This window comes from Nicotiana tabacum, chromosome 23 (assembly GCF_000715075.1).
Source record: "Nicotiana tabacum cultivar K326 chromosome 23, ASM71507v2, whole genome shotgun sequence".
Taxonomy (NCBI): Eukaryota; Viridiplantae; Streptophyta; class Magnoliopsida; order Solanales; family Solanaceae; genus Nicotiana; species Nicotiana tabacum.
This window is the reverse complement of record NC_134102.1, coordinates 55735762-55807850: the sequence shown is the minus strand read 5'-3', so window position 1 is coordinate 55807850 and position 72089 is coordinate 55735762.

Genomic DNA, 72089 nt, shown 5'->3' with positions numbered 1-72089 from the left:
AAAACAAAGTTTTTTCAAAAAGTGTTTTCTAAAAATATCATAATTTGTTCCACCTACTGAACTTTATGGTGTAACCTCATCAAGACCGGGAAAAATCTAGGACTACGTTCAACACAAACCAACGTCCCCTCCCCGCTAAGAATTTTCCTTTGAATGCAAGGCCAATAGGACATGAGGAAGTGCTGGAAATACAGTAGGGCAAATGATGGATCCGCTGCTCTCTCATGACTATCATCTCTCTTTCTCTACTCAAATTTTCCTTGAATAGCTAAAACTAACTCTTAAATCCTTTGAAGGTATTTTGGAACCAGGTCGCCGACGCAAATGAGGCATACTGTATATAGCGAGCCGTCTATTCAATTTAACAGAGCATGATTGTACAAAGCAAACCATCTGCTCAACCAATCAGAGCCCCTTGTACAAAATCAAGCCACTGGCTTCACCAATTGGAGCAATGTATATAGCAAATCGTTAGCTCAATCAATCAGAGTGCCCCGTACAAATCGAACATCAGCTTCGTCAATCGAAGCCTTATACTGCAAATTATTTGCTTTGCCAACAGGAGGAATTCGCATCGCCACTCCGCCACATCGGAGATCATAATTTATAGTTGCAAACCTCGTTGCCAACGTTCTGACAATCGATGGTCACAATTTAGCCTAGCAGTCAAGAGTATCTCTTGGGCATGCTCTTTTTCTTTTTTGTTATCTCAAATGTTTTGACATTTTGCTCTGATTATGTTTTTCTTCAAAGTCAGAAGCTCCTATCATGCAGAGATGCTTTATATTTCAGCATAATCACTCCCGTCATGCGGAGATAGTTTACATTTTAGTTCAACCTCTCCTACCAAGCGCAGATGCACCCTACAAGTCAATCACTCCTATCAAGTGGATATACTTTACATTTCATTGCAAACTTTCCCAGCAAGCAGAGATGCATTCCACATTAATCCCAACACGAGGAGACTCAAATGCTTCGACAGCTACAGAATGATACACAGCTCGACTAACAATCGAGTCAAATTCAAGTATCCCATCATCATGATCCCAAATAACAGCTAGCCGGCAGCCAGGCATTCTCATTCCTGCATCATTTGCATCACATCTTAACATATTTTGTATTGCAATATATAGGTATGTGTATGTTTCATTTTTGCAGGAACAAATAGCGCAACATGGAACTCCTTCTAAGTAGCAGACCAAATTATAACGCTATGAGGGACAACAAACTCATAAGCGGGCCAATGACCCAAATTCAAATATGATCAGTGGAACTCTAATTCTTCAAATCTTTCAAGTCAACAACAACAACAACATACCCAGTGTGGTCCCACAAGTAGGGTTTGGGGATGGTACAGTACTCAGACCTTACCCCTACCTTTAGTAAGGTAGAGAGGCTATATCCGGTAGACCCTCGGCTCAGGACGGGGAGAGGGGGAGGGAAAGAACAAGCAAACCGATCTAACAACAGAAGCAGAAATACAAAACTAGAAGTAGATAATGCAATCAAGAAGCCGAGAAACAAGACAACAACAAGTAGTAACAGAAGTCTATGGATACCAAAAAAACACAAAAGACACCGAGTGGTGTATCAAAGCTGCTTCTACAAACAAGGACAACACTCGACCACCTAACCCTTTACCTTTATTCTCAACCACCACATCTTCCTATCTATGGTCATGTCCTTAGTGAGCAGGAGCAACGCCATATCTTGCCTAATCACCTCTCCCCAATACTTCTTCTGCCTGCCTCTACCTCTCTGTTGGCCCTCCCATGCCAGCCTCTCACACCTCCTCACCGGAGCATCAGTGTCTCTACTCTTCACATGCCCGAATTATCTAACTCGCCTCCCGCATCTTTTCCTCCACATGGGCCACACCAATCTTGTCCCGGATAATTTCATTACTAATTTTATCTAACCTGGTATGCCCTCACATCCACCTCAACATCCTCATCTCAGCCACCTTCATCTTCTGAACATGGAATTTCTTGACTGGCCAACACTCCGCCCCATACAACATAGTCGGTCTGACCACCGCCCTATAGAACTTACTTTTAAGTATTTGTGGCATATTCTTGTCACACAAAACACTAGAGTGCCGCAAATTCAAAGCTATCATGAGTGCCAAATCTTCCGTCTCGCAGTATCGTCATAATACGATACTGGAGAAACTTATGTGAGCATCACTTCCTCAAAAGTCTTCACTCCAGAACTACATGAGGCCTGATCCTCGTTAAGCCCGAGGTCTGTAAGCAATTCAAAGCGTGATTTCGGCCCTAGCTCCCGAAAATTCCCCTGGAATCTTTCTTAACTCCTAGTCCTACAACTCATAATTTTCCATAAACCCAAATTCCATTCCCGCAATGTACGCCTAAAGTCGGGACAAAATTGGTTTTGGTTCAATTTCTTTGCCCGAAAACTCTTTCATCGTCTCCGGTCGAAGAGGGGCAACTGTTGACGGTCAATTTTGACCCTCCCTTTAATAAATTAATTTATTTTTATTTAATAGTTTACAATGAATATTTTTAAAATGTTTTCAATCAATTATGCCTATTTTTACAAGATTAATTTAGTATTAGTAATTTTGAAAATAATAATTTAATGCTATAATTATGCCACGCTTACTATTTTTAGATTATTAAATAATTTTATAAACAACACATAGGCTTTATAATTGATTTAATGAATTATTCTTTACTTTAAAATTAATTAGATTACTGTGTTAATAATTTTAAATTAATGTTATATTTTAGAAAATAAAGTATTTTATAAATAATTAATTACAATAGTTAGTAGTGTATATGATAATTATAATTTTACTACATTTTATTGAAAGTAATTAAGTTTTTTTAATTTAATTATAAAAGTGATTAAAAAACCAAAGGCTACAATTGAAATCTTTTAATTAAAGACGAAATGGCTATCTTTTAAATCATTTTAGCCCAAATACCTAGACCAATTACCCCATCTGACCCAGTCCAAACGACCCTCTAATCCGCAGTGGCGATCCCGGTCCCTCTCCCTAAGCCAATCAAAGCTTGCCACATCACTTGTCTCCCTCACTCACAAAGAAAGAACAATGGATCTTGACCGTTGATCTATCTCATCAATGGTCCGCGTTTAATCCTTATTTTCTTATTATTCTTTAATCTTATTAAGACTTAATCTCCGTCGTCAAATCAGAGAGATCCAACGGTTGCCCTTTTTAGGGATTAAAAAATTTCTAAAATCCTTATCTCCCGAAAATATCTGGGTCGTTGATCAAATGATCCAACGACTCGGTTTCAGTCTTGCGTTTTTAACCCAGAGAAACCCCAAAACCCTAATTCATTCTTCCCTTGATCAAGCCGCCCATCCCCTTTTGCTCTCTACTCCCGTGCCTGCTCTCGCCCCATCAGTCACAAACCCTTGCATAAATCCGTGCAAGGTCAACAAATCAACAACCAAATCATCCCTAGCCGCTAATCCCCGCTGATTTCTTCCCCGTTTCGTCACTTAATTTAAATACACCTAAAATTTGGAACCCTAGATTAAGAATGCAACTTCAAATCGCTTAAATCCTCTTATGCTCTGTCAAATCGGCGCATACATGGAGTATCCTTAGAGATTCATTATGAGGAATCTTTACCCATAGGTCAACCGTAGTGACCTCTGGGTTTTATGTTATGTCCGACGATTCTCTGCCTTCAATGGTCGATTCCCCATCTCAGGTATAACTACTTCATCATTTTCCCTCTGTTTTCCTCTGATTTCACCATCTTTTCTATCATCATCCATCCTTCGTCATCTTCCACTACCGAGTTTGAATTTGAGAAAACCTAAGCTTTAATGGCCACTATAAATAGAGCCTTCAATGCTCTCATCTAGAACACCTAACATGAACACAACAGACAATACTAAGATTTCATTTACAAAAGTTTTAGGTTCCATACTGATTTCTGGTTCTTCTTTCTGGTTCTGAGTTTTTTCACTGTTCAAAGTTTTAATCTTTATTTCATGTACGGCTAAGAAAAATCCTTGTTTGGTTTGCTGGTTGAAAGGAGGGCAGTGTACTTTGACCTTTTCTCTTTTGATTATTTTATTTTAAATCGTAACCACACTGTTTCTTTCTATTGATTGCCTCTGTTTATGATGCTTGTTATCAATTTATGATTGATTGTTCCTTCTCATAGTGAGTTGTTATTGGTTTATGATTAAAGTTTATGCTTTGATATTGTGTGTGTCAAATTAGTATTAAATGTTTATTATGTGACAGTGATGAACATTGTTCTGAATTGAAAAACCTATATGATTAAGCTCCTATATTTAGCTAGAGATGCCTTATGACTTCCCATACTTATTCTGACTTCATACTTCTTTGATGTTCTGCTATGGCCTTCATGTCTACCACATCAATTTTGTTTTGGTGTAGTTTGTTGCTCTGTACTTGAGGTTGTATACTTGGCAAGCTAAATTGAAACATATATGAGTACTTAAGGTTTAATTCCAAGGTTGTCATTTAGTTGAAGTATGTCAGTTTAATTCCTTAGGTTGCCTTCTTTCTTCATATGGGTGTTTGCTGATTCTAAAGTGTTTTTGAGACATTATTGTAAAGGTATTTATATTTCTATAACTATTGATCACTTCTGTAAGTCTTATTGCATAAGACAGCACCACAAGGCAACTGGGCTAAACTCTAATGAAATTCTGCACCTATTCTTGTATGTGTTCTACCAATTGCTACTCATTCAGCTCATGTTATCACATAGGAGTAGGGCTATAATTGCATCTGTTGTGATTGAGCATTAACTGTTATGTTGGTAGGCTGAATAGAACTTTACCATGTCTAGATCGTCACCAATAACCTGTACAGCTAAACCAGATCTACTAATTTTAAATTCTCCATTGTTCTGAGTCCTTTAATGATATTATTGACTTGACTTCATGATATTTGAAACCCAAACCTGTTTGTAATGTTATAACCTTGATTAGAACATCTCATGTATGTACTTGAATGCTATCTCTTGAGAGTCCTACACTCATTTTGTGCTTCAGTGCCTCTGTCTGTCCTTCATGTCTACATACATGCCTGCATTGTCTTTGAAACCTCACTAAGCTCCCCTAAATGGATTAGACTTAGCTTGTGAACTCTAAAGAGAATTACTTATTGCTACTGCTTAGATATAACAACATATTTTGTTCTTATTGAGATAGATTAGTGTGAGTTAATTAGGAAGAAGTGACTATGTCATTGATTTTAAAGTTAAGCAAGACTAATTGTAGCTTGCTAAATTGTAATCCTGTTAATATTCCTAGAAGTTCTATTTTAGGTTGAGAATCTGTAACCCTGTTAGTGCTTTTAGAAACTCTGGTTGTAGTCTGGCCTCTCTGGTAATACCCGTAAGAGCCCTAACTGTGAATTGTTGTTCTGAATCTTTTTCAATAATCTTTGAATGTTCTATCTGAAGTTATCAGCATGTGCCTTTTAATTGAGGCTACAGATATGTATTTATAATTGAAGTTGCTGATCTATGCCGGTATTAGCACTCTTTAGGAAATACCAGCGGTAGTGTTGAACCTGTAATGCTGTTAATACTTTTGTAAGCTCTAATTGTAGCTTTTAATTTGCACTCACCTAATGCTCATCAGATGTTTACTTGAAACTGTTAGTCCACATATTTGTTAACACTTTTTAGAACTGTTGACTTGTATATGCTAGAGGGCAAAACTTAAGTTAAAATCAATCATTGGTTAGTATAAATGAAGGCTGTTAAGACAAAATGTACATGTATTCATAGACTGTTGCAGACTTGGACTATATAGTCCTTAAGATATATGATTTCAGGTGTTTGATTCTTTAACAGTAATATGATGTCCCCGCCTCTATGTATGTTTGAAGTTTATTTATTTTGAACCTTCTTAACATGTTACTCATAGTGCATTATCCATTTAGCTTTGAAATATGGTTATGATAATGTAGACAGATTATCTTGCAGTCTTATAATGTTCTGCTTTGACCATCATTGGAAAGGTGTATACTTTTGTGGTATGGTATTATTGTGGTGATTGGTCTTTACATTGAAAGTGACTCATTGGCACTTAAACACGTGGGGAAGAGTGAGTGTGAGTTATTAGGGGTATTTGGGAATAGAGTTTAGCTCTTTGTTGGGCTACTCTCCTTGACACAAGCACTGCCCTGGGCCTTGAGACCCTTGGGTACTTTGAAGTGTCAGGGAGCCTTGACCTTGAGTGGAACTCTACCCTTAGTCTCTAATCCATTGACATTCATTACTCCTTTTAGGTTTAGTGGTTAATGACATTGAAAGGTTTTCAATGTGAATCAGTTTACCATATGTGACCCCACATTAGTATAACTTTCATAATTCAAATGACTATTGGTTGATATTTATTCAAGTCATTTACTTATATATTTCATATATGATTGTATGCATATAGTATTATATCTAATGACCTTCTCTCTCTTTTTTAACATGTACAACCATTGGCCCTGTTGAGTACTCAAAAAAACTCAGGCCAAAATCTTGTACCCGCGCATCTAAAAGTCTGAAGCCCACTGCTCCTGCTATTTGAGATGTTCCCAGATAGTATCCGGAGGTCGAAAAATATGATTCATTATGAGTTTAATCTTAATGTCTCTTGCATTGCACTTATATACATATGTATCTATTTTACTTTACTGAGTCATGCTATATCGGCCGGGGTACGGTGCCTATTGTACAACCCCTGATCAGTTGGGTATGATGAAACGTGACATGTGATATGAGGCTATCGAGTCCTCTTGAGGCCGACTACGCTGAGTCTTGTTGAGGCCGGGTACGACCGAGTCCTCTATGAGGTCAGGTACGGAGTGATGTGATATGAGATATTACTGATCCCTTGTGTGGTCAGGTACGACCGAGTCCTTTTGAGACAGGGTACACCATGTTCTATTGAGACTGGGTACAACCGAGATCTCTTGAGGCCAGGTATTATATATGATATGATATGCCCCAAAGAGCGATGAAATAATACTATAATATTTAATGCACAACCACAAGGAGTGGCCTCACTTTTTACAAAACTTGCATACATTTGAGATTCATGGTTTCCGTAGTGTGCGTCCCTGGAGGCCTTTCTTCGATATTCAGGTTGAAGTTGTGTACTCATACTTCTTATGTTATGTCTTCAATTTACATGTATATTATCACCTTTATATACTCGGTACTTCTTTTGTACTCATGCTCCTTTCTTTTGGGAGCTGTGTTCATGCCCACAGGTACAGATAGGCCCGATGATGTCCCTTCCTGGTAGGGTGCTCATTTCAGTAGTTGGTTGTCGCACTCTACTTCTTCGGAGTAGTTGTTCAGAAGTTAATAGGTACTGAAGTGTATGTTCCAGTCATTATGGGTATGGTGGGGCCCTGTGCTAACCAAGTTGTGTTTATAAATATATTTGGAACTCATAGAGGCTTGCAAACTAGTGTTCGGATTTATGTAAGGGTTGGTTATGACCTTGTTGGCAACGATTGTGAATATGTATAAATTGTTAATGTCTCTTACAAAGTTAGTTGTGTATATTTTAATTTTGGTATTACACTTGGAGGCCTTATTGGCCCAGATTCCATGTTGAAGGGGTCTAAGAATAGACGTTGGTTCGCATTGGCCTTTGGGCATCGTGTTCCGTTCACACCTCCCAAGGTTGGGGTGTGACTGTTACACCCTATGTTTTCGGACGTAAAAGTACGTCGTAAGTCAGTTGATGTAAGCTTGGAAATGAGATCATCTTTGAAAGTACATAAAGTGAGTCATGTTACCTTGGAGGTTACAAATATTTAAGATCATGAACTGCAAGTACCAAGAGGGTTGGAAGGTCTAGAAGCTAAACGAATCGGAAAACAATAAGTTTCGTCAAATGTCAGCAAGTTGGGAATGTTATAAGCTGTAATTTTGAGGTGAGACTAAGGTGCTTAACATGATAAGAAGGTATTAAGAGGAATTTTAGCTGTATGATAGTCGTGTGTTAAGTTTTGAAGTCAAGCGAGTTGTGAAACAAAGGTCGACGAAAGTCGTCATAAGTTATGTTCATAAATTGTACTGAAGTTTGGGTCTAATTTCACTGAGTTTTTCTACCAATATTCTTAGAGTTAGGGGGTATCCACCTAAAATATTGAATATTTACAAGTCTAGTTTTCAACACATTAAACTGTTTGCCGATACGATATCAGAGTAGAGAGATATTCACATTTTTGCAAGATTGTGCAAGCAGCTCCCTTTGGGACCCACAAGGTCGGTTGAGAATTATCTTGCTATAAAAAGTTGTGTCCTTCATCCCTAAGCCTTATTTTAGACCCAAATCAGACCTAAAACTCTATCTAGACCTCCTAAACATATCTTTAGGGTTTGGAAGCCAAATCAAAGGGGGATAAGGTAAAACAAGTGGATTCAAGCATTAAGAATCGGAACTACCCGATAGTTCGCCTCTTTCTCTCTTCGTGGCTCATTGAGGAAGGCATAGCAACGAAGTAAGCTCTGAAAATAAGGTATTTGTCTGATATAAGGTATGTTCTTCACCCATCTCCTTGGGTCGAGTCGTGTTTAGGCCATAGCAAGCCTAGATGTTGAAGGAAAACATGATAAACCTGAAGATGGAATTATGTTTGAGGTGTTGTGCATATGGGACTATTTTGGAAGGTTTTTAAACTAGGTTTCAGCTGGTTCTTGATGTAGTATCTTGGATGTGTTGTTGTTGGTGTTTGTTTTAATTTAAAGGAAGTGATATAGGTGCTGCCCAATTTTCTGAAAATCGTAGGTGTGTTGTTGTTGATTGTTGGGCTATTTGGGAGGCTTAATATGATTATTGTTGATGTTGTTTGGGCTTTTTGGTGATTGTTGTAACTTGTGGGAAGTCATATAAATATAGGGGAAGTGCTGCCCAATTTTCCGTAAGAGAGTTACTAGCTTAGAGATGTGTTTTGAGTTCTTCCATGGTATTAACGATAGTTCTAATACCTTGATATAGGTTGAAGTACTACGGGTAAGTGTTTATTGAGTCGTTATCAACAAAGGTATGTTAAGGCTAATCCTTCCTTCTTTTGGCATGATCCAAGTAACGAAACTTAAACGTAATGTTATTCCATAAATGGTTATACTCTTAGTAGTTAAGGATGTCTACGTTATTTATACATGTAAAATTTAATTCAAAGTATATCTAAGTATGTTCCTAAGTATCTATTGAGGCATACGATAAAGATGTTAATGTTCATAATGTAATGTTATATGCATCTTTATTTATCACCGAGCTAAGGCCCGTTGGGCAGTTATGCATCTTCATTAACCACCGAGCTACGGCAGGTTGGGCAGTTATGCATTTACCATCGCACTATGACTGGCCGGGCAATTACCACTGAGTAGTTGGGCTGTCATCTTACGATATTGATAATGGTCCCAAATATATGCATTAAATATATAGGGATAATTAGTATGCATACCATGGACCTTAGTGGCACTTCAGAGGTTCAAGTTGATTATTATATCTCTCTCATTAATGTTGAATTATTTTTATGTTTAATTTCTGCCTTACATACTCGGTACATTATTCGTACAGATGTCACGCCCCAAAACCGGGGAGCGCGACAGCTTTCAACCGAGTGAACCCGGCCGAGCAAGCCTATTAGATTTCCTTCTATCCAAACTCATCCATGAACAAATAAGATACACAATTTTGTTAATTAGACAATAAGAAAATCATGTCTGCAATACCAACTTCTTAACATAAGTTTCATCATTCTTAAAGACTCAAATGGACAAGTAATACAAGCACAACATAACTAGTTTGACTTTTCCAGCACCAATATACAACCCACACTATGTCTACGGAGCCTCTAATAGATACAAAAGAGTACTATGATAATACCGGCAACAAGGCCCCGGCTATACCTCAAACACAATGCACGAGGAACAAAAGATACATGACCCCGAAATGAAGTGGGGCTCACCAAGTCAGCTGGGAAGAGGATGTACCGCTATCACTAATCAATGTCTCCTGCTGTGGAACCACCTGCATCCATTGAAGATGCAGCGCCCCTGACAAAAGGGACGTTAGTACATATGGAATAGTACTTTGTATGAACGACAAAACACCCTCTCAATAGAATGATAAATAATACAAACAAGAATACCATAACATCAATGGAAGCCTTAAACAACATCAAACCTCAATTTAGGATCAAGACAGTGTTTAAATTAATTTCCATATTTTTAAGTGGGAGATTCTTAGTACCGATATACCATCGTTCACAATACCGTTATTCACAATAACAATACCACGGTACTCTTAGCATGGAGTCCGATCACGACCCTATCGGCTAGGCTATCTCATTAGAGACACGGAGTCCAACCATGACCCGATCGGCTAGGCTATCCATTAGGGACATCGATCAAAATCACCATTTCAATTACAATTTCCAGCATAATCACCACCATGTGTGCGGCATGGTCTCCGATCACGACTCGATCGACTAGGCTGTCCTATTCGAGACATCAACCTTTTTATATCAATCATCGCATTTCATACTTCTTTCACATCTTTTAATTTCATTGGCACTAATGGCCATAATTATAAAATTATTCTTGGCACGTTGGCCGTATTTAGTATTTCATGATTACCTTTTCACTTTCAAACATCAACATCATCATCACCAACAACAACAATTCAAATCAAGGTGTGTAGTACACCTGTGAGCAATTAAGAGTCTAAGGCACATAGAGATTCTTCACAAAATTTGGCATAATAGCCTTCATTTGAATTTGACTTGAAGTCGAACATTTTTAATGCACAACCCATATTTTTATCACATCCTCATCAATTGATAAGAAAACATGAATAAAGTATTTGGGATACTTATTGATCATATATCTTTCAACCAAATCTTACTCGGAATAGCCAATTTTATAATGAACTACTCGGGACTTACTTAAATTACATGAATGTTGTGGGATTCAATTCTAAGAGAAGAGTTTAGCCAACATACCTCAATGGAGCTTCCTTAAATTCTAAAATATTTCGGAATTCTTAGTAACTTCAATCTATTTTAAAAATATAACAAATTAAACCAAAATTAGGAAGATGATCATGGTTCTAGCTCATTTGAGCATTTTATCAAACACTAGGTGTGCATTAAGGTTTTAAAGTCCTTTTATGGAGGATTCCTTCATCCCACAACCCATTCTTCACCATTTTTAGCACAACAATCTTCCTACACCCTTTGATAACACATGCATGTAAGATGGACAACTCCCATGCCCAAAATTATCTTGCTAATTATCCAATTCTAAACAAAATTCGAAATTGAGGGTTAGGTGTAGAATCTTACCTTTAGGATGAAGACCTAGTGAGTTTTCCTTGTTAATCTTCCAAGATTCGAGCAAGAATTGAAGAACAAATTGTTGAAGAATACCTTCTCACTCTAGGGCACTCGCTCACTCTAAAAGTGTCAAATTTTAGCTCAAAAATGGCCCAAAACGTTTATTTAACGAAGTAGGGTGGGGTTATAAAAACCCAAAAATGAAGTTCCAGAACAGGGTATGCGGTCGCATATGCGACCGCAGAATGGATATGCTGTCCGCATATCAGCCGCACAGTGTGGTGCCAAAAACTGGAAAACTCTGCCTGGGTCTGCGGTAGTTATGCGGCCCGCAGACCTGTTCTGCGGCCCGCAGACCTGTTCTGCGGTCGCATAATACACCACAGAACTGGTCTGCGGTCGCATAATGCACTGCAGACTTTCGCCCAAACTGCCTCGCCCCTGCTTCATATTGCAACCATTATGCGGTCCGCAGAGTGATTCTGCGACCGCATAGTTGGCCGCAGAAATACATTTTTCTGCCCAAAAGTTTTCTCCACTTTCTAGTGCATTGTTCAACCCAAAAAGTCTGAGCCACGGCGAGCAAGCTCGCCATGATGAATTTCTACAATCCTCAAACACGTAAGCCTAGTCCGGCACCATGAAACAATATTTTTTCTTTGCGAAATTTTACGGGGCCTTACATTCTCCCCCACTTAGGATCATTCATCCTCTAATGAGGGTCAAAATCTGTTATTAGCATCAAATGTGGCCCAACTGTTAATTCACACTCACCAGTATTTTCAAAATTTTGCTAACTCCCTAAATTTCCAAAACTTTCGCTAGAGTCTCTCCTGTAACGGGGCCTATCCACCTGTCAAAGAATCCCAGAAACCAATCCTAACAAAGGTATTGTGAATACCCTAGGTTAATTCACAATCCTAACATGGCGATATATTACCAGGAAAGGAACAACCTTATCATAAAAGGTACAAATGATACATAATTCATAGAAAGTAACTCTTAGCATTTTCATAAAGCAAAACTCATAAATACATGGTTATTCAAACACATAAGGATACTTTTTCTTCATTTCTTCCTCGACCTCTTAAGTTGCCTCTTCAACCTGTTGGTTTCGCCATAGCACTTTCACGGATGCAATTTCTTTGTTTCTCAACTTTTGGACTTGCCAATCAATAATAGAAACTGGAATCTCTTTGTAAGTCAATTTCTCATTAACCTCAATAGTCTCAACCGGAACAATGAGTGTCGGGTCTCCAACTACTTTATTCAACATAGACACATGAAACATCGGGTGTACTAATGAAATCTCAGGTGGTAGCTCAAGCTTGTACGCCACCTCACCGATCCTCTGAATGATTTTGTACGGTCTGATCTACCTCGGACTCAATTTCCCTTTCTTACCAAATCGCATTACACCCTTCATGGGGGAAACCTTCAAGAATACCCAATCATCTTCTTTGAACTCCAAATCCTTACAACGAACATCCTAATAGGAATTCTCACAACTCTGAGTAGTCTTCAACCGCTCCTTAGTGATTTTAACTTTATCCATAGCCTGATGCACGAGGTCTGGACCTATCAACTCTGCTTCCCCAATTTCAAACCACCCAATGGGAGATCTACATCTCCTTCCATATAAAGCCTCAAACAGTGCCATCCGAATGCTAGCATGATAACTATTGTTGTAGGCAAACTCTATGAGTGACAAATGATCATCCCAACTACCTTTGAAGTCTAGAATACAAGCGCGCAACATATCCTCAAGCGTCTGAATAGTCCGCTCTACCTGCCCGTCAGTCTGCGGGTGAAAGGTTGTACTAAGATTTACTTGAGTACCCAAACCTTGCTTAAATTTCTTCCAAATATTAGCAGTGAATTGTGCTCCCCGATCAGAAATGATGGAAACTGGAGTCCCATGCGACTTGACTATTTGTTTGATATACAACTAAGCATACTATTCCGCTGTGTCGGTAGCCTTAACCGGTAAAAAATGTGCTGATTTCTTGAGTCGATCCACAATCACCCAAATCGAGTCAAACATACGAGGAGTGTGAGGTAGTCCTACCACAAAATCCATATTAATCATTTCCCATTTCGACATTGGAATTTCTATGTTCTGTGACAACCCACCGGCCCTTTGGTATTCGGACTTTACTTACTGGCAATTTGGACATCTCGCCACAAAGTCCGCTACATTTATCTTCATATCATTCGACCAATAGACTTCCTTAAGATCATGAAACATTTTTGTAGAACCCGGGTGTACGGAATACCTAGAAGTGTGAGCCTCTGTCATGATTCTTTCCCGGAGACCATCTACAATTGGAACACATAGATGCTCTTGGTAACTTAGTGTACCATCACCCATGCCAAGAGAAAAGGGCATGGTCTTATGTTTATGAATCCCGTCCTTCAATTGCACCAACAATGGATCGTTGTATTGTTTCTCTTTGACTTTCACAACAAGTGATGATGCAGCCCTATTTTGTACAATTACCCCTCCTTCATTAGAGTCCGCAAGACGAACTCCCAAACTAGCCAATCGGTGAACTTCCTTGGCCAATGGCCTTTGATATGCCTCCAAGTGTGCTAAAGTATCGATAGATTTTAGGCTAAGAGCATCTGCCACAACATTAACCTTCCTCGGATGATATAGAATATCAATGTCATAGTCCTTGAGTAACTCAAGCCATCTTCTCTGCCTCAGATTCAATTCCTTCCACTTGAAAATATATTGAAGGCTCTTATGGTCCGTGAATATATCCACATGGACCCCATATAAATAATGACGCCAAATTTTCAATGCAAATACAACCTCCGCAAGTTCTAAGTCATGTGTTGGATAGTTCTTGTCATGATTCCTGAGTTGCCTAGAGGCATAAGCTATCACCTTGCCATGTTGCATTAATACACACCCAAGACCAATTCTTGAAGCATCACAATATACCACAAATCCATCTGTACCCTCTGGTAAGGTCAACACCGGTGCCTTAGTCAATCTTGCTTTCAATTCGTGGAAACTCCTTTCACATGCATCTGACCATTGGAACTTAATTGCCTTCAAAAGAGGCAAGGGTTGAGAACCCTTCAACAAACTTTCTGTAATACCCCGCTAAGACTAAGAAACTATGAATCTCTATTGGAGTTGTAGGCCTCGGCCAATTCTTCACAGCTGCAATTTTCTGAGGATCAACCTTAATTCCTTCACTAGAGATGACATGAACTAAGAATGTGACATATTCAAGCCAAAATTCAAACTTTGAAAACTTTGCATATAACTTGTGTTGATATAGGGTTTGTAGAACAACCCTGAGATGATCAGCATGGTCCTCCCGATTGCGTGAATAAACAAGAATATTGTCAATGATCACTATCTCAAAGGAGTCAAGAAAAGGCTTGAAGACTCGATTCATAAGATCCATGAAAGCTGCTGGGGCATTTGTTAGCCCAAAAGACATTACCAAAAATTCAAAGTGCCCATATCGGGTTCTAAAAGCTGTTTCAGAACATCCTTCTCCCTGCTCTTCAATTGGTGATATCCGGATCTTAAATCGATCTTGGAGAAGTACCTAGCACCCTGCAATTGGTCAAACAAGTCATCTATCCTTGGCAGTGGGTACTTATTCTTGATTGTGACATTGTTAAGTTTCCGATATTCAATACACATTCTCAGTGATCCATCTTTCTTTCTTACAAAAAGGACTGGTGCGCCCCAAGACGACACACTTGGCCAGATGAAATCCTTTTCTAACAAATCTCTCAATTGCTCCTTTAGCTCCTTCAATTCTGCCGGTGCCATTTGTTAGGGTGGAGTAGATATAGGATGCGTGTCTGGCATCACATCAATCCCAAAATCAATCTCCCTGCCAGGTGGGATCCCAGGGAGTTCATCCGGAGAGACTCCCGGAAATTCATTCACAACAGGCACAGACTCAAGTGTAAGTGCCTCAGCATCGGTGTCCGTAACCCGGACCAAATGGTAAATACACCCCTTGTTGATCATTTTCGTGGCCTTAAGGTAAGAAATAAACCTACCCTTTGACACTACATCATCACCCTTCCACTCAATAACTGGGTCGTTTGGAAATTCGAATCTAACAGTCCTGGTTCGGCAATCAAGCTTGGCAAAACAAGAATAAAGCCAGTCCATTCCCATTATTAAATCAAAATAAACCATTCCCAATTCAATAAGATTGGCCATGGTGCCCCGACCATGCAACGTGACAACACAATCCCTATTAACCCGCGCGGCCAAATTAGACTCACCAACCGGCATAGATACATAGAACGACTCATGAAGTTGTTCCGGTTCTATCCCAAATTCAATAGCAACATAAGGTGTGACATATGACAAAGTGGAACCGGGATCAATAAGAGCATACACATCATGATATTGGACAGTCAATTTACTTGTGACAATATCTGGAGAAGCCTCTGAATTCTGGCAACCCCTTATAGCATAGAAACGACCGGATCCTCCCGAACTCTGTGCTCTACCCATAGCTGCACCATGCCCTGCGGGTGTTGGAGTGCCTCGAGTTGGAGGAGGTGTTGTGAATGTAGTAGCTGCAGAACTTGCTGGCTGTGCCATGCCCCTGCCCACACCCTGGCGGGACGAACGATAATCCCTCTGAATGTGACTCCTCAATCCGCATCTGTAGCATATGGGTAAGTCCATGTAGCATATTCCTAGGTACATCTTTCCACACCTAGGACATGGGGCCCTCCTCTGCTGCTGGAATCTACCGCCATGATGACCGTGCTGATAGGATTCCCTATTTCCCCGACTGAGCCTGAAACGGCTCCACTGTTGCTGCTGTCTGGGCCCTGATGGTGGTGCACTAGCCAAAGACGGAGCAAAGGACTAGGATGGCCCTAACGACCCTCCCCTAAATTCCGCAGACTGGCCTTATTGCTACCCTCTCGCTCCATTTTGTTCCTCAATTCGCGAGTCTTTGTTGCTTGAGCGAAAGCCACTATTTTTCCATAATTCATATCAGAATTCAAGGATACTGTAGTGTCCTCATTAATTACCTAGGGACTAAGGCCCTATACAAATCGGTGCACTCTAGCCTCCATAGTAGGCAACATGTAAATAGCATACTTAGACAGGTACGCAAATCTCATATGGTAATCCTACACACTCAGGCTACATTGCCTCGGGTTCTCAAACTCAGTAGCAGGGGATGCCTTAGTCTCGGCAGGTAAGAAATGATCAATGAAGGCATCGGCAAACTCACCCTACCTCGCCGGAGGGCTCCCTTCTTCACGGGACTCCTCCCATAGTTCAAACAAAAAATATGCCACCTCTTTCAGGCGGTAGGAGGCTAATTCCACTGCCTCCATCTCAGTAGAATGCATAACTCAAATATTCTTGTGCATCTCATCAATGAAGTCCCGGGGGTCCTCTTTTGGGTTAGTACCCATGAACACTGGAGGATCCAACTGGAGAAACCTGTTCAACCTGGAACTAGTAGAATCCCTTGGCTGACTGGAAGAAGTGGGTGTAACATTTGATCTTTGGGCCTGGGAAGCCACTATATGAGCCAACATCTGTACGGCTCCCCTAAGATCAACATCAGAAACACCAGAATCAGAAGCTGGAACTAGAGGTGGACTTGGTATATCAGTTGGAGGGACCGTTGCACCCTCAGTAGGTGTAGGAACAGGTGCGGTCTGATCAGTGTAGTAACCGGTAAAATATACTGACTCTTTAGGTTCTCACCCGCATCATCAAATATAGGATCAACTATCACTCCTGGGGTGACATTGGCTCTTTGGCTAGTTCTTGCCTTCTTCTTAGGTGCCATATACTAAAAGTTAAAGTAAAGCATGAGTTAAAGGAGGAACAGTCTTACATCCAGCTTTATCGCACGATCAAGAACATGAAAGAATGGTATTATTCCTAAATGTCCAAGTAGCATCCTAATTATATATGTGGTCGACAACACACCGATAAGAAGGACTCTACTAGACACGGCTCCGAGACATCCTAGGACACTTTAAAACCTTAGGCTTCGATACCAAGTTTGTCACGCCCCAAAACCGGGGAGCGTGACCGGCGCTCAACCGAGTGAACCCGGCCGAGCAAGCCTATTAGATTTCCTTCTACCCAAACTCATCCACGAATAAATAGGATACATATTTTCGTTAATTAGACAATAAGATGATCATGTCTGCAATACCAACTTCTTACCATAACTTTCATCATTTTTAAAGTCTCAAATGGACAAGTAATACAACCACAACATAACATAGTTTGACTTTCCCAGCACTAATACACAACCCACACTATGTTTACGGAGCCTCTAATAGATACAAAAGAGTACTATGATAACGCCGGCAACAAGGGCCCGATTATACCTCAAACATAATACACGAGGAACAAACGATACATGACCCCGAAATGAAGTGGGGCTCACCAATTCAGTTAGGAAGAGGATGTACCGCTATCACTGATCAATGTCTCCTGCTGTGGAACCACCTGCATCCATCGAAGATGCAGCGCCCCGGCAAAAGGGACGCTAGTACATATGGAATAGTACTAGTATGAATGACAAAACACCCTCTCAATAGAATGATAAATAATACAAACAAGAATACCATAATATCAATGGAAGCCTTAAACAACATCAAACCTCAATTTAGGATCAAGACAGTGTTCAAATTAATTTTCATATTTTTAAGTGAGAGATTCTTAGTACGGATATACTATCGTTTACAATACCAATTATTCACAATGCCAATACCACCGTACTCTTAGCACGGAGTCCGATCACGACCCGATCGGCTAGGCTATCTTATTAGAGACGTCAACCACAATCACTCTTAATATCAATACCGCTGTCTTTAACACATAGTCCGATCACGACCCAATCGGATAGGCTATCTATTAGGGACATCGACCACAATCACTATTTCAATTATAATTTCCAGCACAATATGCACCATGTGTACGACATGGTGTCCGATCACGGCCCGATCGGCTAGGATGTCCTATTCGAGACATCAACCTTTTTATATCAATCATCGCATTTCATACTTCTTTCACATCTTTTCATTTCATTGTCATTAATGGCTATAATTATAAAATCATTCTTGGCACGTTGGCAGTATTTATTATTTCATGCTCACCTTTTCAATTTCAAACATCAACATCATCATCACCAACACTAACAATTCAAATCAAGGTGTGCAGTACACCTGTGAGCAATTAAGAGTCTAAGGCACATAGAGATTCTTCACAAAATTTAGCATAATAGCCTTCGTCTGAATTTGACTTGAAGTCGAACATTTTTAATGCACAGCCCATATTTTTATCACATCCTCAATTGATAACATAACATGAATAAAGTATTTGGGATACTTATTGAACATATATCTTTCAACCTAATATTACTCGGAATAGCTAATTTTATAATAAACCACTCAGGACGTACATAAATTACATGAATCTCATGGGATTCAATTGTAAGAGAAGAGTTTAGCCAACATACCTCAATGGAGCTTCCTTAAACTCTAAAATTGTCACACCCCGAACCTGGGGGGGCGAGACCGGTACCCGGTGCCTCACCTATCCTTGCTTACCAACTTGCGACTAAGGGACTCTGAACATATGATGTCATACTTTGGCTATGGCCACATTGAAGGACAATTTGCGAAGCAAAATATAAAACTGAACGGAAGCTAACGCTGACTAAACATCAATATAAAGCTAGGCCGAAAAGTTCGTCATAACTACTATAGCTGACAAACCAACAGAATATACATGCAAGGCCTACAAGCCCAACATACTGCACTAACTGACAGGATATATTTATAAGCCTCTACTGATGGATGTACTGTGATCAGAACAGGGCCTCGACCTACTCATAATCTATATACATATATACACAAGATGTACACAAAACTCTAGACCCGGCAATTCCGAAGGACGTAGAGCTTACCGATAAAGCTGAACTCGGGAAACACCTACTGAGGAGGTCTACCCGTCTGTTTGTCTGAACCTGCACGCATGAAATGAAGCGTCCCCAGAAAGAGGGACGTCAGTACGAAATAACGTACCGAGTATGCAAGGCAATAAAATAACTGAAAGCTAAAACTAAACTGATAATATAATAACTGAAAGTAACTGGAGTCAAAGATGATCTGGAGATATACTTACCTGCTGATACTGATTCAACTCTCTCAGTATAGTAAATAAAATAGATGTCCGGCCCAATAAGGCTCAGAACGTGTAACTGCTCCGCCGTAGTAGGCTCGCTCATAGGCGCTTGGCCACAGTAGGCTCGGTATATAACTTACCATCTGATCAGATGTTGCCCAATAGGGGCCTGCCCACCGATTATAGCTCGATGGTGGGGAAAATACTGTAATACTGTATATATATAGACCCTCCGCTCTCTTGACTGGAAGAAGACAATACTCAATTGAATATGAAGTCCTGTTAAGGGAAAATACTGTAACTTATGAGACTAAGATAATGTATATAAATTCGGGAGTATGAACTTCTATTTATGCCTCATTATCAAACATATATAGTTACGATATCATGCCAAAATGAAGGAAGGGCTTAACCTTAACATACCTGGAGTAGGGAAAACTTCGTATGATATTCTTGGGAAAGATTGCACCGTACTCCCTTAGAATCGCAAAATTCCGTTGCTATTACACAGTAAAATTTCGTATGAAATCTTTTTTTAAAATCATTACTTTGCTTTGTTGCTCAAGAAATTCTCAAGCATCATCCCCTTTTCAATTAAATGAGTTCTACTAATATTCTAATAGTAGTAAAGAATAGGAAATAGTTTCACTTTGTCTCCGAAAGTGACATGATTACGTGGGACTTTTTGATCACACATGTGTTATACGTTTGATCAAAATGTTTTGTTAAGCCTCCAGCTAGCTAATCATAAGAGAACCCCTTCTTTAGGTGTATCCACGTCCACCTACTAAGTAGTGATTAGTCATTCTAGCTACTTACATGTGGATTAATGCCCACACAATTAAGAATTATCTCAAATTACTTAAAATACTACTCACTTTTAACACACTTTATACACCTTGCTATCATGGTCATATGGTACCTTGTATGGCACTAGTTCATATATACGGGGTATTTTAGCTTGGACCGTATTTTATCTAAAAATATCAAACTTCGACACAATTCATTTTCTTCGATTTGCTTACCCTCTCACCTTCCTGAATTTACTCATCCCTTGTTTGAAATAACATAATGTTTATAATCTCAAAATAATCTCATTCCCGAACTTACGTCGATTAACTTATGACGAAACTTTAACGTACGAAAATGCAGGATGTAACATCCTTCCCCCCTTAGAAACATTCGTCCTCGAATGTTTACTGTTAGATACTTTGGGAAAATTTTGTCAGAGTCTCCTCCGTACACTAGACTAAAACCAACCCGTACGCAGCCAAAAAACATACTATACATGCCATACATGGCCAATGTCTATAAATAGAAACACTTGGCCTCACATAGTTGTCCATCATAAATTCTGAATGTAAAAAATAAGAGCTTACCTGATGACCTACTGGCCTGACTAAAGCTGTTCTGAGGTATTCCACCTCGAGCCATATCTTCAGTTTGAAATAGGTGGGGGTATTTAGACTTCATTTCCTCCTCCTCTTCCCACGTCATCTCTTCCACATTCTTGCTTCTCCATTAAACCTTCACGGAGGCTACCTCCTTATTTCATAGCTTACAGATTTGTTGGTCTAGGATGGTAACTGGAATTTCCTCGTATGACAAGTCCTCCTTAATCTGTACACCATCTATGGGCACCACTCGGGTAGGATCGCCAATGCACTTCCGTAACATAGATATGTGTAAATCCGGATAGACAGACTCCAATTCCGAGGGCAATTCTAACTCATAAGCTACTTGGCCCACTCTCTGAATAATCCTATAAGGCCCAATATACCGTGGGCTAAGCTTGCCTTTCTTGACAAACCTCATCACACCCTTCATAGGAGACACCTTTAAGAATACCCAGTCATTAACCCCGAACTCTAAGTCTCGTCGCTGCAATGTCAAAATATGACTTCTAACGACTCTGGGATGTCAACAGTCACTCCCAGATAAGCTTTACTTTCTCTACGACTTACTGAACTAGGTCTGGCTCATGTAACCCAGATTCTCCAACATCAAACCACCCTATAGGAGATCTGCACTTACACCCATACAAAGCCTCGTACGGAGACATCTAGATACTGGAGTGGTAACTGTTATTATATGCAAACTCGATAAGAGGTAAATGTTCATCCCAAATTCTTTTAAAATCCAACACACATGCTTGTAACATATCCTTGAGCGTCTGAATTGTGTGCTCGGCTTGTCCATCAGTCTGTGGATGAAAAGTTGTGCTGAGATTCACCTAATTCCCTAGACCTCTCTGAAATGACCTCAAAAAATGTGCTGTAAACTGGGGCCCACGGTCAGATATAATAGATACTGGTACTCTGTGTACCGCATTATCTTCTTAATATATAACTTTGCATAATCTTCTGCTATATATGTAGATCTGACAACTAGGAAATGAGCTAATTTCATGAGCCTATCGACTATCACCCATATAGAATTGAACTTACGATGAGAACGATGTAAACCCGTGACAAAGTCCATGTTTATCGCCTCCCATTTCCATGTCGGGAGCTCTATAGTCTGCATTAGCCCTCCAGTCTTCTGGTGCTCTACCTTTACCTACTGGCAACTAGGACACATAGCGACAAACTCAGCAATGTTCTTCTTCGTATCGTTGCACCAGTACACATCCTTAATGTCATGGTTCATCTTCATCGACCAAGGATAAATGGAGTACCACGAATAATGTGCCTCTGACATAGTTTTGTCTCATAGCCCTGCTACACCTGGAACACACAGACGACCCCTATAACTGAGAACCCCATCTCCCTTGAGCTCTAACAATGGCTTCTTCTGCTGCGGAACTCGCTCTCTCAACTCGACCAACTCTGGGTCCTCATACTGCATCTCCTTTACTTTAGATATGAGAGATGATTTTGCAGTATTTTGGAATACAACTCCACCATCGCCAAAATCTACTAACCGACCCCCCAAACAAGCCAATTGATGAATGTCTCTATTTAATTATCTTTTCTCGACCTCTACATGTGCTAAGCTACCCATAGATCGACGACTTAAGGCATCTTCTACAACATTAGCTTTCCCTGGATGGTAGAGAATGTTAACATCGTAATCTTTCAATAACTCAAGCCATCGCCTCTGTCTCAAATTCAACTCTTTTTGCTTGAAGATATATTGCATGCTTTTATGATCTGTTAATACATCAACATGAACACCATATAAATAATGCTGCCATATCTTAAGTGCATGGACAACCGCAGCTAACTCGAGGTCGTGGGTCGGATAATTCCACTCGTGCATCCTTAACTGCCTTGAAGCATACGCAATTACCTTCCCATGTTGTATCAGGACACATCCTAACCCGACACTTGTAGCATCACAATACATGGCATAACAATCTGGACCCTCTAGAAGTCTTAGAACTGGTGTTGAGGTTAACCTCTTATTTAGCTCTTGGAAACTCTGCTCGCAAACCTCTGTCCACTGAAACTTAGTTGCTTTTTGCGTCAACTTCATCAATGGTGCCGAAAGGGAAGAAAAACCCTCTACGAACCTCCGGTAGTATCCTGCTAAGCGTAAAAAGCTATGAACCTCTGTCGGATTTGTAGGTCTAGGCTAGGATTTCACAACCTCAATCTTCTGAGTTTCTACCTTTATACCTCCATTGGTTACAATGTGCCCCAAGAATGCTACAGACTTCACCCAGAATTCACATTTAGAAAACATAGCATATAATTTACTGTCACGGAGAGTTTGGAGTACCGCTCGCAGGTGGCACGTGTAACTGCTCCGCAATAGTAGGCTCGCTCATAGGCCCGCCACAGTAGGCTCGGTATATAACTTACCATCTGATCAGAGGTTACCCAATAGGTGCCTCCCACCGATTATAGATAGATGGTGGGGAAAATACTGTAATACTCTATATATATAGACCCGATGGGCTGCGACAGGTACCCGGTACCTTACTCAACCGAGTACTGACGTAACATATCTTTCCTATTACATCATCATATACACGTGACATACGGGCCTAATAGGCCAATATTATCATTTATAAACTCGAAACATATGCCGACAAGGCCGCACAATCTTTCACGTACACGACATATGTCTACAAGACTCTAAGAGTACATGAATGTCATAAAGGTCGGGACAGGGCCCCGCCATACTAATCAGTACATGTCCTAATCATACTGACCACATAAGCAACTCCGAAACAAATGGAGTACACCAAGATCTTTCGCTGAGTTGATCGCCTACTTGGAGGACTCTCGACCTGTCTATCGAGACCTGCGGGCATGAAACACAGCATCCCCAGGCAAAAAGAATGTCAGTACAGATATTGTACTGTCACGCCCCGAGCTTGGGGGCGAGACCGGCACCCAGTGTCTCATTTATCCTTGCGTACCAACTTGCGACTCAGGAATTCTGGACATATAATGTCATACTTTGGCCAGGGACCACATTGCAAGACAATTTGCGAATCAAAATATAAAACTGAATAGAGACTAACGCTGAATAAATGTCAACATAAAGCTGGGCCGGCAAGGCCGTCATAAACTACAACTGACAAGCCAACAAAATATACATACAAGGCCTACAAGCCTAACATACTGCACTAACTGACGGGATATGTCTACAAGCCTCTACTGATAGATGTACTGTGATCGGAATAGGTTCCCGACCTACACATAACCTATCTACATATATACACAAGATTTACATAAAACATCATGACCCGGCAACTTCGAAGGACGGGGAGCTTACCGATAAAGCTGATCTCGGGAAACACCTACTGAGGAGGTCTACCCGTCTGTCTGTCTGAACCTGCACGCATAAAATGCAGCGCCCCCAGAAAGGGACGTCAATACGAAATAATGTATCGAGTATGTAATGCAATATACAGAAATCTGAAACTGAACTAATAATCTGAACATATGCTTACCTGCTGATACTGACTCAACTCTCTCAATATAGTAAGTAAAATAGTTGTCCGACCCTATAAGGCTCGGTATACATATATATATATATATAACTGCTCTGCCATAGTAGGCTCGCTCATAGGCGCTCGGCCATACTAGGCTCTGTATCTCGACCAACTGGGCTCGCTCACAGGCGCTCGGCCACAGTAGACTCGGTATATAACTTACCATCTGATCAGAAGTTGCCCAATAGGGACCTGCCCATCTATTATAGCTCGATGGTAATGAAAATACTGTAATACTGTATATATAGACTCTCTGCTCTCTTGAATGGAAGAAGAAAATACTCAATTGAATATTGTACTTATAAGACTAGGTGTAACTCTTTCTGGAAATGAGTCTACAAATCATGCCACGTTACCCTTTGAACTTGTTCAACATGATGTGAGGCCTTGGAAAAAATATTCATGTTACCCATATTGACTATTTATTCTTGAACTTAGTTTTTTTACGAAAATTTCCCGAATGATTTTCACTACTCAAATATGCACATACTAAGACCGCGAAGAACTTGTTACTTCCTAAACGACATGCAACTTCGCATGATGCCACAAATAATATAAAATGAGTAGAATATCATTGGATATGTATTTAATTAATTCAAACTCAAGATTAATCCCCAACTCCATATCAAACAAAAGTTGTGGTTTGAACTATTTACCTTATTAAATATACGTAAATTCCGGGACATGAATTTTATCTTTATACTTTATACCTCATTATCAAACTTGTGTAATTACGAGATCATGCCAAAATGAAGGAAAAGCTTAGCCTTAACATACATGTATTAGGGAAAAGTCCGTACTCCTTTAGAACCGCAAAACTTACGTTGTTAAGCTGCTAATAATTCTAGTTGGATTTTTGGTTGAAGAAATTCTCGTTGTTAATGTAGTGTTGTAGGAATTTTCGTAGGAATTATGTTTCTAACGTGCAAAAGCTCCATCTGATTGTAGTGTTGTTAGAATGAAGATACTAGACATGAAAAGTCTTGAAAATGAATCATGTTTTCCCCATATACATATAATATACATATATACGCGTATATAACGCCATCTGGTCATGGGTCAATGTATATGTATAAATGCATGAAGTGCATAAGAAATACGTTAATAATATTTTCTCGGAATGTCATAAAAATAATATGCCTGTCGGATAAATTTTATCAAATACGTATTTTTCTGCGACCCATGAACAGAAGATATAATAATAATTCACATGGGGAATCAAGAATATAGACACCCCTAATATTTCTATGAATAGAGTCGTTTATAGAAACTGTGCGTTTGCTCGTTTCTTTCAGTATCATTTGGGTCATGCCAAAAAGAAAGAAGGGATAGCCTTAACATACCTGGAGTAGGAAAAAATCTGTATGATATTCTTGGAAAAGGTTGCACCGTACTCCCTTTAAAATTGCAAAATCTTTGTTTCCCTACCGCTATTGAATTAATGGTACTTTAAGCTTTACTGACATAGATTCTTATTAGCTTGCTTTCCCGTTGAGTTCTTGAAATTTTTCCTCCAAGTAGCTTAGTGTATGTTTGTCCAGTTAATGGAAATGGCGTAGAAGCACAGATGGAAATGGCATGACTAGATTAAGGGCTACTGTTGTATGTAATAAAGGATCTTTTGGAAATTATAGAAAGCCGACTGTTGTATGTAATACAGGATCTTATGGAAATTATAAAAAGCCTACTGTTGTCATCCATGTTGACATCTTACTCATAATGCTTCATTAACTCTCTTATTATTTCCCCGCTAACATCTCTATCTATCACCTTATTCTGAAAACTTCAACAAGACATTCTCTTGCTTTTAGTTCCCCTTGCTCCTTCTACTGGCTTTCGGGTTGCATAACATTCTCTCTCTACTAGGGATAAGAGCCATACTAAGATAATATTTATCCTTTTCAGGCTTCCAGTGCTTATCTTTGTAGTACTCATATCTAGCTGTACTATTTTAGGGTGCACCATCGAGGTGTCTCACAAGGAGATCCATTACCACGTTTGCACTATCCTTCAGAAATGTTAACTAACTCTACCAATCCATCCACTATTTTGGGTTACTCTATCCCCAGCCGGATCCTGATAACCTGTCCTTCTCTTAAACTATGTCTGTTAGCTCCCATAGGGCATAACTGAGATCGGTGTGGCCAATTGTAAATACATCTGTCACTGTTGAAGGTAACTTAAAATTCTTATATCTCCCTTCCTGAATAATGATAATCTTTATTAACTGGGTACCTTGTACCCTTCTTCATCTTGCTTCTTGTACTCCTTGAAACTTGTATTTATCTTCTAAATCTCTCATTGTCTTTCACAATAAAGGTGGATAAATATTCTTGCCTTAAGGCTCCTTATCAAGAGGCTTACACGTCTTAGTACATACATGATCTGCTGAATACCTCATGTTTATCCATCATAAGCATGATGCAAAAATCAAGTCCCTCTGACTCAACTCTTCCACAGCTATATCTCTTACCAACCGTCTTTCTGAATGTAGGCATCGTTGTATTATGAATAGGATAGAGTTTAGGAAATTGAGTTCTTACTACTGAGCTCTACCACACGATCTAGAGTAAGAAGAAAGAGTGACAGTCCTAAATGCCCTATAGCTTCCTGCTTATAAGTGTGGTGCACAACACACTCATAAACAAGACTCTACTAGGCACGGCTTGTAGACTCCCTAGGTGCTCTGATACCACTTAGGGGCGATATTGTACTTCAATAATCATATTTTATAGCATCCCAATGTGATTCACCTTATATTTTTTAATTCCGTACAATCCATGAAATCCTCTTCAAGTCATTACTCAGTCGAAGGCCCAAACGTCATCCTTTATCTATCACAATCACACCCTATCCCACTACCAGTGCAGCATTCCATTTTTTTCTAGATATTATTAGTCTTAGACTCCTTTGAGTTCATTCAGGATATACTGAACTTCATATAACTTAGAGAAACCATTAGCTTTCTTGTTTTCATGGGCTTAATCCCGAGGACTTATCCATTCTCGTCACCTTCTCACTCGCCATTTCTCGTTCTTACTCTTGTCATAAAACTTTGTCGCTTTACTATACTTTATCTTTGGACCTATACACTATTCGCGGCCTTCCTTCAACTTGCTTGCACCATAGATTTCCTTATGTTATTCTGGAACAACAAGCGAGACATCACATCGTCTCTAACTCTTCTTTACTCTCCTGACTAGATCTCTCGTTACTTAGAAACCATAGGCTGGAAGGTACGCCACTGGCGACGCTGCAATTGAATCATAGTGCTTCTAGCGTTCTATCCCAAGCATGGACTATTCACGATCTTCTGCGTTTGAGTATCTTGTACGTTGTTCACCTTTACCTTACTTACCTTAAAATCTCGCATCATATCTTCAATCTCTTTCATGACCTCCCTTCCACATAGGTATAATTCACGTCAATAAGTTGAAGCTCTATTATAATACTTGCAGCTCTGGTGCATACACAATCCGGTGGGCGTTTCGTACTGACTTCTTATAAGGCTGGTACTTTTCTAACCAGCTTTATTGTAGGGCCGTTATAGAATATGATTGTTGTACTATCCTTCTAGTATCTCTGATATTAAGAGTGATCCTGTAATATTCTAAATCACAATTTCTATAATTTTCTGGGTCCAATAATCAGATTCTTGATTTACTTCGCTGATATAACTCTTTAGTTTCCTCCTTCTTCTAATCAGCCTTTATGTAGGCTTAAGCTACCTCCCGATCTGTGGTTCATGGTATTAGTTATTACGTTTAGACTTTCATGGGCGCTGAGGAATGTCCATGATATAATCCTTTAATAATATAATCATTCATCTATGACCTGGGCTCAATTCTTTCTTTTAACTTATATCGGAATCTTCTACGGCTATATATGCTGCATGTAGAAAAATTCCAAACCCTTAAGTGCGTTCATAACGTAACTAACTCTGGATCATGAATCGAATAATTCTTTTTGTTCCATCTCAGCTTTCTTCAAACGTAAGCAATTACTTTTCCTGGTCTTTCTGCCCACCTTTTGCGTGCATACTTAGCTTATCTTCGTGCCCATGCATATTGGAATTCCATACAACTTATATGATCTTGAATATCACTTCTGATTTTACTTCCCGTTCATTAGCCACATTAGATCAAAACAAAAATGGCAGTATTATAAAGTCAATAGTCAGGGGAAGGAAAATATGAGAGGTGACAGGCCTTGAGGCAACAAAAGAGTATAGGCCATAAAGTCATATCCTCACTTCGAAAAATAAGTTCGTGACTCCAACGCAACTACCGGAACTAAAAGTTAGACCCCAGAATAATAGAAATCAGTATGGGCTGGTGAACAAGATAAACTAAACATGAATTAGGGACTGAGTGACTTGATAATAGTTAGTATCACGAGAATCTCAGATTTGCATTCCGGCGATAATAGAATGGACAACAGAAGATGATTCATGAGAAATTCAGAAAATGGCCATTCAGTAAGACGCTTCCCTAAAGCAAGCAATATGAGAAAAGTTAAGCTTAAGGGATTGTATGAGCCAGTTGCACTAAGTTTCACCATTGTGTGTTATTTAGTCAGTATTCACAATTGTCTTGCAATGTGGCCCATGGCCAAAGTATGACATTATATGTTCAGAGTTCCTTAGTCTCTTAGAAAAATGGAGAAGTATGCAAATATTATGTACGAATGTGTGTAGTATTATCTTCTTCCAGTCAAGAAAGAAGATAATCTATATATATAGTATTATAGTATTTTCATTACCATTGAGCTATAATCGATGGGCATGCCCCTATTGGACAACCTCAGATCAGATGGTAAGTTATATACCGAGCCTACTGTGGCCGAGCGCCTATGAGCGAGCCCAGTTGGTCGATATACAGGGCCTAGTATGGCCGAGCGCCTATGAGCGAGCCTACTACGGCAGAGCAAATATATATATATACCGAGCCTTATAAGGCCGGACAATTATTTTACTTACTATATTGAGAGAGTTAAGTCAGTATCAGCAGGTGAGCATATCTTCAGATTTTATTTAACTCGCAGTTGCATTCAATTATTATATTATCAGTTTAGTTTCATCTTTCAGTATATTGCCTTATATACTAGGTATATTATTTCGTACTGACGTCCTTTTTTGGGGGTAGCTGCATTTCATGCGTGCAGGTTCAGATAGACAGACGAGTAGACCTCCTCAGTAGGTGTTGCGCGAGTTCACTTTTATCGGTAAGCTACCCTTTCTTTGGAGTTGTCGGGTCTAGAAGTTTTGTGTACATCTTATGTATATATGTAGATAGGTTATGGGTAGGTTGGGGCCCTGTTCCGATCATAGTACATCTATCAGTAGAGGCTTGTAGACCTGTCAACTGTCAGCTAGTGCAGTATGTGGGCTTATAGGCCCTGTACGTATATTTTGTTGGCTTTCCAGTTGTAGTAGTTTTGACGGCTTTGCTGGCCCAGCTTTATGTTGACATTTAGTCAGCGTTAGTCTCTATTCAGTTTTATATTTTGATTCGCAAATTGTCTTGTAATGTGGTCCCTGGCCAAAGTATGACATTATATGTCCAGAATTCCTGAGTCGCAAGTTGGTACGTAAGGATAGATGAGGCACCAGGTGCCGGTCTTGCCCCCAGGCTCGGGGCGTGACATGTACCGAGTATGCAAGGAATGAAAATCAGTAAATATTAGACATGAGAGAAACATGGAGTTAAAGACTCGACATGTACGTCTGCATAGCTCTATGAATCATTTTATTTTTAGAATGTCATGCATATGCGTATAAATGTCATGCCATGCATTGGTATATGCGTTCATAACATCATCAAGCCTCTGAGGGCATCTCATATCATTTCGGCCATTGTGGGTAAATCATCAACGTATACCAGCTGATCAAGTGGTGGTGCATATATAATGCCGTAGCCTTTTTTCATATCCCATATACATATAATATACATATATACGCGTATATAACGCCATCTGGTCATGGGTCAATGTAATTGAATGCAATGCATGATAAGTACGTCAATAAAATCATTCAAAGTGTTATAAGACCATAATGCCTCTGATTAATATCATGAAATAGACATTATCAACTTACGTATTTTCTGAGACCCATGAAAAGACTATAGAATAATAAGACTTATGGGAGAATAAGAATATACACATCACTAGCATTTCTACAAATAGAGTAATTTATGGAAGTTGTGCATTTGCTCGTTTCGTTTGTGTCGTATAGATCATGCCAAAAAGAAAGAAGGGATAGCCTTAACATACCTGAGTCGAATCTCTTGACAATCCTCTAACATACGTTAATTGCGACAAAACACAGAGCAAATCGTATGAAAAGCTCGAAGCAATCACGTTTTTATGCAAAGAAAATTTTGGCCGAAACGTTTCCTTAAGAACTTAGCAACAATGTTGCTATTTGGAAAATGAATTAACATTGCTATGTTCTTAGAAAGTGATTTGTATAGTAACGTTCTTGGCTGAGACTCTCTAAGAGGTTAGAAAGATATGTATCTCTTTCTTAAGAATGAATGTATTAAGAATGGAATTGTAACTCTTTTCTTGAAAATGGATGTGTGACTCATGTTTTAGACTTTGCCACATAATAGTATGAGTTTAAGAGTCACCTAAATATTAAGGGAGGGGCTGGCACGTTTTGCCCTCTTAAAGTTATCCAAATTATTGATAATTTATTAATCTCCCACTAATCAATAATTGCCCAATTATCCATATAATTAGGAATTATCTCAAATTACTTAAAATACTACTCACTTTTAACATATCTTATACATCTTACTATCATGGTCACGTAATACCTTGTATGGCACTAATCCATAAATACCATGTATTATAGTTCAGACCATTTTTATTTTCTTTCCAAATCGACAATCTTCAACGAACCTCATTATCTTTGATTCGTTCACCCTTTAACCATCACGGCACTTTACTTTTCGCATGTTATAAGTAGCATAAATGCTTATAACCTCAAAAATAATCTCATCCCCGAGTCTACGTCGATTAACCTACGGCGAAGCTTTTCCGTATGAAAATGCCGGATGTAATATCTCATTTCCGTGCTTTCATCAATTTAATTATGGTATATTTTTACGTATTAAAACATGGGGTGTAACAACATTCCCCCTTTCATTCGTCCTCGAATATTAACTGATGCACTTATCATTCTCATAACCCATAGCTTTTGCTAATACTTTAATATTCTTCTAGCCATGTAGGCAACTGTTCTTTGAATAAATCCAAAGTCTTGGGTATTCCCCCCTTTAGTCCTCTTTCTCATACCATGACTTGTGGTCGAGATCTTTCCAATCTCGTAATTGTTGCTACCTCCTGTCATGCAGCATGTATGACTCTGACTTTGTAAGTGTGCCTATACGACTCTTCTCTTCTTTTCCTTCCAGCTTTTAGCCAATCTCTAGGCCTCACTTTGTAAACATATACAGAGCTTGACAAGTTGTCCCTCGGGGCATCTATAGGTATACTTGAAGTTCTTTTCTCGGTACCCTTTTTTTTGAACTTACGAATATTGCTATATCTTATTTCGTAGGTCCGCTTATCCGTTCGTATGACTCTACCGCATCTAGGTAGGTCATACTATACTATAACTCTTACTTTGATTTATTGTTACTGAGCTATGTTACCGAACTCCAGGTTACTTACGTTACTTATCCCATATGTATAAATCTTTCGGAGTGTCATAAGACCATTATGACTCTGATTAATATCATGAAATAGACGTTATCAACTTACGTATTTTCTAAGACCCATGAATAGACGATAGAATAATAAGACTTATGGGAGAATAAGAATATACACATCTCTAGCATTTCTACGAATATAGTAATTTATGGAAGTTGTGCATTTGCTAGTTTCGTTTGTGTCGTATAGATCATACCAAAATGAAAGAAGGGATAGCCTTAACATACCTGAGTCGATTCTCTTTACAATCCTCTAACACATGTTAATTGCGATAAAACACGGAGCAAATCGTATGAAAAGCTCGAAGCAATCACGTTGCTATGCATAGAAAATTTTGGCCAAAACGTTTCCTTAAGAACTTAGCAACAATGTTGCTATTTGGAAAATGAATTAACATTGCTATGTTCTTAGAAAGTGATTTGTATAGTAACGTTCTTGGCTGACACTCTCTAAGAGGTTAGAAAGATATGTATCTCTTTCTTAAGAATGAATGTATTAAGAATGGACTTGTAACTCTTTTCTTGAAAGTGGATGTGTGACTCACGTTTTAGACTTTGCCACATAATAGTATGACTTTAAGAGTCATCTAAATATTAAGGAAGGGGCTGCCACGTTTTGCCCTCTTAAAGTTATGCAAATTATTGATAATTTACTAATCTCCCACTAACCAATAATTGCCCAATTATCCACGTAATTAGGAATTATCTCAAATTACTTAAAATACTACTCACTTTTAACATACCTTATACATCTTACTACCAGGGTCACGTAGTACCTTGTATGGCACTAATCCATAAATACCAGGTATTATAGCTCGGATCATTTTTTTTTCCTTTCCAAATCGACAATCTTCAACGAAACTCATTGCCTTCAATTCGTTCACCCTTTAACCTTCACGGCACTTTACTTATCGCGTGTTATAAGTAGTATAAATTCTTATAACCTGAAAAATGATCTCATCCCTAAGTCTACGTCGATTAACTTACGACGAAGCTTTTCCGTACGAAAATGCAGGATGTAATATCTCATTACCGAGCTTTCATCAATTTACTTATGGCATATATTTACGTATTAAAATATAGGGTGTAACATCATTCCCCCCTTTGGAACATTCGTCCTCGAATGTTAACTGATGTTTATCATTCTCATAACCCATAGCTTTTGCGAATACTTTAATATTCTTCTAGCCATGTAGGCGACTGTTCTTTCAATAAATCCAAAGTCTATGGTATTCCCCCCTTTAGTCCTCTTTCTCATACCACGACTTGTGGTCGAGATCTTCCCAATCTCATAATTGTTGCTACCTCCTGTCATATAGCTTGTATGACTCTGACTTTGTAAGTGCGCCTATGCGACTCTTCTCTTCTTTTTCTTCCAGCTCTTAGCCAATCTCTAGGCCTCACTTTGTAAACATATAAAGAGCTTGACAAGATGTCCCTCTGGGCATATATAGGTATACTGAAATTCTTTGCTTGGTACTTTGTTGAACTTACGAATATTGTTATATCCATTTATCCATCCGTATAAATGAATATTGCTCATAGATCCGTTTATCCATCCGTATGACTTTACTCTTACTTTGATTTATCATTATTGAGGTATGTTACCGAACTCCAGGTTACTTACGTTACTTATCCCATATGTATAAATCTAAGTCCTTTAATGCTTCCTCATTACTTGTTCATCTTAAGAATGACGGCCTAATCTCACCTCATACTTTGTGTCTTGTGTCCATCCATTGTTGATTCACCTCAATATTGATCTATCATCTGCCACTGCTAACTTGATCTCTTATGTAACATTGCCGCTAGGGCTCACGTCTCATTGGGGACATCTCTAGTAATTAGATTGGTCCACCTAGGGGCGATATTGTACTTCAATAACCATACTTTATAGCATCCCATTGTGACTCACCTACGTGGGTATTTTAATCCTGTACAATTCATGTAATCCTTTCAAATCATCACTCAATCGAAGGTCCAAACGTCATTCTTCATTTATCACAAGTATACCCTCATTTTACTAACAGGGCAACATTCCATCTCTTTTAAATGCTATTAGTCTTAGATTCCTTTGAGTTTATTCAGGCTAAACTTTCTATAACTTAGAGAAACCATCAGCTCTTTTGTCTTTATGGGCTTAATCCCGATAACTTATCCATTCACGTAACCTTCTCACTTGCCATTCCTTATTCTTACTCATGTCTTTCCAAAACCTTGTCGCTCTACCATACTTTAGCTTGTGACCTACACATATTCATTTATACTACTCGCAACCTTCCTTCAACTTGTTTGTACCATAGATTCCCTTGCGTTATTCTGGAACATCAAGCGAGATATCACATCGTTTCTAACTTTTGTCTACTCTCGTAACTGGACCTCTCGATACCTAGAAATAGAACTTTTGTCACTAACGACGACGCTATCATTCCTGAATACTGAATCCCCACTCTTGTAGCTTTCTATCCACAGTACGGACTATTCCAAATCTTCAGCATTTAAGTATCTCGTACATTGTTCACTTTTACCTTACTTACCTTAAAATCTCGCATCACGTCTTCTATCTCTTTCATAACCTCCCTTTCTAACTCATATCCACAACTTGAAGCTCTATTATAATACTTGCACCTCCTCACACAATCCGATGAGAGCTTCATATTGACTTCTTATGAGGTTGGTACCCTTCAAACTGGTTTTATCGTAGATCCGTTATAGAATATGGTTAATGTACTATCTCTCTTGTATTTAAGAGTGATCCTGCAATGTTCTCAATCACGAGGTCTAAAATTTTCTTGGTCCAATTATCAGACTCCTGATTTACTGAGTTGATGTAACTCTTTAGTTTCCTCTTCCTTCTGATCAACCTTCATGTAGGCTTAAACTATCTTCCGATATGCGGCTCCTGGGATTAGTTATTACTTTATCCTTTCATGGGCGCTATGGACTATCCATGACACAATCTTCTAACAATTCCATCCTTTGTCTATGCCCCGGGCTCTATCCTTTTTTAACTCATACCTGAGTCTTTTACGACTGATCATTAATAGAATAATTCTTTTTGTTCTATTTGAACTTTCTTCAAATGTAAGCAACTGCTTTACCTGGTCTTTTTGCCCCCTTCTTGCGTGCATACTTAGCTTATCTGAGTTCTCACGCGTGCCAAAATTGTTTTTTGTGCAACTCATAAGGTCTCGAATATTACTTTTGGTTTTACTCCCCGCTCATTAGCCATGGTAGGTGCCACTTTCTTTTGGAGTGCATACAATTTTGTAGTGAGACTATTTTTACACAACCATTTCCTCCTTAGGTTACTGAGCTTAGGTTGAAGCCTTCTTCCTTACTTCCTCAACTAGTATTTCATTATAGTATTTAGGGAGGATCCTCTGACTCTTGTAAAGCTGTGAGCTTATTACATTGTATAGTTGACGGACCTTTTGATATCCTTCCTTTCCTATAATTATCCATAGTTACTTACTTCCACCCCCTTGTTCTTGTAGGGTTGCTTCTGGACTTGATATTTTGACTGACTTCCTAGTGGCACTCTCTTTTATCTTTGTAACACTTACATGGTACCTTTAACTACCCCAACTCCTATCTAAATATTTCTCAATGATCACGATGTCATAATTGTGAGGCTGAATTCACTATTTTGGGTTTTACTATGTTTATCTTACACGATCTGCTGACTCGTCTGTAACCTCCTGTTTAGCCATAACTAGGCTCTTCCTGATCAATTACTAACTACTCGTTGGCTCATTCTCATCTCAATATTCCGCGTAATCTTTCTTGGGTTATTTCCTTGGACTTAACTTACGTCTCGCACTGGCTCCTTATTTATTAATAATAGCTCAGGCAGGAACCCTTACTTCCTCTCCTTGACGTCGTGCTTGCACAATATTCTGGAATCGTAGAATATCTGTAGGATTTGGATAAGTGCCATCTCATTTCTCTTTTATTTTTATCGCATTCTTCCTTTACCTTTCCATAGTCAGTAGAACAACTTAATTCCGATTTAATGCCATATCACTCCATATTCCCCCCTTTAGGGGAGTACTAAGAGCTGAAGCCACGCGGATCTACCTATAGATGTTTTACCTCTTCATCTTTGGCGTCGTTTCACAACATCAATGACCCTTACTCGCCTTGCGACAATCCTTCTGTAACCAGGATAACAAATTCCCTTACTCGCAATGGTGACACTTAGTGCAACTGGCACATATAATCCCGTAAGCTTAACTTTTCTCATATTTCTTGCTTTAGGGAAGCGTCTTCCTGAATGACCATTTTCTAAATTTCTCATGAATCGTCTTCTGTTGTCCATTCTATTATCGTCGAAACGCAAATCTGAAATTCTCATGATGCTGACTATTATCAACTCATTCAGTCCCTAATTCATGTTTAGTTTATCTTGTTCAACAGCCCATACTGATTTCTATTATTCTAGGGTCTAACGTTTCCTTCTGGTAGTTGCGTTGAAGTCACGAACTTATTTTTCGAAGTGAGGATATGACTTTATGGCCTATACTCTTTTGTTGTCTCATGGCCTATTACCTCTCGTTTTTCCCTTCACTTGACTATAGACTCTGTAATACTATCATTTTTTTGATCTACCGTTGTCATCCATGTACCACATTTTACTCATACTGCTCCATTAACACTCTTCTTATTTTCCTGCTAACATTTCTGTCTATCACTTTATTCTAAAAACTCGAACAAAACATTCTTTTGCTTTTAGCCCCTCTTGCTCCATCCATTGGCTCCTCGAATTGCCTAACATTCTCTTTCTACCAGGGATGGGAGCCACACTAAGGTAATATTTATTCCTTCCAGGCTTCCAGTGCTTATCTTTGTAGTACTCATATCTAGCTGTACTACTTTAGGGTGCACCATTGAGGTGTCTCACAAGGAGATCCATTACCACGTTTGCTCTATCCTTCGAAAACTTCAACTAACTCTACCAATCCATACACTATTTTTGGTTACTCTATTCCAAGCCAGATCCTGATAACTCGTCCTTCTCTTAAACTATGTCTGTTAGCTCCCATAGGGCATAACTAAGATCAATGTGGCCTATTGTTCATATATCTGTCACTGTTGAAGGTAACTCAAAATGCTTATATCTCCCTTACTGAATGGTAAATAATGATAATATTTATTAACTAGATACCTCGTACCCTTTTTCATCTTGCTTCTTTTACTTCTTGAAACTTGTATTTATCTTCTTAATCTCTTATTGTCTTTCACCATAAAGGTGGATAAATATTCTTGCCTTAAGGTTCCTTATCAAGAGGCTTACACGTCTTAGTGTACACATGATCTGCTGAATACCTCATATTTATCCATCATAAGTATGATGAAAAAATTGAGTTCCTCTGAATCAACTCTTCCACGGATATCTCTTACCAACCGTCTTTCTGGATGTAAGAATCGTTGAATTACGAATAAGATAGAGTTTAGGAAATTGAGTTCTTACAACTGAGCTCTACCACACGATCTAGAGTAAGAAGAAAGAGTGACAACCCTAAATACCCTATAGCCTCCTGATTATAATTGTGGTGCACGACACACCCATAAACAAGACTTTACTAGACACGGCTTGTAGACTCCCTAGGATAGAGTTGCTCTAATACCACTTTTGTCATGACCCAAGCCGATGGGCTACGACGGGCACCCGGTACCTTACTCAACCGAATACCGACATAACGTATCTTTCTTTTTACATCATCATATACACGTGACACACGTGCCTAATAGGCCAACATCATCATTTATAAACTTAAAACATAGGCTGACAAGGCCGTACAATCTTTCACGTACACGACATATGTCTACAAGCCTCTAAGAGTACATAAATGTCATAAAGGTCGGGACAGGACCCCGCCATACTAATCAGTACATGTCCTAATCATACTAACCACATAAGCAACTCCGGAATCAATGGAGTGCACCAACATCTTCCGCTGAGCTGATCTCCTACTTGGAGGACTCTTGACCTGTCTATCGAGACCTGCGGGCATGAAACACAGCATCCCCAGGCAAAAGGAACGTCCGTACAGATAATGTACCGAGTATGTAAGGAATGAAAATCAGTAAATAATAGACACGAGAGAAACATGGAGTAAAAGACTCGACATGTACGTCCGCATAGCTCTGTGAATCATTTCATTTTTATAATTCCATGCATATGCATATAAATGTCATACCATGCATTGGTATATGCGTTCATAACATCATCAAACCTCTGAGGGCATCCCATCATATCATTTCAACCACTGTGGGCAAATCATCAATGTATACTAGCTGATCAGGTGGTGGTACGTATATAACGCCGTAACCTTTTTCCATATCCCATATTTATATAATATACATATATACGTGTATATAATGCCATCTGGTCATTGGTAAATGTAAATGAATGCAATGCATGATAAGTACGTTAATAAAATCTTTCGGAGTGTCATAAGACCATTATGCCTCTGATTAATATAATGAAATAGACGTCTCTAGCATTTCTACGAATAGAGTAATTTATGGAATTTGTGCATTTGCTCGTTTCATTTGTGTAGTATAGATCATGCTAAAAAGAAAGAAGGGATAGCCTTAACATACCTGAGTCGATTCTCTTGACAATCCACTAACACATATTAATTGCGAAAAAACACGGAGCAAATCGTATGAAAAGCTCAAAGCAATCACGTTGCTATGCAAAGAAAATTTTGGCCAAAACTTTTCCATAAGAACTTAGCAACAATGTTGCTATTTGGAAAATGAATTAACATTGCTATGTTCTTAAAAAGTGATTGGTATTGTAACGTTCTTGGATGAGACTCTCTAAGAGGTTAGAAAGATATGTATCTCTTTCTTAAGAATGAATGTATTAAGAATGGACTTGTAACTCTTTTCTTGAAAGTGGATGTGTGAATCACGTTTTAGACTTTGCCACATAATAGTATGACTTTCAGAGTCATCTAAATATTAAGGGAGGGGCTGCCACGTTTTTCCCTCTTAAAGTTATCCAAATTATTGTTAATTTATTAATCTCCCACTAACCAATAATTGCCCAATTATCCACATAATTAGGAATTATCTCAGATTACTTAAAATACTACTCACTTTTAACATAACTTATACATCTTACTATCATGGTCACGTAGTACCTTGTATGGCACTAATCTATAAATACCAGGTATTATAGCTCGGACCATATTTATTTTCTTTCCAAATCGACAATCTTCAATGAAACTCATTATCTTTGATTCATTCACCCTTTAACCTCCACGGCACTTTACGTATCGCGTGTTATAAGTAGCATAAATGCTTATAACCTCAAAAATAATCTCATCCCCAAGTCTATGTCGATTAACTTACGACGAAACTTTTATGTACAAAAATGCGGGATCTAATATCTCATTTCTGAGCTTTCATCAATTTACTTATGGCATATTTTTACGTATTAAAACATGGGGTGTAATATCATTCCCTCTTTGGAACATTCGTCCTCAAATGTTAACTGATGCACTTATCATTCTCATAACCCATAGCTTTTGCGAATACTTTAATATTCTCCTAGCCATGTAGGCAACTGTTCTTTGAATAAATCCAAAGTCTAGGGTATTCCCCCTTTTAGTCCTCTTTCTCATACCACGACTTGTGGTCGAGATCTTTCCAATCTCGTAACTGTTGCTACCTCCTGTCATGTAGCCTGTAGGACTCTGACTTTGTAAGTGCGACTATGCGACTCTTCTCTTTTTTTCCTTCCAGCTTTTAGCAAATCTCTAGGCCTCACTTTGTAAACATATACATAGCTTGACAAGATATCCCTCTGGGCATCTATAGGTATACATGAAGTTCTTTGCTCGGTACCCTTTTGTTTGAACTTACGAATATTGCCATATCTTATTTCATAGGTCAGCTTATCCATTTGTATGACTCTACCGCATCTAGGTAGGTCATACTATATCATAACTCTTACTTTGATTTATCGTTACTGAAGTATGTTACCGAACTCTAGGTTACTTTCGTTACTAATCCCATATGTATAAATCTAAGTCCTTTAATGCTTCCTCATTACTTGTTCATCTTAAGAATGACGGCCTAATCTCACCTCATACTTTGTGACTTGTGTCCATCCATAGTTGATTCACCTTAATATTGATCTATCATCTGCCACTGCTAACTTGATCTCTTATGTAACACTGCCGCTAGGGCTCACGTCTCGTTGATTCCTCATTTATTTTTATCGCATTCTTCCTTTACCATTCCATAGTCACTAGAACCATTTAATTCGGATTTAATGCCACATCACTCCATATTCCCCCTTTTAGGGGAGTACTAAGAGCTGAAGGCACGAGGATCTACCTATAGATGTTTTACCTCTTCATCTTTGGCGTCGTTTCACAACATCAATGAAACTTACTCGCCTTGCGGCAATCCTTTGTACCGAGGATAACAAATTCCCTTACTCACAATGGTGACACTTAGTGCAACTGGCACATATAATCCCTTAAGCTTAACTTTCCTCTTATTGCTTGCTTTAGGGAAGCGTCTTCCTGAATGACCATTTTCTAAATTTCTCATGAATCATCTTCTGTTGTCCATTCTATTATCGTCGGAACACAAATCTGAAATTCTCATGATGCTGACTATTATCAACTCATTCAGTCCCTAATTCATGTTTAGTTTATCTTGTTCAATAGCCCATACTGATTTCTATTATTCTGGGGTCTAACGTTTCCTTCTGGTAGTTGCGTTGAAGTCACGAACTTATTTTTCGAAGTGAAGATATGACTTTATGGCCTATACTCTTTTTTTGTCTCATGGCCTATCACCTCTCGTTTTTCCTTTCACTTGACTATAGACTCTATAATACTATCATTTTTTTGATCTACCGTTGTCATCCATGTACCACATTTTACTCATACTGCTCCACTAACTCTCTTCTTATTTTTCTGCTAACATTTCTGTCTATCACTTTATTCTAAAAACTCGAACAAAACATTCTTTTGCTTTTAGCCCCTCTTTCTCCATTCATTGGCTCCTCGAATTGCCTAACATTCTCTTTCTACCAGGGATGGGAGCCACACTAAGGTAATATTTATTCCTTCCAGGCTTCCAGTGCTTGTCTTTGTAGTACTCATATCTAGTTGTACTATTTTAGGGTGCACCATCGAGGTGTCTCACAAGGAGATCCATTACCACGTTTACTCTATCCTTCGGAAACGTCAACTAACTCTACCAATCCATCCACTATTTTGGGTTACTCTATCCCCAGCCGGATCCTGATAACTCGTCCTTCTCTTAAACTATGTTTGTTAGCTCCCATAGGGCATAACTGAGATCGATGTGGCCGATTGTTCATACATCTGTCACTATTGAAGGTAACTCAAAATGCTTATATCCCCCTTCCTGAATGGTAAATAATGATAATCTTTATTAACTGGATACCTCGTACCCTTTTTCATCTTGCTTCTTTTACTTCTTGAAACATGTATTTATCTTCTGAATCTCTCATTGTCTTTCACCATAAAGGTGGATAAATATTCTTGCCTTAAGGTTCCTTATCAAGAGGCTTACACATCTTAGTGTACAAATGATCTGCTGAATACCTCATATTTATCCTTCATAAGTATGATACGAAAATTGAGTTCCTCTGACTCAACTCTTCCACAGCTATATCTCTTACCAACCGTCTTTCTAGATGTAGGCATCGTTGTATTACGAATAAGATAGAGTTTAGGAAATTGAGTTCTTACAAATGAGTTCTACCACACGATCTAGAGTAAGAAGAAAGATTGACAATCCTAAATACCCTATAACCTCCTACTTATAAGTGTGGTGCACGACACACCCATAAACAAGACTCTACTAAACACGGCTTGTAGACTCCCTAGGACAGAACTGCTCTGATACCACTTTTGTCACGACCCAAGCCGATGGGCTGCGATCGGCACCTAGTACCTTACTCAACCGAGTACCGACGTAACGTATCTTTCTTATTACATCATCATATACAAGTGACACACGGGCCTAATAGGCCAACATCATCATTTATAAACTCAAAACATAGGCTGACAAGTCCGTACAATCTTTCACATACATGACATATATCTACAAGCCTCTAAGTGTACATAAATGTCCTAAATATCGGGATAGGACCCCGCCATACTAATAAGTACATGTCCTAATCATGCTGACCACATAAGCAACTCTGGAACAAATGGTGTGCACCAACATCTTCCGCTGAGCTGATCGCCTACTTGGAGGACTCTTGACCTGTCTATCGAGACCTCCGGGCATGAAACACAACATCCCCAAGAAAAAGGAACGTCAGTATATATAATCTACCGAGTATGTAAGGAATAAAAATCAGTAAATAATAGACATGAGAGAAACATGGAGTAAAAGACTCGACATGTACGTCTGCATAGCTCAGTGAATCAATTCATTTTTATAATGCCATGCATATGCATATAAATGTCATACCATGCATTGGTATATCAATTCATAACATCATCAAGCCTCTGGGGGCATCCCATCATATCATTTCGGCCACTGTGGGAAAATCATCAACGTATACTAGCTGATCAGGTGGTGGTACGAATATAACGCCGTAACCTTTTTTCATATCCCATATACATATAATATACATATATACGCATATATAACGCTATCTGGTCATGGGTCAATGTAAATGAATGCAATGCATGATAAGTACGCCAATAAAATCTTTCGGAGTGTCATAAGACCATTATGCCTCTAATTAATATCATGAAATAGACGTTATCAACTTACGTATTTTCTAAGACCCGTGAAAAGACGATAGAATAATAATACTTATGGGAGAATAAGAATATACACATCTCTAGCATTTCTACGAATAGAGTAATTTATGGAAGTTGTGCATTTGCTCGTTTCGTTTGTGTCGTATAGATTATGCCAAAAAGAAAGAAGGGATAGCCTTAACATACCTGAGTCTATTCTCTTGACAATCCTCTAACACACATTAATTGCAACAAAACACGGAGCAAATATTATGAAAAGCTCGAAGCAATCACGTTGCTATGCAAAGAAAATTTTGGCCAAAACGTTTCCTTAAGAATTTAGCAACAATGTTGCTATTTTGTAAATGAATTAACATTGCTATGTTCTTAGAAAGTGATTTGTATAGTAACGTTCTTGGCTGAGACTCTCTAAGAAGTTAGAAAGATATGTATCTCTTTCTTAAGAATGAATGTATTAAGAATGGACTTGTAACTCTTTTCTTGAAAGTGGATGTGTGACTCACGTTTTAGACTTTGCCACATAATAGTATGACTTTAAGAGTCATCTAAATATTAAGGGAGGGGCTACCACGTTTTACCCTCTTAAAGTTATCCAAATTATTGATAATTTATTAATATCCCACTAACCAATAATTGCTCAATTATCCACATAATTAGGAATTATCTCATATTACTTAAAATACTACTCACTTTTAACATACCTTATACATCTTACTATCACGGTCACGTAGTACCCTGTATGACACCAATCTATAAATATCGGGTATTGAAGCTCGGACCATATTTTTTTTTCCAAATCGTCAATCTTCAACGAAACTCATTATCTTTGTTTGAAATAACATAATGCGTTTCCAAATCGTCAATCTTCAACGAAACTCATTATCTTTTTTTGAAATAACATAATGCGTATAATCTCAAAATAATCTCATTCCCGAACTTACGTCGATTAACTTACGACAAAACTTTAATGTACGAAAATGCGGGATGTAACAAAAATATTCCGGAATTCTTACCAACTTCAATGTTTTGTCGAAACATAACAAATTGAAACAAAATTAGGAAGATTATCATGGTTCTAGCTCATTTGAATATTTTATCAAAAACTAGGTGTGCATTCTTCACCATTTTTAGGACAACAATCTTCCTACACCCTTTAATAACACATGCATATAAGATAGACAACTCCCATGCCTAAACTTATCTTGCTAATTTCCCAATTCTAGACAAAATTCGAAATTGAAGGTTAGGGTGTAGAATCTTACCTTTAGGATGAAGACCTGGTGAGTTTTCCTTGTTAATCTTCCAAGATTCGAGCAAGAATTGAAGAACAAATTGTTGAAGAACACCTTCTCCCTCTAGGGCACTCTTTTACTCTAAAAGTGTTAGATTTTAGCTCAAAAATGGCCCAAAGCGTGTATTTAACGAAGTAGGGTGGGGTTATAAAAACCCAAAAATGAAGCTCCGGAACAGGGTATGCGGTCGCATATTCGACCGCAGAATGGATATGCGGTCCGCATATCGGCCGAACAGTTTGGTGCCAAAAACTGAAAATATCTGCATGGGTCTGCGATAGTTATGCGGCCCGCAGACCTGTTCTGCGGTCGCATAATGCACCACAGAACTGGTCCGCGGTCGCATAATGCACCACAGACTTTCGCCCAAACTGCCTCGCCACTTCATCATTCTGCAACTATTATACGGTCCGCAGAGTGATTCTACGACCGCATAGTGGTCCACAGAAATAGATTTTTCTGCCCAAATTTTTCCTCCACTTTCCAGTGCATTGTTCAACCCAAAAAGTCTGAGGCGCGGCGAGCAAGATCGCTACGAAGAATTTCTACAATCCTCAAATATGTAAGTGTAGTCTGGCACTATGAAATATTATTTTTCCTTTGAGAAATTTTACGGGGCCTTACAACAGACGTAATTTTTGTTATGGAAGCTGCATTCATGCCTCCGGGTGTAGGTAATCAGTTTGATGAGCCCTCATAGTAGACGAGGTTAGCATTCATCGAATGATCGATAAGACTCCGCTACATTCGGAGTAAAGCTGAGTCTATAAGACATCATGTCAGAGTTTTGCTATAAACTTATGGGTAGGCTAGGGCCCTGTCCCGACCATGTTTCATTGTCAAATACTCTTAGAGGCTTTGTAGACACATGTTCATTATGTACAGTATGTCAGAGGCCTTGACGGCCCATGTGTATTCATGTTTTGAGTACGATGGCTCGCTGATACAGCGTTTGCCCACTTACAATTATACATTACGAGTTACGGTCATGTTGGTCCATGATAGTTACAGAAAAAATGAGTTCAGCCAAGTCGGTCTATGTAGCTCCTTGTGGAATAGAATAACAATCAGAGTAACAAGGAAAATAAAGGGGTGAAACACCAAAATGAGGAACAACAGCAAAGCTTAAACCACAAGGCAACAAATCAACAACAACCAAGGGATAACCATTCCAGGGATCAATGGCATACTCAAAAGAAAAAACATTTCAGGGGTGTGAACCAAAGAATCAGGCAACAGAAATTCAAACATCCTGCAGAACATGTAATAGAGGCACAAATGACCAAAGCAGACAAGTCCTCAGCTAGAAAGTCTCAAACTGTCAGTCCGATTGTCCTAGAGCCTGTGGAAGATCCCAGTTCAAATCATAGAATCAATGATCCAGAGATTAATGGTGGAGAAGTGGCTTAGCAAGATACAAGTAAGATTGATCAAGAAGTTGAAATTGAATCTCCTGCGATTATTACCAAAGAACTGAATCATGGTAAAGAGCGATACCAAATGCAGCAAGAAATGGAATACAAAAACAATCAGACCAAACAGCTGGAGAACACTGTGGACTTGGGAAATCAGAATAATGAGCATTTCAGGATAAATGAAAATCTCAACTCATGCCCTAATTGTAATAGGAGTGCTAGGAACACTACTCCCACTGTTACTGGGATAAAAGGTGAGGCTACAAAGGAGAACACAATTGATTGGTTTCAAAGAAACTTTGGAAAACAAAAGGAAGTTATGACTGTTACTCTAAACCACTCAGGTCAAGAAATACCCTCGCATACTTTTGTGGCATCAACAGTCATAACCAGAGATGCTGCAGACATCGGGAGTGATGAAGATCAAGAGGCTGTACACAATTCAGAACCAAATGGAACTATTACCCTTGAAGATAAAAGTGCCAACACAATGCTAGAGCATGCAAACAAAACACATGCCATAGCTGAAGTGAACAACACCGATACAGGGCAGCTGTTACCATTTGATGAAGGTGTTGTGAGAGGTTTTTTTCCTAGAGGGTAGGGTACTGCTAATGCAGTAAAACTTTCAAAATATACAGTGAACTCAAACTTACAAAATGTAAGTGATAAGGACACCACAATAGGGAATGAACAAATGGGGATTGCTGTAGTTGAGAAGGTTTCAACAACAATTGCACCAGTGCCCATTGCATTAGCCTCAGCTACTGGATCTCCAATGCAGATCCAACTAAATATTCCATTGATACACCCAAATCAGGTACTACATGACCTCATCACACACAAGGAGCTACCTATTGAGGTTCATAATACTTTGTTGGATAAGCAACAATTAGAAGATGAAGCTAATGATGAAGCTACTGCTGGGAACTTTAAAGCTATTGCAAGGGAAGGAGATTTGTCACCTAGGCTTTCATCCATAAATGGAAAGAAAGGAAAGAAGAAAACACAGGCTAAGGAGACACTTTCACCTACAAGAATCTTGCCCAAGAGGGCAGCCTCAACAACTAGATGATGGTTAAAATATTGATATGGAATATAAGTTCTGTCAAGACTCATCAGGCCTTTTAAAGAGTTATCAACATGCAAAAGCAGCATAGATTTTTCATTGTAGCACTTTTGGAGCTTGTTCAAAAGCAAGGGTTGATTCACAACTACAGGAGAAGGCTGGGTATGGAAAATGCAATCTCAAATTTCAATGGAAAGATATGGTTATTTATTGATGCTATGATGGAGTGAGAGCTATTGATTGATACTGAGCAGCAGCTAACAATCAAAGTATTTCATCAAGATATTGGTAAGTATATCATGATGACTTTTGTATATGCAAAATGCTCATCAATGGAAAGATTAGAACTTTGGGATAATCTATATTACCTTGCTACTGATATGGAGTTACCCTGGTTGATTGGAGGAGATTTTCATGTTGTCCTTAATGAAGAGGAAAAAATAGGAGGATTGTCAATGTATCCAACATAGTATGAAGATTTTGCTTTCTGTGTCAATTCCTGTGGACTGTTTGATACTGGATACAAAGGTAGTCCTTTTACATGGTAGAATGGTAGATCCAATGCAGAATGCATATTCAAGAGACTGGATAGAATCTTTGTCAATCAACATTTCAATACAATATTCCCAACTATTGAAGTGGAGCATCTCATAAGGACTGGATCTGACCATGCACCATTGTAGATGAATTGTGGGGAAGATGCTGCTTGTTTTGTTAAACAATTTAAGTTTTTCAATTTCTGGACAACACATGACTCCTTCAGTGAGGTGGTAAAGCAGAATTTGGTGGCAGACTTTGTTGGTGACCCTTTTCTAATGTTCAACCAAAAGTTGAAGAGGGTGAAAACTACCCTATCACATTAGAGTAAACTTACTTATGGAGACATATTCAAGCAACTGTTCTACGGACTCCAGCCTATTTGACTTCTCTGATGTTGGTTGGATCACTGACCCAGATGACAGTCTCTCTCAACATGGTTTTTTCTCTTTACTATCGTGGTAATTTAGTAAGTTGGTGTTCTAAGAAGTAAAGGTTTGTCGCTCGCTCTAGTACTGGAGCTGAATATCGAGCTCTTTCATTTGCTACTACCGAAATTATTTGTGTCGAGAAACGTTTACATGAGGTACATGTGCCTCTTAAACTACATCTGATTCTACTATGCGACAACCTATGTGCTACTTTTTATCGATGCTAATCCCATTATTCATCAATGGCCGAATCACATTAAGCTTGATTATCATTTTGTATTGGAGAAAGTGGATAATAATTCACTTGTTGTTTTCTTTGTTAGTTCTAAAAATCAAATATTGAATATTTTTTACAAAAGCACTAGGAATAGCTCAATTCAATCTATTAAAATCCAAGCTACTTGTTCGACCCTCGCCATCCGCTTGCCGGGGTATTGACTCAGAATTCTTCTCACTTCAACAAACCAGTAGAAGCTTTATTTAACTACCAACAGATATTCCCTCTTATATTGAATCACCCATGTATTTCAAATTATTGTTATGATTTGTTGTATATCTTCAAATTCAAATCTAGAGAGATTATAGGACTCGTGTAACTGAATCGTTGTACATAACTAATATTTAAAGGATTCTTCCTCTCAACAGTAAAGTTAAACGAGAGTCTGCTCATTGGAGTTACTTTCAAATCATATCTTTACTTCCTTATAGATTGTGAATATAAAGTTTATGACTTGCAAGAACTGATGATTTAATCTTCTGGATATAAGCTAAAAATCTATACACCATATAAGCAAAGTTTACACACACAACTCCCTGATCTATTTAAAATAAAATTTTATTCAATTGTATAAATAAATATGTAATTGTTCCATAAAGGAATAATATAACAGAACATATGGTTTATAGTATATTCTAATAGATTCTAGGTGTAGTTCGGTACCTTGAACACCCATGTGTAAAATTTTAGACTTTACATTATTTGTACACAAGTTATGTTTACTTTTTTAGCTAAACAGAAAACTAGGGGGTTTCTTTTCATTCAAATAAAGAGGATCATCATTATACGCATCGTAGTTCTTTTTTTAATCAGAAACAATCTCCATCTTATTGCTTGTAATAAATAATAGTTCAACAAACCTGAGTGGGAGTATTGTGCTAGTCTTTGAGAGATTGGTATGCCAATCTCTTATCTAATATGTCTAACAAGCTATCAAAAGAATAAAAATCTTGCGCGGCTGTGCCTACTCATTACAGGGGATAAAATGAGAGTTATGCTGCCTTCAGTTGTTTGATTATGAAGATGCCATGCCCAGCCTATCAAACTTGAGTAGTGCTTTGACTGTCCTTTGTAACTTCTCAAACCCTGAAATCACAATGTGTTGCTAATGTGTGTGACTGAAATTTGCAAACATCTCTGCTACTTTGTTTGATTCCCTATAACAATGTTCAAACTTAACTTGTCTGTCATGTACAAGTAGATGGATCTCTTCTTATCACGAGCCGAAATTCCACCAAAGGTCGTGATGAATCCTAACCCGCTCACTAAGCAAGCCAACATAATAACAATCATAATTCTAGAGCAGATTAATCAAATGTTAACAAAATAGTCAATGATGAGAAACAGAATAATCTCAAGTCTCATAACATGGATAAATTATACAAGGCAAGGTCTAAACACGACCAAAACTGCCAATACCGTAAAAAATCCGGATGTTACAATCATCACAAGCATCTAACAAGAGTATGAAAAATCATCTGAATACACTGCCTGTCTGAATAGAATAGATAGACATAAGAGATAAGTAGGGAGGGGACTCTATATACTGCAAATCGATCAAGTAGAGCATCTCACCATGAAGTATCCACAAATCCTTCTACTGACCTAGGTGAATGCCACTCACACCAGCCTTAGAGCATGCACAAAATATCAAAAAGTATAGTATCAGCACAAGCCACGATACCTAGTAAGTAAATCACATCATCCTTCTTAATTGCCATGGTCTCACATTGTTACTCAACCGAACTTCTCATAATCTCAAATAGCACTAGTCATACTCGTTCAAAATTGCCCCAAATGCGTACTCATCCTTGTGATAGTCCTACCAACTTCCTCAAGCGATCTAACCTCATAGCGTAGTACATACATTCCACTGGATAAAAGAAAAACTCTTCATAGGAACCTCATAAGAACCGTACAACCTCAAATCCTAACGCAGAAAATAACCCATCTGCTTAACCTCAAATCGACAATTTTTTGTGATTTAACCATGGTCAAAACCATTATGTAATCAACTAATCTTCTCTAGTCTACACTCGTCATCAAGATATAAGAATCTATTTTATTCCACAAATGAACAACTGAAAGATCCACAAACACATCCACCTCTTAAGACTATACAACACACAGAGATGATAATCAAGTATTTATAGCCCTTCACATCCAAAGCAAATCCTTCTCGTCACATCCAAACCATCCAAGTGCAGTTCTTAGTCACATAGTTCTCATAACATAGCTATATTGCTACTCGCTGAGCCATCAACCCCACTTCTTGGGACAATACTGGATGTAAGAGTCCAAATGCACATACTCACACAATTGAATTTGTTGAGCGCAAGCTGCGTCTAAACTAGCCTCAAGTCCTCCACACTGGCCTACCTTCACAACATAGAAACACATCTCTCACCTCATCCACGACATCATAAGTCGTTAGTGCACAACTAATACAGAGTACTCCACATAACATATGTATTAAAGAGAAAGTAAGTGAAGATCTAGACTTCAAGATAAAACAAAGTCGCATGATAAGGATGAGAAAGAAAGAGAGGTTTTTCCTAGATGCCATATAGCCTCTCAAAGATAAGTATGGACGTCATCATACCGATCCGTAAGACACCACTAGAAACTCTCTCATGACTAGTAGACCTACCAACCTACAGCTCTGATACCAACTTGTCATGACCCTAGATCCCACCTAGTCGTGATGGCACCTAACCCCAACATGCTAGGTAAGCCAAACAATAAATAACAGAACTCAAATGTAAGATCATCAATACAATAAACAAGATGGCAGAAAAACCATACAAATATCCCAAGGATTGGTAGTACAATATGAGAGACTAAGAATAAGATTACCACTCTAATATGAAGAAAGTTTACATAATCTATTTAAAATTAACATAAACTGAAATATAAGTCCTAAATTACCATGAACAAGTGGTATTTTGTATCTGAAACATTGGTATATCCTTAATGCTAGCCTTCATCATCCACAACAGCTCAGCTCTGAAATCTGCACGCAAGGTGCAGAAGTGTAGTATGAGTACAACCGAACCCCTGTACTCAGTAAGTATCTTGACTAACCTCAGTGAAGTAGGGATAAGGGTTTTAAGTCAAATAATACTCATTTTACTTAACCTGTGCAGCTCAGTAGCATAAAATGAACACAACAACAATACCAAACTCTAAGCATAAATTAAAGATAAGGCTATCAGTGCATATAGAGATGATATGCACACACATTTACTAACGGTTTAGCATATTAAGAAGATGTGCATTTTATATCAGAACAACCTGTCAATAATTACATATATACAAGATATGCATGAATAAACAAGTCAAGTTACATAGATTGACATATAGAGAAGATATGTTCCGTGAATCATTTCATCAACCAAAGCAAAATATAGAGAAAATATGCATTTGTTATCAGATAACCCGTCAACAGTCGCATATAGAGAAGATATGCATGAATAAACAAGACATGTTACACAAATTGACATATAGAAAAGATATGTACTGTGAATCGTCTCATCAATCAAAGCAGCATATAGAGAAAATATGCATTTGTTATCAGATATCCCGTCAATGGTTGCATATAGAGAACATATGCATATAAGGCATATATATATATATATATATATATATATATATATATATATATATATATATATATTTTGTATCTAGCATATAGAGAAGACATGCGTAAAATATCAACTATGTATCAAAGGAGTTCACATATAGAGAAGATACGCAAAATCCAATCTGTAAGGCCCCGTAAAATTTCACCAAGAATTTAAATTTTTATGGTGCCAAGGTAAGGTAATGTGCCACAAACTGGATTTTTTGGATTATGCAATGAATCGTGGAGTTGGTAGAAGAATTTGCAGTAAACGATAATTCTGTGGTCCATTAGCTTATAGCGGATCTGTTCCGCTGACCATGAAATCACCATGGAATGAATTAGAACTAACTCAAATTTGAACACCATTTTTGTGGCCATTCTGCTGGCCACATAGCCATTATGCTGCCACGAAATTGCATCACTGGAATTGACAAGAACCACCCCAGAATTTGAAAACCATTTGTGGCCATTCTGTTAGCCGCATAACCATTCTGCTACCGCAAAATTGCATCACGGGAATTGACCAGAACTAACCCAGAATTTGAAAACCATTTTGCTCATGTACATATCAAATCTCGATTTCCAAATGCCCTTATTGTTGATAAACTATGACGATATTTAGAAGTGAAAGATGTGAGGGTGAGATATAAAATATGGCTATGGTTGTTGTAACTAGAGCGTATGATTTGAATTTGTGTATCAATCGTAAATCACCATGATTTCCCTTGTAAGCGTTTCCAATGTGTTTTGAGTTCTTTTTTACCCATGAGTTGAAATTGTGCATTTCCCTTTTTGAGAAATGTTTCAAAACGAAATGGTATATTACTCGTTTGTGATTTTTAACTTGTGTTGTGATGGCAAGTCATTTTTCTCCATACTTTGGGAAGAAATCTATTGTGTTTAAAGTCTTCATTGCTAATGAACTTAAATTTACGATTTTTCGGAATATTTTATATGTTTATGTTTATGATGATGCTCCTTGGAAGTAAAGAAATGAATGTGTGGAATATGAGATACGACCACCGTGCCATGAATGAAAAATCATATGTATGGCGAAGAGAGCCAATGAGATAATGATGTTGTGAGTGGTTGAAAATACTAATGAAGTGATTTGTGGTGTGAAAGGTTATGAGGTAAATGTATTTGTATTTCTGTTTCCTTTGTGTGCAAAACAAAAATATTATTTGGAGTATCATTATCAAACCGAGGAAGGGTGGGTTGTAACGGCCCATACCCGAAACTACACGATCTAGTGTAGGAGTGGATTGTGATTATTCCCCTTGATTGGTATGAGATTGATGTGTTGAAATTATTCCCCTTAATTGGGATGAGATTGATGTTAGCCTCGGATTGAAAGTCTACCCACATGACATATGTGGGAAGGCGGCCCAGCCGATCGGATGGAGATCGCACGCCATGTCACGCGCATGGTGGTTCCTACTCTTGGTAACACCATTTTTTTACATTACATGTCAATTTACATTGTTTGTGGAGAGATGGTCTAGCCGATCGGGTGTGATCAGACTCTGTGCTAAAAACAAAGTGGTATATCAGTGCTAATGATCTCTCAACCAAAAAAAAAATTATTATTTTCGTATTTTAAAAATTATTATGTTATAACTTTGCATTTGGATATCATTAATTGTTACTTGCTGCTTCCATGGTTTTCCCCTTCTTATATTGGCATTCTATTTCGAAAGAGGACATTTAGGTTCACATACTAGTACTATTCCACATGTACTAACGTCCCTTTTGCCAGGGGCGCTGCATCTTTAATGGATGCAGGTGGTTCCACAGCAGCAGCGTTGATCAGTGATAGCGATACACCCTCTTCCCAGCTGACTTGGCGAGCCCCACTTTATTTCGGGGTCTTGTATATTTTGCTCCATGTGTATTATATGTTTTGAGGTATAGCCGGGGCCTTATCGCCGACACTTCTATACTACTCTTCTATTGTACTTAGAGGCTCCGTAGACATGTTGGGGGTGGTGTTCGATGTTGGGTAATGAATTAGAAGTGTTGGTATTTGTGAAATATGTTTTCCCTCGTAATTATGAACTTGTAATATTTTGGAAATTGTAAAATGAATATCTTCTGATTAATGGAAAATGAATGTGAAATACTTTACTCTTCTCATGTCCATCTCTTGTTGCTGATTCTTATATTGTGGTATCCCTTTTCATTAGTAAGTTTGGGTAGAAGGTATCAAGGAAGCATGCTTGATCGGGGTATCTCGGTTGAGCGTCGGCCGTGCTCCCCGAGGTCGAGGCGTGACACAATCACTGATTAGTATTCCGTAATCCGCGTGTACATTATAAAGAGAAAACATGAGAGGACGCCCCTAGAGGTATGGATCCTTATCCACACGTTGTACGGACAACTCATGTGCAATAATCATGACATCCGTATGGACATATCACGTGCTATTACATATAAACCCGCATGGATCCCTCACGTGCTGTTATAACTCAACCTGCATAAACTACTCACGTGTTGTCAATCATGTCCATCACACAAAAAGCATATACAATAACACATGTATACGAACAACATATATCAAATCACATTCTCATGGACTAAGGAAAAATAGTAGGTTAAGGTGTATGCATGTGCAAAGTGTACGACTATAGCTCAAGTTAGGCGGGTATGCCATACAATAACGAGTATCATATTCTAATAGGATACCGAGTATCGTGCTTAATTTAGGCTAGTACACATGATCTCTAACATGATTCACAAAGTTAACGTAGTCATAGAAACATATAAAATATGATAGCAGGAAGCACAATATCCAAAACAAGCCATGATACAGCCTAAAGACTACCCCGAGCATGCGTAACCATGGCTGATGCATATATGCTCGTCACATCCATATACATCGCCCTCGCATGTAGCAAACAATATCATTTATTAGGAAAAATTTTCTCAAACCAAATCTAGGCAACACGCTTAGCTCATCTAAGCTACCCTTCAACCTCAAATAGCATCAAAACCTCGTTGTAACCCTCCAATCATGCAAATCCAAGCCAAACATCATCCAAGAAAGTCAAACAATGCTATAGGAAGCTATCCCAATCAATAAAGCTTCGATCGTTGATGAATTTTCAAAAAGTCAACAAAAGTCAACCCAAGCTGCGAAATCGAAGTTTGAACCCAATACCAAATCTCTATGGCCCATAACCTTTGGTGTCCAAATATATAATTAGTTTCCAAATCCATGTCCAAATCGGTGGTTAAATCCTCAAAATACACTCTCTTAAAGTGTAGTCAGAATCCCAAATTTCACTTTAAAATTCCATGATTTAGTTATAGAAATCCATGGGGATTCACCTGATATATGATCAAAATCAAGTAGAAATTACTTACCCTCAATATGTGGGTGAAATCCATCTCCGAAATTGCCTTGGTCCGCTCTCCAAGTCTCAAATATTTTGAAAATAAGCTCAAAATCCCGAAATTAGGAATTAAATACCCCAGTCATGCCTCCTTCTTCATAATCAATGTATCCAACCTCCCGTTCGTGATTCACAATGCCCTGCATAATTTTACCCTTCGCGATCGCGGCCAAGAAACTACGCGATCGTGATGAACAAACTTGCTCAACTCTATCAAGATAACCTAGAGTATAATGGCCATAACTTTCTTTAATAAACTATAAATTACAAATAGTTTACTTTTATGAAAACTAGACACAAAGGGCTACAACTTTTATTTTTTGAGCATCTCCAAATTCCTTATAGATTGTAAGATATATGCTCCCAAAGGCAATCTAGTGACAACAGAAATTTCTTCTATTCGATTACGAGCAGTCCCTCCACGAATGCGATTCACAAGAACAAAACTACAATTTACTCTTTGCGAACGCGGCCCAAATCTCCGCAATCACAATGTATACTCCTATAGTCCAAAACCAACAACTGAAAAGGGCCGAGAAATTATTCGAAACTACCCCGAAATTCACCCGAGCCCCTCGAGACCCGTCCAATCATACCAACAAGTACATGTACCTAATTGAAACTTATGCAGAGGCCCAATACACCACACATAACATCAAAACTGAGAATTGAAGATCAAATCATTATCTTAACTTTCAAACATTTTAACTTCGCCGAACGCATCCGAATCACACTTAGACATTCCGGATAACAACCAAACTTTGCACACAAGTTCCAATAAACTAAATGAACTTATCCAAGGTTCAAAACCACAATAGGAGTTTGATAACACCAAAGTCAACTCCCGGTCAAACCTATGAACTCTCCAATTACAAATTGCCAACTTTTGACAAATGAAGCTAAAAAATTCAAGGAACATCCAAATTCAAACCCCGAACATACGCCCAAGTCCAAAATTACCATATGAAACTATTGAAATAATCAAATCCAAATTCATCTCTTCCAGCTTAAAGATTTCAAATTGAGAATCTCTCTTCCAAACCAATCCCGAACCACTTGAAAATCTAAACTAGTCATACACACTTGTTAATGCATCATATGAAACTACTCAAGATCTTAAGCAACCAAATGAATGCTAAATCTCAAAACAACCGTTCGGGTCATTATAGTTGTATTCATAATACACTTCTGCACCTTGCGTACAGATATTGGAGCTGAGTTGTTGTGGAGTTCATGGGCGAGCATTGATGACACATCGGCATTCTAGTTATTAGCTGCCATTTGTTCGTGGTAGCCTAGCATATAGTTATCAGCTGCCATTTTATTCATATCAATAGTGTAATCCTAATATTAGTCGCTCATGGCTTGTACTACCAGTTATTGGGGATGGTTGTATTAATTTTTGCATTCTTATTTTATTGTTTATCCAATGATCTTCAGTTGGACCTATGTTTTTGTTAGTTGGCTTACCTAGCGAGTTGGGTCAGGTACTATCATGATCCCGGTGGGATTTGCATCGTGAGAAGTTGGTATCAGAGCTATAGGTTCATAGGTTCTACGAGGCAAGAGAAAATATCTAGTAGAGTCTTGCAGATTAGTATGACGTCCATATTTATCTTTGAAGCACTAATGGGTATCTAGGAAGCTTCTCTTTCTTTCTTTCCTTAACGTGCGACTTTATTTTTCTTTTTTTTTCCGATCGCATACAATGTTAAGAACTTGTTACCAGTTGGGCATCAGTGGATTGTGATGATTTCGTGGATGGGGTGCGAGATGTTTCCCCATGAGATGGGGTTAGGCTATCTAAAAGACTTGTGGTGAGGTATGGACAACTGCTTTGGCTGTAAGGCCTTGTAAAACTTCACCTAAAATCCGAGGTTTCGTGGTTCCAAGGTAGGCTAATGTAGTAGGTTAAGGTAGGCTAATGTATCCGAGGGCATTTCTGCGGTCCATTATGCGACCGCAGATCCGCCGCAGAGTGAAGCAAAGAAATGAGCCAATTTTGGAAGTTTTTTTGCGGTCAACTATGCGATCGCATAATCATTTCGCGGGCCGCACATCCTTTGCAGAACTAGCATGATGATTTTCGAAGGGAGATTCTGCGGCCCATTCTATGGTCGTACAATACTTTGGGTTGGCATAGAAAATAGAAATTCCGATATGGACATGGGAGATGATCAATATAGACTTCGTGGTAGGACTACCTAATACTCCTCAAAAGTTCGACTCAATTTGAGTGATTGTGGATTGACTCACGAAATCAGCACACTTCTTACCTATTAAGGCTACCGACACAGCGGAACAATATGCTTAGTTGTATATCAAGGAAATAGTCAGGCTGCATGGCACTCCAGTTTCTATTATCTCCGATCAATGGGCACAGTTCACAACAAATATTTTGAAGAAATTTCAGCAATGGTTGGGTACTTATGTGAATCTTAGTACAACCTTCCATCCACAGACCGACGAGCAAGTAGAGCGAACCATTCAGACGCTTGAGCATATGTTGCACGCTTGTGTTTTTGACTTCAAGGGCAGTTGGGATGATCATTTGCCACTCATAGAATTTGCCTACAAGAACAGTTATCATGCTAGCATTCATATGGCATAGTTCGAGGCTCTTTATGGCAGGAGATGTAGATCTCCCATTGGGGGGTTCGAGATTGGGGAAGCAGAGTTGATCGGTCCAGACCTTGTGCATCAGGATATGGAGATGGTTAAGATCATTAGGAATGGTTGAAAACTTCCCAGAGTCATCAGAAGTCCTATTCGAATGTATGTCGTAGGGATTTGGAGCTCCAAGAGGATGATTGGGTATTCTTGAAGGTTTTCCCCCGTGAACGATATAATGTGGTTTGATAAGAAAGGAAAATTTAGTGCAAGGTATGTCGGACCATACTAATACATTCAGAGGATTGGTCAGTTGGCTTATAGTCTTGAACTACCTCCAGAGATGTCTTTATTGCACCCGGTGTTTCATGTATCCATGTTGAAGAAGGTGGTTGGAGATCCGTCACTTATTGTTCTGGTTGAAACTATAAAGGTTAATGAGGAATTGACTTATGAAGAGATTCCAGTTGCCATTCTTGATAGGCAAGTCCGTAAGCTGAGAAACAAAGAGATTGCCTGTGTGAGAGTGTTATGGCGAAACCAAAAGGTCGAAGAGGCCACCTGGGAAGCCGAGGAAGAGATGAAGAAGAAGTATCCTCATTTGCTTGAAAAGCTATGTAGTTGTGTCAATGATGTTAAAAGCTAACTTTCTTCAAATTATGTTTCCCCTGTACAGTTTATGTTAAGGATACTCCATATTGGTAATGTAATGTTTATGGCATTGTGGCCGGTGTTGTTTCCATATTGTTTCATATTGTTGTGTTATGGTTATGCTGTTAGGACTAGTTTTGGGATTCTCTTGCAGGTGGATAGGCCCAATTACAGTGGAGACTCTGGCGAAAGTTTTGGAAATTTAGGGGGTTAGTCAAAATTTGGAACCGCTGGTGTGTGAAGTAACAGTTGGGTCATATTGGATCATAATGGTTGACCTTGACCCTCATTCGAGGACAAATGATCCAAAGCGGGGAAGGATGTAAGGCCCCGTAAAATATCACCTAAAATCTAGGGTTTCGTGGTGCCGAGGTGGGCTAATGTATTTGAGGGTTGTAGAAAATCTTCGTGGTGAGGTTGCTCGCCGCAGTACCGACTTTCTGGGTTGAAAAGAGCGTTGGGGAATTGAAGAAAAATATTTGCAGAACAAGGCGTTAATGCGGTCCATTATGCCACCGCAGATCCGTCGCAGAATGAAGTAGAGAAATGGGCCAATTTTGGAGGTTGTTTTGCGGTCAACTATATGATCGCATAATTGTTTCGCAGGCCGCACATCCGTCACAGAACCATGATGAAGATTTCCGTAGGGAGATTCTGCTGTCAATTTCGTGGCCGCGGACTGGACCAGACCAGCCTAGTTTTTGGGACCGTCTCTGCGGTCCATTTCGCGGGCTGCGGACCTGATATGCGGCGCACTCTGTGACCGCAGAGTTGAGTTCGGAGGGACCATTTTCTATTTTTTTAAAAACCCGATCCCATTTTTATAAAAAAACATTAGGGGTCATTTTAGACGGTTCAAACAGATATTTTAGAGAGAGGAAAGTGGTCTAGAGTGAGAAGAGGAATTCCTAAGCTATTTTTCATCAATCTTTGCTCATATCCGGAAGAATTCACAAGGATAACTCACAAGGTCTTCATCCAGGAGGTAAGATTCTAGCCCTTGCCCTCAATTTCGAAATTTGGGTTGGCAATAGGTAATGGGGAAGAAGGTTTTGAGAATAAGAGTTGTTATTTATGCATGCATGTACTAATAAAGGTGGTAGGGAGGTTGTCGAGTATTTGTGGGTGGCCTATTGAAGTGGGTTAAAATAATCCACTATAGGAGGTGTCACGCCCCGAACTCAGGGAGCGCGATCGGCGCTCAACCGAGTGACCTGGTCAAGCAAGTCTGTTAGATACTTTCTAGCCAAACTCACTTATGAATAAAGAGAATATATATTTTCGTTAATTAGATAATAAGTAGATCATGTATACAATACCAATTCATTACCATTAGTTACTTCATTTTAAAGTCTCAAATTACACACATTTTCATGGTCTAAAGTGGAACATGTAATTCAAACACAACATAACTTGTTTGACTTCCCAAACACTAATATACAATCCGCACTATGTCTACGGAGCCTCTAATAGATACAAAAGAGAACTATCATAGTGCCGGCAATAAGGCCCCTATACCTGAAACACAATACACAAGGAACAAAAGATACATGACCCCGAAATGAAGTGAGGCTCACCAAGTCAGCTGGGAAGAGGGTGTACTGCTATCACTGATCAATGTATCCTACTGTGGAACCACATGCATCCATTGAAGATGCAAAGCCCCCGACAAAAGCGACGTTAGTACATATGGAATAGTACTAGTATGAATGACAAAACATCCTCTCAATATAACAATTAATAATACAAGAAAGAACAATCATAATATCAGTGGAAGCCTCAAACAACATCAAACCTCAAGTTAGGACCAAGACATTGTTCAAATAAATTTCCATATCTTATGTTGGGAGATCTTTAGTACCAATATGCCACCGTTCACAATACCACCGTACTCTTAGCACGGAGTCCGATCACGATCCGATCGGCTAGGCCGTTTCATCGACATCAACCACAATCACAATTTCAATTACAATTTCCAGCACAATCACCACCATGTGTGCGGCATGGCGTCTGATCATGACCCGATCGGTTAGGCCGTCTCACACATCTTTTCATTTCATTGGCACTAGTGGCCACAATTATAAAATCATTCTTGGCACATCGACCATATTTAGTATTTCATGCTCACCTTTTTCACTTTTAAACATCATCATCATCATCAACAACAAGGCATTTTAAATCAAGGTTTTTAGTACACATGTGAGCAATTAAGAGTCTTAGGCACATAGAGATTTTTCACAAAATGTAGCATAATAGCTTTCATTTGAACTTGACTTGAAGCCGAAACATTTTTAATGCACAACCCATACTCTGAACACATTCTCAAATGATAATATAACATGATAAAAGCATTTGGGATACATATATAACATACATCTTTCAATACAAGCTTATTCGGAATAGCCAATTTTATAATAAACAACTCGGGACTTACATAAATTACATGAATACCGTGGGATTCAATTCTACGAGAGGCATTTCATCAGTCCCAATCTATTTAGAAGCATAACAAAATTGAATCATAATTAGGAAGATTTTTGTGGGTTCACCTCATTTAGGCATTTCATCAAATATTAGGTGTGCAAATTTGACTACAAAGTTCTTCTACAAGATTTCCTTCACTCCATAACCCATTCAATACCAAGAGTTTACTTATATTAGCTCAATTACTTTTCCACCATCCTTATATTTACATGCATGCATAAATAACAACTCTCATACCCATGAATCACACTTCCAATCTTCCATCTTCTGGCCAAACACGAAATGGAAGACTAGGGTTAAAACCTTTCTTCTTAGATAAAGACCTTGTAAGTTTTCCTTTTGAATTCTCCAAGTCTTGAGCAAGGATTCATGAACAATTAGCCTAGGGTTTCCTTCTCTCTCTAGAACACTCTGACTTCTCTCTAAAAATATCAGATTTTTGCCTTCAAAATGACCCCCAAAAGCCTTATATCAAAATAGGGTCGGATAAGAACATTTCCAAAAATGACCCCCGATGCAAATATGCGGTCGCATATGCGACCGCATAATGCTTTTACGGTCCGCAAAGTGGACCGCATAGTAACCCTCCGGAATATGGAAATCCTGTCTCACTCTGCGACCGGTCTGTGGTCGCATAATGCACCACAGAACTCCCCTACGGAAAATTTTATGTTGGATCTGTGATGGTTTGTGCGGTCCGCGAAATAATTATGCTGCCGCATAATGGTCCGAAATTACTCAAGTTTCTGATTCACTCTGTGACGCTTATGCGGCTCGCAAAACGGTTCTGCGGTCGTGAAACGGACTGCAGAATTGCCTTCTTTTGCCAAAAAATTTCATCAACAAATTAGTGCATTCTTCAACCCAAAAAGTCCGTACATCATCAATACATAAGTCTACTTCGGCACAACAAAACCCCGGGTTTTAGGTAAAGTTTTATGGGGCCTTACAGGAGGACCTTGAGACCTTAATGCATACTTAGTGCTTGATAAAATGCTCAAATGAGCTGAAACCCGAAGTATCTTCCTAATTATGGTTCAAATTTGTCATGTTTATAATAAATTGAAGTCACTAGGATTTTCTGAACATTGTAGTAATTTAAGGAAGCTCAAGCGTGGTATGTTGGCTAAACTCCTCTTGTAGAATTGATTTACATGATGTCCTCGTAAGTTGCGATTATGATTGACTCAATTTCTTATTTCTCATGTTCCGAGTCTTTCCTAATAGATTTGATTATTCTAATATAAGTGTTGTGTGGAAAGATGTATGTACTCAAAATGTGTTCCAAATATTCCTATCGTATCTTGATTCCCTCCGAGAATGCAATCTAGTATGATCAATGTACCAAAGGTGTTATGATTTAAAAGTCATGTTTCATTTGCAAGCTAACGTACCTAATTGTGGAAGAGAAACTCAATGTGCTTACAAAGGTCCCCTTTGTACGCTAGACTAGATGTCCGTGTCGTACGAGAAAACCAATGTCAAGAGCAATTGAGAGAACAGAAAAGAGAAGTGAGAATGAAAGAGAGCTTGATTGTATTAATGAAAGCTATTACAGAAAAGCAACACGGTGTCAGACGGGAGAGACACCAGTACATAGAATTGCTTGCTTGCTAGAAATTTTAGTTGCTTGATACCTCTTAATAATGCTTAAAAAGAATAAACCAAAGTTACATAACTTGACCTAAATAAGCAGTAGAAACACAATGAAAGAAAATACAGTTAAACTACTCTATATTTACAATGAAAAGGACTTAGTATTTTACAAGGTAGAAACAAGTTCGTTGGCAGCAACTTTGTCTTTAGCATCAGGGTATGCGCGCACAGCGTTGTCTGCGTGCGCGGCGCTATTGGCATCTGCCTGTGGCTGGGCCTTGGCGATGGCTATCGGTGGGGGCGACAGATGCACATGCGCGCTTGTCACTTTTAGCTGCCGAGACCACGGGACCGATCATGATGCTAGGCGTTGGGAGGCTTGGTAGGATGCCACAGCGCGCATCTAAAGAGTTATGGGGCATGGCTGGAAAGCCGCCAATGACATTCTCCCCCACCGGATTTGGCGACGTCCTCGGCGCCTTACTTGCAAGATAATTATCAATTAGGCTCTTTTACATTTTGAGGTTTGTTCCCCTCTCCCATGTATTTTCCACTGCATCATATCCCTGCCATTTCACCAAGAACTCTTGGTGATCTTTCCTTGAGGTGTGAATTACTCGATCATCAAAAATAGCTTCAGCACACTTTTTCCTGGTTGAATTGGGGCCTCGAATACTGGGTATTGTGAGTTGGCTCCATGAAGTATCCTTCATATCTTCCCGAAAAGGTTTCAGGATACTAACATGGAAAACAGGATGTATTTTCCACCAAGCTGGGGTATCCACCAGGTATGCAATTTTCCCAATGCGCCTTTCAATGGACAAGGGTCCAATATATTTTTGCAATAGGCGAGGGTCATGGACCCTGCAAACAAGTACCGCTTTGGGATTTTGACCATCACTTTTTCTCCTACTTGGTATTCAACAAAGCGACAAGTTTGATCAACATTCCTCTTCATCCACTTTTGGGCTTTGACAAGACAGCTCCGCACTATCTCCAAATTTCGCTTCCATTCTTTTGAGAAGCTACCAGCTCGAGGAGATTCTGACATGTTTAGTGTATTCACGGTGTGTGGGAGTATCAGTTTCTATATGATAACAATTTCAAAAGCACTTTTGTTAGTACTAGAGCTCTTTTGCGAATTGAAACACAGTTGAGCAGCATCCAGAAGCTTTACCCAGTTCTTCTGCGATCCGGTTACGAAGTGGCAGAGATATTCCTCCAGCATGCCATTGAAATGCTCCGTCTGACCATCAGATTGCGAATGAAAATTTGAGGTGTGACTCAATTTTGACCCGAGTCACTTAAAAAGTGGGGTCCAAAAGATGCTAGTGAAGCGTGAATCGCGATCACTAACGATGTCTTTAGGCAGGACCCAATATTTGACGACAAGAGAGAAGAAGAGTCGAGTTGTATGTTCTGCTGATATATATTGTGGGGCTGCTATAAAGGTAGCATACTTGGAAAACTGATCCACCACAACCAAGATAGTTGTGAGATCTCCGACCTTGGGCAATCCGGTGATGAAATCCAGGGAAACACTTTCCCAAGGACTTTTTGGGACAGCTAGTGGTTCCAAGAGTCCTGCTTGCGTCAAGCGGTCTGACTTATCATATTGAGCGATGTCATCGGCCATTCACATACTTAGCAACGTCATCGGCCATTTGAGGCCAATAATATGCACGGTAAAGTAATGATATGGTGCATTCCTCACTGGGATGACCGGCCCAAAAAGTATCGTGGCATTCCGCCTAAAGAGTCCTTAGTAGATCTCTTCCTTTAGGAATATAAAGTCGGTTCCCTTTCACTTTCAGAAAACCATCTTATGTATAGAATTGGCGAGTCTTACCATGTCCTACCAAATGAACCAAATACTGTGCGGCAGGGTCCTTGATGAGTAGATCCTGTATCTGGTCTTTTATGGTGGTGGCTACTTCGCTCCCCCTTAAGGTGGCGAGTAGGCACACCAATGCTAGATCAGCTCTCCGATTGAGCGCATCAACAACATGATTAGTCTTTCCACTTTGGTACTCCAGGTTGAAGTGAAATTCCGCTAGGAGTTCCTGCCACATGGCCTGTTGACCATTTAGCTTCGGCTGGGTCATGAAATGGGTAACAACCATATTGTCTATCTTGACCACGAACGGGGTTCCCAACAGATAGTGCCTTCAAAGGTATAAGCAATGAACGATAACTAATAATTCTTTCTCTGTATTCTTCAGCTTCCGGCTCTCGTACACTACGGGATGCCATTCTTGTAGAAAGACTCCACCAAGGGCATACTCGGAGTCATCCATTTGTACCTCGAATGGATTGGCCAAGTCCGGGAGGGCCAAGACGGGGCTACTAGACATAGCCACTTTCAATGCATTGAAGGCCTCCACTCGCTTCGGTCCCCAATCTCAAGGCATGACCTTCTTGAGAAGTTCTGTCAGTGACACTACGATGAGGGAGTAATTTTCACAAATCGCCGATAGAAGTTGCATATGCCAAGGAACGCCCTCAAGGCGTGGATATCCTTGGGCGGCAGCCAATCTGTGATAGCTTGAATCTTCTGCTGGTCCATTTGATATGCCCTTCCTCGATGACATGTCTGAGGAATCAATCCATTTTTTAGCAAAGGAGCACTTGGATATCTTTGCATATAATTCGGGCTCCCGCAATCAGCCTAGGACCTTTTGCAAGTGCTCCACGTGTTCTTCCAGTGTTTGGATATATACCACAATGTCATACAAGTAGACCACCATGAATTCGTCAATGTACTCTCAGAAGACTTGGTTCATCAGGGTGCAAAATGTGGCTGGAGTATTAGTCAAGCCGAATGGCATAACTAGGAAGTCGTACGATCCATATCTGGTCACACAGGTCGTCTTGCGTTCATCACCCTCCACAATTTGAACTTGCCAATAACGTATCTTCAGGTCTATTTTGGTGAACATTGTAGCACTACCTAGCTTATCGAACAAGTCTACCATTAGCGGAATAGGGTACTTGTTTTTCACAGTAATTTATTTTACATCACGATAATCCACACAGAGTCATAAGTTTCCATCTTGTTTCTTTTGGAAAAGCACAGGGGACCCATAGCATTTCCATCAATTGTCTCCAATGCTCGGTGAGTTTGGGTTGTGACATTTTGTACGCCGGCCGGGGGGGGGGGGGGGTTGCACCCGGCACTAACTCAATCTCATGGTCCACAGTGCGCCTAGGCGGGAGTCACTTTGGCATGTTTGCTGGCATGATGTCTTCAAATTGCAGTAGCAGCTCCTTCACGGGTGCAGGAATGGGACCCGAGGAGCATTCTATTTCTTCAATACAGAGAGTATCCAAGAACGTAGGTTCATGTCTTTTGACCCCCTTCTTCAACTACAAGGCCGAGATGTTTTTAGCAGCCATCTTTATGCGCAGGCACGGGATAATGCAGGGCTTGGCCCCGTTTGCTCCTATTATTAGTAACATGTCGGCATATGGTACAGGCATGGTGTTGGTTTGTCTGAGGAATTCCAACCCTACTATCAACTCGAAGTCATCTATGACACCACGCGCAGGTTGAATTTTCCTTCATAGGGGCCAAGCTTCACTGGTACTTCTTTGGCTATTCCACCCACTGGCTGAGGAGGTGAGTTGATAGCTTTTACATGACCTATGCCCTTTCCTACAACTAGACCAAGGCGCTCCACCTGATTTGAGGCTAAGTAGTTATGGGTAGCACCCGTGTCTATCATCACCCGAATGGGCTTGCCGTTCACCTTCATCTCGACGAACATTAAGGTCCTCTCTTGCTTAAGAGGAGTCTTCTCATCCACCTCCTTTTCCCCTTTCTTGGTGATTGGGCATGGGTCCTTCTTCTTACGGATACTAGCACTGATTCCCGCTAAGGCTTCAGAAATAGAGCCAACCATGGCATTGAATGCACCTACGGGTTCGGTCTGGTCAGCATCATCTGCGTCGTCATTTATCCCATCATCAAAAGCTTGATGGGCATTCATCTGTGCATAGGGACATTCATTATTCCAATTTGGCCGATGGCATCCCGAAGGGGGTTTCCTCCCCCGATCGTTGTTGTTAGATGTACTCCGATCTCCTCCACTTCTACTAGGGCCCCCAGTGCTAGGCTGGCCCCCTTTGTATCCCCCTCGGACAGGCTGTTGAGGCCTATCCTTCCGGGCTTCCACTTGATAGTCCCCTCGGCACTCCACTGCTTGGATCGCCTTGGGCAAAGTATCTACCCTTTGTCTTTGCAGCTCTATACGGGCATAAGGTTTCAACCCTTCTATGAAGGTGAAGCATTTATCTTTGTCCCCTATGTCTCGTATGTTCAGCATGAGTGCGCAAAATTCTCGCACGTAGTCCGGCGCTAATTTGGTCTGGCAGAGCTCCCGTAGCTTTCTCTTTGCATTGTACTCAACATTTTCGGGGAAGAATTGTGGGCGTATGGCTGCCTTCAATCCTACCCATGTCTCGAGAGTATCTTCACCGGCCTTGATGGCTTTGTACTTCATCCGCCACCAGAATTTTGCATCACCCTGATGGTACATGGCAGTAGTTGCTACCTTCTTAGCTTCTTCTAGGTCCCCGACAGCATCGAAGTACTGTTTGATGTCGAAGATGATGTTTTCCACTTCTTTGGCATTTCGAGCTCCACTGTATGGCTTTGGCTCAGGAATTTTTAGTTTTTGTGTCACAGGGGCGAGGTTCACAACACCCTAATTTGATTTCCGCCTCCTCGAAGCAGGCCTTGAAGCGCAGCATTAACAACATTGGGCTAGCTTGTCAGGTTGTCTATAGTTTATTGCATGGCAGTCACCATGTCTGCCTCTTGGGCCCTGTAGGTTAAATTCTCGGCACGCTCCTGTTGGTGGCCCTCGAATTTGCGAAAAATTTCGGCTGCCTCTATGGCTGCCATTTTCCAGTCTCCCTCAGAGTCGCAACTGATGTTTTCTATGTCAACTTCGGCTTGGAGCAATCTACGGTCTAGGTCGTCCAACCTTTGCACTATGTTGATTCTTAGTTAAGGTACCGTATCCACGATGGGTCGTAATACGTCAACCGTCTCTTCGAGGACCGCAATGCGGTCCCCATGATTCATCGTGTTCAGAAATGGTGGTAATGGCAATGCGTTTCCTCGTCTGATGTCGAGCTTAGGCTCTGATGCCAACTGTTATGTGGCGCCTTCCTAAAATTCCTTGGAAGGGCGACGTAAGGCTAAGCAATCGATGTCCATGCAGTTACTGTCTGCCAACAAAGGTCCCCTCCGTATGCTAGACTAGATTGTCACTGCCGTACGGGAAAACCAATGGCAAGAGCAATTGAAAGAACAGAAAAGAGAATTGAGAATGATAGAGAGCTTGATTGAATTGATGAAAGCTATTACAGAAAAGCAACACGGTGTCGCCGGGGGGGGGGGGAGGGGGAGACACCAGTACAGAGAATTGCTTGCTTCTAGAAAGTTTAATTTCTTGATCCCCTTTAATAATGCTGAAAAACAATAAACCAAAGTTACATAACTTGACCTAAATTAGTTGTAGAAGCACATTGAAAGAAAATGCAATAAAACTACTCTATATTTACAATGAAAAGGTCTTAGTCTTCTACAAGGTAGAAACAAGTCCGTTGGCAGCAACTTTGTCTTTAGCATCTGGGTTTGTGTGCGCGGCATTGTCTGTGCGCGCGTCGCTTTTGGCATCTGCCTGTGGCTGGGCACTAGCGATGGCTATCGGTGGGGCGACAGAGGCACATGCGCGCTTGTCACTTAGAGCTACCAAGACCACGGGGCCGACCGTGGTGTTGGGCATTGGGAGGCTTGCCAAGACACCAAGGGGCGCGTCTAAGGGGTCATGGGGCATGGCGGGAAAGCCGCCCATGACAGTACTAACGTCCCCTTTAGCAGGGGCGCGGCATTTTTAATGGATGCAGGTGGTTCCACAACAGGTGGTATTGATCAGTGATAGCAGTGCACCCTCTCCTCGGTTGACTTGGTGAGCCCCATTTCATTTCGGGATCTTGTATCTCTTGTACTCTATGTATATTGTTTTGAGGTATAGACGGAGCCTTGTGGCCAGCACCATCATGCTACTCTGTTGTATCTATCTGAGTCTCCGTAGACATAGCGTGGGTGGTACCTTTATTTTGGGAAGTCAAATTAGAAATGTTGTATTTGTATTATATGTTTCCACTTCTAAACTATGAATGTGTAATGTAATATTGGGAAAATCTTGAATGAAGTTCTAACGGTAATGAAATTTGGATTGTTCACGTAACCTTCTCATTGTCTAATTAATGAAAATATATCTTCTCTTTATTAATGGATGAGTTTGGGTAGAAGGCATTGTACATGCTTGCTTGGCCGGGTTATCTCGGTTGAGCGTCGGTCACGCTCCCCGAGGTCAGGGCGTGACATTAGCTCGGTGGATTCAGGTATGTAAGCATGTGAATTTGGAATCTTCTATCTAGTAGTATCCTTAGAAGTGGGAGTAATGGAACAGTGAGTGGTAAAATAGTTGTGTCTTCGCCGTTGGTTGCTTTGTAATTGAGTGGGTGCTTCTATAGCCTCGAAACAAAATATAGAAGATGTTTCCAAAGTGAAGTGGTAGGGTTAATGAGGCAACTTTGTAATACGTGTTATATGTCTAAGGACTACACTTAGAGGGTTTAGATGTGGTGAGAAGGATTTTCAAAGGGAATATGGACCCTTGATTATTATCTCAATGTGGAGTACAATCTTAAGGTAATGATGTATTGATGGACCTTTCAGTTGTTTATATCTTGTAGGTGGGGGTAGACTCGGAAGGATTAATTGATCACATAGAGGTTGTAACCATTGTAAGGTCATAGAAAGATATTGAATTGAGGATAAACATGTCTGTTATATCATGCGAGAAGGTTTGAGTTTGAATGGCTTGAATGTCATGACCCAAAATACACCTAGTCGTGATGGCACCTAACCCAACCCCCAGGAAAGCCAAGTAACAGTCAACACAATTCTAATGAAATTAATAAGAAATAAATAAGTCAAATAACTGAATTTTCATACAATAACCCAAGGATTGGTAGTACAGGTCATGAGCCACAAAGACATAGATTTACAAAGCTGGTATGAAAATAAATACAATGTCCGTCTGGAATATACATGAACAAATTACAAATCTAAAACTACCAAGAACAAGTGGTAGCTATATCCGGGAAGCAGGTACATCTTTAGTGTCAGCTCCCGTCATCCACAGCATGTCATCTCTAAGAATCTGCACGCAAGGTGCAAAAGTGTAATATGAGTATAACCGACCCCATGTATTCAGTAAGTGTCTTAACTAACCTGAGAGAAGTAGTGATGAGGACCATGGCCCAAATCAAATAACCCCACCGGATCAACCCGACCCAGTCCGCCCCATAACCCAAACTATGGTTAATCCCATGCCCCCATTTTCATTGTTTTACCCTAAAAACCCTAAAAGCTACCCGCCCCCCTCTTCTTCTTCTTCTCCAAAACCATCCCCCTCTTACAAAGAGGTGTGCACCATGTAATTTATGTGCTCAATACTCATACATGACTGTAACATGTGCCCAACATGATCCGATTCCATATCAAATTCCAAATAATATGTTCAAGAGAATCACTCAAGAATCAACTATATCAATGCTCAAGGAAACTTTCTTATTATGTCAATCTGGCACGCTACCAATAACTTAATAAAACATGAGATATCAACTCCACGTAGGTAAATCAATTTGACAACCAAATCATAAAATAAAAATAGAGGCATAAATTAGCATGTGAGAAACAACGCAACAAACCACGTAAAAATGCATGACATACATAAGAAGTCACAACCACATACAAGAATGTCACTCTCGTACCACCACACAAAGATAATCAATAAAATCAACCCCAGGCCATCATATAACATCCCCACAATGCCACCATTATTTTACCGCATGTGCACATAACAATAAAACCACCCTTATTTTGCCATATGCGCATATCGCCACCCTCATTTTGCCATATGGGCAACCCCATAACAATGGCACTCTTATTTCGCCCCATCAGTACAACAATAGACACAATCGAACGGCAAAGACCTCGTGCTGAAACACCCAACTACAATTGCACGACAATAAAATACACAAGGACATGATAGAAATAAAAATGCGGATAAGGCATGACTATGACTAAATCAATTATAGAAACCAAGTACATGTAGTCAAACAAAAGATCACATATGTATCACAGAGTGCACTCGTCTCAATCAAGGTACATCACAAGAACAAGTACGGATGTGTGTTCATAACCTACACGTATCTATCTCCGAGGCAAATATAGTATAAGTCTCAGGATTTTCTCATCGTGTTCAAAACATGGTACCAATAACCTCAATATTTCACTAGCCTTATTTATTGTGCTCACGTTATCAATTAATGGAACAATACATAGAATCAAGTAGAACATACAATCAAATAAAGCATAGAGTAAGCTAGAATTACCTCGATCATGAATACCAATGACACATGTATATACACTCGTCACCTCAGATATACATCACCCCCGCATGTAGCAAACAATATCAATTAGTAGGAAAATTTCCCTCAACCAAAGCTAGGCAAGAAACTTACCTCTAACAAGCCAAACCAATACTCTAAAATAGCCTTCTCGCGCGAATCAACCTCTGAACGGCTCGAACCTAGCAAAACGCAACTCAAGAATATCAAATAATGCCATATCGAATATTTAATCAAATACTCAAAGTCAACCAATAAGTCAACCCGGGACCACACCTCGGAACCCGACAAAACTGACGAATTCGACAAAACATTTGAATATAACTTAACTCAAATTCGACTCTGAATCTATGTTCAAATCTCAAATATTCATTTTAGAAAAGTTTTTTGACAAAAACCCCTAATTTATCTTTTAGATCATCACCCAATGCCAAAATCCAAGATAGAATCATGTAAAATAATCAAATCCGAGTCAAAAATACTTATCCTAAAACCAAGACGTGAAAATCCAATCCAAAATCGTCCAAATCCGAGCTCCCAAACTCAAAAAGGGTGATAAAAATAACTCAAAGTCCAAACAAAAGTACTTATAGATCTATTCCAGAGAAATTCATCGCGATCATGGAAATAGCTTCGCGATCGCGAAACACAAAATGCCAATACTAAAGGAATAACCTCCGCATTCGTGTCACAAGTACTGCAAACGCGATGCACAAATTAGCTAACCCTCTGCGATCACCAAGGCACCTCCACCAGCTCCGAGCTCTACAACGCGAACACGTATTCCCAGTCGCGAACGCAAAGAGTAAAGTACCAAGCCCATCAAACAACCTCCAGCTCACCTACCTCTTCCCGAACACGATTACTTGCTCTCTATCACGACACCTTACCGGACACTAACAAACCAGCAACAAAAAACCCATTTGAAATGATCCATAACCACCCCAAAACTCACCCGAGCCCCTCGAGACTCTGTACAAGCATACCAACAAGTCCCAAAAAATATCACAGACCTACTCGAGGCCTCAAATCCCACCGAACAACATCAAAACCACAAATCGCTTCTCAATTCGAGCGTAATGAACTAATTCAAGTTTCAAAATTCCAAACATACGCCGAACACGTCTAAACAACTCTGAATCACCTAAAAGTTTTCACACAAGTTCCAAAAAATATAATAGATCTAGTCCAATTCCTCGGAACAACAATCCAAACCCGATAACATTGAAGTCAACTCCCTGTCAATCCTATGAACTTTCTAA